The sequence below is a fragment of the Bidens hawaiensis genome, unplaced genomic scaffold (assembly GCF_021521415.1).
Source record: "Bidens hawaiensis isolate Kalapana, Puna unplaced genomic scaffold, B.hawaiensis_p1.1 tig00027761_1, whole genome shotgun sequence".
NCBI classification, from domain to species: Eukaryota; Viridiplantae; Streptophyta; class Magnoliopsida; order Asterales; family Asteraceae; genus Bidens; species Bidens hawaiensis.
Genome location: NW_027505105.1, coordinates 177,033 through 245,212, shown reverse-complemented (window position 1 = coordinate 245,212; position 68,180 = coordinate 177,033). Strand labels below are relative to the sequence as shown.

At 35.5% G+C, this 68,180-nt stretch overlaps 5 protein-coding genes and 1 pseudogene across 6 annotated transcripts; 5 read left to right on the top strand and 1 right to left on the bottom strand.

Moving 5' to 3' along the window:
• The first annotated feature begins 3,311 nt into the window (after positions 1 to 3,311).
• Positions 3,312 to 7,798, top strand: LOC143610749 (proline-rich receptor-like protein kinase PERK15; annotated as a pseudogene). The gene is made up of 7 exons (XR_013149639.1): positions 3,312 to 3,828; positions 4,763 to 5,285; positions 6,208 to 6,294; positions 6,394 to 6,464; positions 6,554 to 6,630; positions 6,733 to 6,880; positions 7,310 to 7,798. The product of XR_013149639.1 is annotated as a proline-rich receptor-like protein kinase PERK15 (transcript).
• Positions 7,799 to 12,216: 4,418 nt separating this feature from the next.
• Positions 12,217 to 15,744, top strand: LOC143610759 (aspartate aminotransferase, cytoplasmic-like). Its single transcript, XM_077085151.1, has 12 exons — positions 12,217 to 12,324; positions 13,077 to 13,148; positions 13,246 to 13,307; positions 13,392 to 13,475; positions 14,064 to 14,163; positions 14,245 to 14,365; positions 14,458 to 14,621; positions 14,715 to 14,852; positions 14,951 to 15,072; positions 15,229 to 15,323; positions 15,402 to 15,522; positions 15,608 to 15,744. Exons 1-12 carry the CDS (start codon positions 12,256 to 12,258, stop codon positions 15,690 to 15,692), a joined length of 1,233 nt encoding a protein of 410 aa, XP_076941266.1. The 5' UTR covers positions 12,217 to 12,255; the 3' UTR covers positions 15,693 to 15,744.
• A 6,814-nt stretch (positions 15,745 to 22,558) lies between these two features.
• Positions 22,559 to 26,071, top strand: LOC143610765 (uncharacterized). The gene is made up of 4 exons (XM_077085155.1): positions 22,559 to 22,879; positions 23,193 to 23,811; positions 24,147 to 24,980; positions 25,557 to 26,071. Exons 2-4 carry the CDS (start codon positions 23,196 to 23,198, stop codon positions 26,069 to 26,071), a joined length of 1,965 nt encoding a protein of 654 aa, XP_076941270.1. The 5' UTR covers positions 22,559 to 22,879; positions 23,193 to 23,195.
• A 12,916-nt stretch (positions 26,072 to 38,987) lies between these two features.
• LOC143610754 (protein LIKE COV 1-like) lies at positions 38,988 to 42,274 on the top strand. Its single transcript, XM_077085148.1, has 7 exons — positions 38,988 to 39,137; positions 40,463 to 40,515; positions 40,627 to 40,736; positions 40,883 to 41,050; positions 41,125 to 41,222; positions 41,305 to 41,431; positions 42,180 to 42,274. The coding sequence occupies exons 1-7, from the start codon at positions 38,991 to 38,993 to the stop codon at positions 42,272 to 42,274; spliced, it is 798 nt and encodes a 265-aa protein (XP_076941263.1). The 5' UTR covers positions 38,988 to 38,990.
• Positions 42,275 to 42,925: 651 nt separating this feature from the next.
• LOC143610764 (uncharacterized) lies at positions 42,926 to 46,504 on the bottom strand. The gene is made up of 8 exons (XM_077085154.1): positions 46,318 to 46,504; positions 46,169 to 46,238; positions 44,880 to 44,985; positions 44,690 to 44,788; positions 44,453 to 44,578; positions 43,924 to 44,206; positions 43,573 to 43,665; positions 42,926 to 43,365 (listed from the first exon to the last, which is right to left on the bottom strand). The coding sequence occupies exons 1-8, from the start codon at positions 46,457 to 46,459 to the stop codon at positions 42,926 to 42,928; spliced, it is 1,359 nt and encodes a 452-aa protein (XP_076941269.1). The 5' UTR covers positions 46,460 to 46,504.
• A 15,376-nt stretch (positions 46,505 to 61,880) lies between these two features.
• LOC143610763 (ARF guanine-nucleotide exchange factor GNL2-like) lies at positions 61,881 to 67,177 on the top strand. Its single transcript, XM_077085153.1, has 3 exons — positions 61,881 to 63,574; positions 64,623 to 64,729; positions 64,800 to 67,177. The coding sequence occupies exons 1-3, from the start codon at positions 61,881 to 61,883 to the stop codon at positions 67,175 to 67,177; spliced, it is 4,179 nt and encodes a 1,392-aa protein (XP_076941268.1).
• The last annotated feature ends 1,003 nt before the right edge of the window (positions 67,178 to 68,180 follow it).

Sequence of the window (68,180 nt, the reverse complement as noted above, 5' to 3'; positions counted from 1 at the left end):
TGTTAGTTCGGTTGTTATAGGTTGATTACCTTTTAATTTGACGAGTAATAGTTGAACTCGTGAGTATTAGTTAGACCGTTTTAAGTTGAACTAATGAGTACATACATAGTGATCACCCTCAAGTGTTTCATGGTTGAGGTTTTAGTGAATAAATATGTAGACTTAGAAATATGATTAATTGGCGTACAAGTTAACCGTTCTAAAAATACTTATTTATGAAATAACAATGTTGGAAAGCTCAGTTAAGTACCGTCCCTAAAATAATGGTTTGTTATAATTATTTTCTTCTAAGGTATATTTATTTAATGTATATTTCTTTTCTTTCAATGCATATTTTTTTTCTACTTTTAACATGTATTTCATTTTCTACTTTTAAATATGGAGTAAACAACATACAATATCATTTAGTTTTTATATAACGTTCAAATACTTTTAAAATTAATTATTATGTAATAATATACTCTTAATAAGACCTCATAATAATATTTTGGCCTAGTGGTAGAGACTCATGTTCGATTATCATTTATGTCATTTTGGGTGGATATGATTTGAGCTACCCCTTGAGGTTGTGAGTTTGAACCTCGAACCCACCCGAGTTTTTGTCCTACCGTGTGTTACACCAGATAATTCTGTTGTTGTGGTGGCACAACTACTGTCAAGTGGCAGCTGACGGTATGGTTTCCCGGTAGAACTCCCAAGCCAAACTCCAAAAGTCAGCGTGAGCCCGGTTAAGACATCATAGTCTAGAGTGGGATAACATGGCTCTTTAAATTTGAAGAGTGCAGGCTAACGCAGAAGAAAGTCGCTGTTTCAAAAAGTAAAAAATAATATTATGAAACTTGAACCTGTAAGGGGCGTTTAATGTTTTCTTTTTTATTAGTTTGATTACAGTTTCGATTTTCAAAATGGTGAAAACGTTATCATCGATGTAGCATGTGAATTGAAAACATAAATGACCAAACAAGCCAACGATGCCAATTGGTGTGCAACGCCTTTCCGTTGAGAAGAAGCCAAAATTTGTTGTTGAAGAAACACTAATCGACCCCAGGCAGATTACGGATAATCTGGGGGTTAAATAGATGTTTCCCACGAGGGGTTAGATCCGGCAAAGATGGTTCTTCGGATAACCTGCAAAACAGACACCGTGAGCTCGTCACTGAGAAGGGGGGGGTACCTCCTTGTGACCACCCTCCGGCGTGAGAATCAGACTAGATTGCTCTTGAATATAAGTGTATATTAAGAGAATGACTAGAGCAGATATCAGGTAATATATCAAGATATGAGATATGATGATACCATTCCAAGGTGTTGGAGTATTTATAGCCGAAGGTAGGTTTCCAAGCAGGTACAGCCGGCTGAATAGTGTTCCTGTTCTGCCAACTGTGGGCTACGCACATGCCATGCTGGTGGTTGGTGGATAGGCAGCGGCTGATAGTGACCAGGCGGCTGTGTACTGTTCCTGTTCCACCAACTGCAGGCCATGCCATGCACGTCCTCCGACAGGTTGGTGAGTAGGCAGCGGCTAATAGTGACATACAGTAAAAGAGCGTGCTGCTCGTCATACTGTTGTCAGTGAGCTGTCGTATCCTTGGTCAGATCTTTTGTCCATACCTCGTCAGGTACGGTACAAAAGATCCTCCAGTATCATACGGACTGGCTCATTTGGGCGGGAGTTCTCCCGGCTTTGCGCGGGAGTGTTCCCGGCTTGCTCATTCCTTCTTCAAGTGACTACTGAATTATTTAAGAGTTAAGTGCCTTGTGCGTGTAGCTTTGCTGCGCAGGTAGCCTTCCCTGATGGCTTGTATCCGCAGCTGCGGGAACAGGCAGAGTACTTCACCATTGGGAGGCTTTCCCTGCGGGAACAGCTTGCGTACTGTGCGTAAGGACGTCACGTCTCTAAGCATGGTGGGTCCTGCGGACCCAGTTGGTTTCTGCGCAGACGTCCCTCTTAAAGGTGAGTCTTGCGGGTCCAACTGGGCTCTGCTGGGACCTATCTCTTCAGTTGTTTTTTAATATATAAATTTCTTTTATCAAATTCACATTTGTTAACTTTATATAATTATTAATTAGTGCAGTTGAAACCGAGTAAACGTTTAATCATAGACCATCCGTTACACCAATATAATAATTGCAAATAGATTAAAAACTCTAACCCAATTATAGAATTTATTTATAGTTAATAATATATAAATAGTAATACTAATCAATGTTACGAAATTCACTAGTTGCTTTTACGTTTTTCAGCTAAAGAGTTACGAGTATTCAGTGTAAACAGAAAATTCGTGAGTACTCAGCATAATAAACTATAAAAAAAAATACTTTTTAAAAATTTATACATATGTAAAGTATCATAAGTGTACTACTATAATTGTTCATGCTCACATAGCAATAACATATTTTGGTTCACAGGCATTTGCTCATATAATCTCACTAAGAAAGGAGCCATTTTCATTGTTGCTGTTCCGGCTGTTAAAATAAGGTTCACTTGTTTTGTCCAGGGCTCCCGATTCAAGTAGCTATTTATTTGTTGGTACATCCCAAGAAGCAAGAACAGTCATTTTAACCCTTTTGTTAATAACAATATTTGTGAGTATATTTATATAAATAAAAAATGTCGCATTTTCAAATAAAATTTCAAAAACTAATACTCATTCTTAAATATTATAGACACGGTATTCATTTAGTTATAGTCTTTTGCGTCTTCGTAAAAAACAGTGATAATCCAACAAGAATATGAAAAAAACATCAAAAATCCGGCTTGACCGAGTTGGGACCGACTACCTCCGATTTTGACCAATCCCAAGTAATGTTGACCAAGTCGAAGAAAATCGTCACTGCAGTATACTGAGTATCGAGCACTCGGTCGATGTAAGTCGTACAAGCCATGAGTCGTGTTAGGTTGTATCAGGTGTGTACAAACTGTTAGAACACCTATACGGCTCGTATAGGGCTATACGAGTTATATAGGCTGCAAAAAACTGTTTTTTGTGTCATGTATAACATATACAGCCCGTATAACGCCATAAAAGCCGTATAAAACCATGAAGGTAGTATGAAAATCGAATCCTATGATAATAATAATAATAATAATAATCTACCCAAAAAGTCCCATCTTCATCTATACTCCCCATGTGGAAATCCACTCACTCCCTTTTTTTTATATATTTTTACATAACCACCTTTCCACTGACATAATTCTCGCCGGAAAACCAACTTTCCGGCGACTTTTTACCACACTAATTTGCTATATTAACAACAATTTAAACAACCCCACAAAACTTTATCAAATCTTCAATCACTTAATCTTGATTATGTCTTCTCCGGCACCAATTTCACCACCACCCGCCGCCACACCGCCACCTCCGGCGCCGGCAACCCCATCTCCGGCAATATCTCCGCCGCCGCCGGAAACCCCATCTCCGGCAATATCACCGCCGTCGCCGGAAACCCCATCTCCGACAATATCACCACCGCCACCGCCGGAAACTCCAACTCCGGAGACATCTCCGCCGGCGCCGGAAACTCCAACTCCGGTGATATCTCCGCCGGCGCCACCAACTTCAAGAAACACACCGCCGGCTCCTCCTCGCCGGACTCCGCCGCCACCGCCACCGCCGAGACGAGCTGCCGTAACTCCGCCGGCAGATGGTAATGGTAATGATAATTCGGGCGGAATATCAACTGGGGTTGTTGTTGGGATTGCAATTGGTGGGGTTTTGATTCTTGTGGTTCTTAGTGTCTTGTTTCTTTGCTGTAAGAAGAAACGGAAGAGAACTCAGCCGCCGGCGGGTTATTATATTCCCCCACCGCCGCCGCTACCTCCTAAAGGTTGGTGCTTTTTTTTATAACCCGTCTTCTTTTAGGGGTGTGCCTGGGTCGGGTCGGTTCAGATTTGAGTTAAAACACTAAAAACCGGAATCTTAGTTTTGATCACTTTTTAGAGGTGTGCATTGTCGGGTCGGTTTGGTACAGTTTTGAGCTAAAATCGAACCAGATACCGAAATCTCGGTTTTTGATGAATTTTTAGAGGTGTGCATTGCAGGATTGGTTTGGCACAGTTTTGAGCTAAAACCGAACTACCGAAATCTCGGTTTTTGAGTTTTTGATAACTTTTTAGATAACCTTTTAGAGATGTGCATGGCCGGGTCAGTTTGGTAATGTTTTGAGCTAAAACCGAAACAACTACTGAAATCTCGGTTTTTGAGTTATTTATAATTTTTAGAGGTGTGCATGGCCGAGTCGGTTTGGTACAGTTTGGAGCTAAAACCGAACCAAATACCGAAATCTCGGTTGATAACTGTTCGGTTTCAATTTTTTGGTTCGGTTTTGATTTTGCTATTTGAGTTTTAAAATTTTGGACCGAAAAGAAAGTTTGGCAAAAAATAATGAATACAGGCCGAATATTCTGTTGTTAACGTTTGGGCGAAAATATTTGGGTTAAACTATTAACTATATATTAAACAGAAAGTTCAATTTTAGGGGTGTGCATGAGTCGAGTCGTTTTGAGCTAAAACCGAACCAAAAAAAGTTATAAGTTCGGTTCGCTTTTTTCAGTTTTAGTTACACTCAAAACCGCAACCTACAGAAAATTCTGTTTTTACGAAAACATAAAAACCAAATTGTTGGTTTTGTTTTGATTCGGGTGTTTCGGTTTATTTTCGGTTTTGGATCGTTTTTTCAGTTTCGTGCACACCCCTACATTCTTTCAAATCTTGATTATTAATTTTCAAGTTTTACATCTTTTGCATTTGGTGGTTTACAGTTGATTCCTACGGCGCACCGCCACCCGCCGCCGCCCATATCGTAGCAATGCCGCCACCAAAACCTAATCCACCACCACCACAACCATTCATCAGTAGCAGTGGCGGTTCGGGTTTGGGCTCTGGCTGCGGTTCGGGTTCGAATTATTCAGGCGGGTCAAATCCAAACCCGAACCCGGTTCAGCTACCGTTACCCGGGATGTCACTTGGGTTTTCAAAGAGTACATTTACTTATGAAGAGTTAGCAATGGCGACGGATGGGTTTTCGGAAGCTAATCTTCTTGGGCAAGGGGGGTTTGGATACGTGCATCGGGGCGTGCTTCCAAACAGGAAAGAAGTGGCGGTTTAAACAGTTGAAAACGGGTAGCGGGCAGGGCGAGCGAGAGTTTCAAGCGGAAGTCGAGATTATTAGCCGAGTTCATCACAAGCATCTTGTTTCTTTAGTTGGATATTGTATGACTGGTGCACAAAGATTGCTTGTTTACGAGTTTGTTCCGAATAACACATTGGAGTTCCATCTACATGGTAAGTTTATAAAACACTTTAATATTATTATAAATACAAATACGTCTTAACATGAAAACAGTGAGAATCATTTTGCTGTTATTATTACGTTTGTTTTTAGGGGCAAGTTCATATATACCCTTAAAAATATTGAAAATATAATATGAAAATGTACGCAAAATTAAAAAATATCATATATGCCATTACAAAGTTATTAATATATCATATATACCCAATTTTAAAAAAATGACCAAATTACCCTCTGAAGGGGTTTGCAATTTTGAAGAGGTGACGAGGGACGATTTGGTTGTCGTCAAAGATAATGGCATAGAGTATAATAAACACATTACGTAATGGAAAGGGGTAAAATGATCTATTCATAAAAGACAGGCATATATGAAAGTTAAGGTTTTTAGAAAAATAACGGTAAAATGGTCAGTTATTAAATTTTATTAATGAATGGGGAGTATATATGATACTTTAACTATTTTATAGTGGCATATATGATATTTTAATTATTTTGTAAGGGCATATATGATATTTATAATGTTTGTAAGAGTATATATGAAATTAATCCTTGTTTGTATAAGTGTTTGCTGTTATTTTTTTTCGTTTTTGCTTATTTCCGATTATGAGACGTTATAAGTATTTGTTAATTTACATTTTGTTGTTATTATTAGGTTTTTTCCTTTTGCTGTTATAATTATTTGCTGTTATTATTTTGTTGCTGATTCTGATTCTTTTGTTGTTATTATTATTATTTTTTCTTTATAAAACATTGGTTATATAGATTGCTATTGTAGTTGCCATTGTTTCTTACGTTCTCATGTTAAGATTGATTATAAAATCACTGTAATATTATTATATAAATAATTAATGCATTAGCTATAATGAACGTTATATTATGGTAATAATCTAAATCTTTGAATAAAAACGATTACAGGAAAGAATCGTCCGGTAATGGAGTTCGCAACAAGGTTAAAAATTGCGCTTGGAGCAGCGAAGGGACTTGCTTATCTCCATGAGGATTGTAAGTTTATTAAAATTTTACAATATAAAATGCAAAATATTATTAGTAATAATGTAATATGATAGTTTAATAGTCATTAACGATTTTTTTTGTTTGCAGGCCATCCTAAGATCATTCATCGCGATATTAAAGCCGCTAATATTCTTCTTGATTTCAACTTTGAAGCAAAGGTAGCTTATTATCATTCTTATTATAATTGTAGCATAGTTAAAAGTTTAAAAACCATTTTGACCCGTTACAACTCCATTTAAATTTGCAGGTTGCTGATTTTGGGCTCGCCAAGATTACTTCTGATGTTGCCACTCATGTCTCAACCCGAGTTATGGGAACTTTCGGGTAAAGTTTTTTTTTTTTTTTTTCCTCGAGTTTTCATATTATATTTAGTGTTCCAAAGACCCAATTTCGTGTTTTTATGTGTAAATGCATCATTTGTTTTAGGTATTTAGCTCCAGAGTATGCATCTTCAGGCAAACTCACGGACAAATCAGACGTGTTCTCGTTTGGTGTCATGCTTTTGGAGTTGATCACGGGTCGTAGGCCCGTTGATTCAGCGCAAACCTATGCGGATGATAGTTTAGTAGACTGGGTAAGTTCACTTATTATTATTATTATTATTATTCGATCACGTTTTTTAGTATTTTTGTGGATATGGCCCGACTGTATATGAGAAAAGCAGGCAGGATTTCTTTAACAGGTCGAAAAAGATTTGAAATTTTTACTGGGAATTTTTGGGTTTGACCCGAGAATATGTTAAAACATGTTAAAACGCAAATAGAAAACTTATATGAAAATCTTTACCAGAATTCACTTTGGGGTACTTATTACCCGTCTGGCCTGTTTATTTATGTTGCCGTTACTTTTACCTGTTCGACCCGTTAGAGATGAAGCATAATCTAAAAGCGGTTAGAACCGCCGAATCTATTTTTTAAGTAGAAAAGTTCCAAACTTTTTATTTAAATTTAAAGATTCACGGGTTCGGTGCAATTTTATGATCCTAACATAAACCAAAACACAGGCAAGACCGTTACTTACCCGAGCAATGGACGATGGAAACTTCGACTCGATAGTTGACTCACGTCTACAACGACAATACAACCACAACGAAATGGCCCGCATGGTTTCTTGTGCCGCAGCCTGTGTCCGCCACTCAGCCCGTCGCCGGCCCAGGATGAGCCAAGTGGTTCGGGCCTTGGACGGGGACGTCTCACTCGCTGACCTAAACGAGGGAATCCGGGCTGGTCAAACCTCGTCATATGGGAGCTCGGACTATGACACGGCCCAATACAATGCAGATATGGTTAAGTTCAGAAAGATGGCTTTAGGTACACAAGAATATGCTAGCAGTGAATATAGCCGACCCATGAGTGAATACGGGTTGTACCCGTCTGGATCGAGTAGTGAAGCGCAGAATACCCGTGAAATGGAAATGGGTAAGTATAGAAGAGATGGGCCGGGTTTCTGATCGTAAAACCCGAGTTGTGTATAAAGTTTCTTGATAGTTTGATGGTGTGAGTTTGATTGTATTTAATTGTTAGTTTGTGACAGTTTATTTTATACAACAGAAATTTCTTTATTTTGATAATTTTAAGGCTTTATTTGTAGTTGTGTTAATTATTCCAACTGTTAAGACTTTTATAACACATATTAAACTGTGTAAATATAACAGAAATTTTAAATTTTTATAAATTTAGGGAACCTCTTATTAAGCCAAAAAGATAATTTTAATTAATTAAACTTTATAAAACAGCATTTTTTTTAGTTATTTTGTAAGGCTAAGTTATCATATACAGTATCCTAAATTTAGGAAGAGTACAAATACACAATGGATTGTAAAATATAAAAAAGACACAGTTATGAAAATAAATAATAAAACACAATGATAATAAAAAAAAACACAAAGATATGAACATAAAATCTAAAATCTACAAGCTTGAAATCGAAAAGCGTAAGCCTAAATTCTTATATCATAGATTTCGACGAGACGGTTCCAATGCCGCTAGTTTGAGTTAAATCAGAGTCTGTTTGATGCATTTCCTACGACGTCTTAGTTTTAGACTACTATGTATTTGAACCCAACCCTTATTTAATCAAAATTTTGATATAGCAAATGTAGTTTTATGCAGAGATGTCCAAAAAAACCGGTTCACTGCAAACTGGCCGAACTGGTTTGACAAAAAAACATGTTTTAACCAAACCGGGTCCCAAACCGACCTAGCCCGTTGGTTCTATCACCGGTTCTCCTTATGAATGACCAAACCGGTTTGAGAAAAAAAAATGGTTTAAACCGGTTCTAAACCGAACCGAATTGATTTGGACCAGTTCGATCTTTCATGCTTCTAAACCGATTTCTAAACCGAACCGGTTTGACAAAAAACCGGTTTTATACACTTCTAGTTTTATGCTCTCAGAGTCTGGGCCCTGGGGCCCTATATAATGGGTAATCATTAAACTTTATGGGCTAACAAGTGGACTGGCAAGATGGCATTGCAGCCCAATAGAACAGCCCAAGCAAGTTAGCAAGTTGATGAGCCCGGGTATAGGTGCACAAACTGGGTATTTTTAGTAACCGGAACAGGGTAGGAACCGGTTCCAGGTATGGTCAACAAAAGTCAAAACCGAATATGGATAGGAACCGGTTCTGGGTATAATCGGGTATTTGACCGGGTTTTTACCGATTCCACCAAGTTTTTTTCGGGTTTCGGATAGGGTCGGGTCGGGTATTAACGGGGTATTGGCGGAACCGGTTCCACCGGGTCCGGGTTGGTTCCAGTACCGGGTCAAGTTCCAGGGAGAAACCCAATACCCGGTCTGTACCCGTGGGTAGGATAGGGTCGGGTCCGGTTTCGAGTAGGAACCGCCTCCGGAATCGGTTTTTTTTTCACCTCTAAGCCCTGGCATCAACAACAATTGATTTCATTTAGTCAACTTTCAATAACTTGCTATCAATTTATTTAAATAAATGCATCATTTTTAATCTTGACCTTTAGCATTTCTAAAAGTCCACATTGACATTCGAAGATAATAATAAAAATATCTTGTAGTCAACTTAATATTTTATTATAAACAGATTAAATAAATCCAATGATAAGAATTGGACCAAAGTTTAATGTTTGTTTATTAACCAAAGTGTTAATCGACAAATTGACAGTTAGACGTGGAGACTAGAAGTGGTTCGTTTGATAACCACTTTTAAATGTATTTTTTTGACAATAAATTGTTTCTAACTTAAATATACCAAACCTTGCATTTGCAAGTATGAAGTTTTGAACCCATTAAACCACTGTTACACTTGTGAAAAGCAAACACTATATCACTATATCATGATTTATTATAACTTGTCAACTCGGTTATTATAGTAAAACACTACTTGTAACTTGTAAGCATACTGAACGCCACTTTACCCTAAACAAATTTGAAGTATAAAACTAGCATTAGTGAAGTTAAATTCGTTGAAACCAACTATAACACCGTTTAACTAGCTAAATTGGCTGGTTCTACCAGGTCAGGTCATGAGTAAGATAACTAGATAAGTCGGTTTTTGATTCATTAAAAGTTACAATAAAAGATAACAAATCTATTTTTTTTCTAAACCATAAGCTTTTATGAACAACCAGCACCAGCAAAAAACACAACACCCACGAGCTGTCTATACAGCCTGGAGAGCAGCCTTGATGAAAATTACATGAAAATGAAGTTACATCAATTCTACCATTCTAACGAGCTATGCTTTGACCTGTACTTAAACCAAAAGAAACCATCTCCTTACCTTCAAACACCTTTTTCATTTCTTGTTTTTCAAATTCCCCAACAAGCGATAATAACTATCTCATAGAACACCTCTTTTTCAACAACTCTAAGACCACCCGTAGAGTGGCACCTTCCCCACCCATAACCCCCAAAAAAACGCTGGGAACACCCCCTATGGGCGCCCTGGAGGCGGGGGTGTTTCCTCAACAACGGTAGTGTTGAAGGAATATGATTGGTGGGTAACGAATAGTGGAGATGTTTTTATGTTTTTGTTAATAAAAATAATAACGGGTAATAATTGAAACGTGTGTTATCCACCATATTACACATTTTGTGTATAATACCCCTATGATGACGTGACGTCATATGACACACAACACCCTCATAAAGACATTATCCAATACATGCGTTCTAAGGTTGAAGGCCTTATGGAGATAAACAAGGTCTATAAATAAACCATCCAAATCGAGCATTCTATATTATTTAATTACTAGCTTTATAACCTGTATGATGTAGGGGATGCTTAAAATAAATAATTAAACTATAGATATTAAATGATTATAATTAAAAAAGAAACTATATTTTTATCAAATTAAAAGACGTTTTGATTCTTTGGAACAACTTGATGAATTTAGTAGATCTTTTTAGGAGGCCTCAATGACCATAGATCGAGACGAAGCTTCGTTCCTCAGCAAAGCGTTCATTTCTTTTTCGCCAGGTTTCATTCTCTTTCTTTTTTGATTGGATGATGGAAAAACCAGCAGGCTACGGCTTGAACAGAATTTCCTAAAAATTGGTTCAGCGAAGGTTTTCAAATCAAAATCCTATATCCTTTTCGTTTGAAACCTTGGCACAAATCTAAGCTACGACTCTCTGAGCCGCGTAGGGCGACCGGGTCAGGCCGAGTCAGAAAGGCTTTGATGACTCAAGGTTCTCTATCCGTAGAGTACATTGAATGTACAGAAATGGCTATAACAGAGTTTCTCTTATTCGTATTAACAGCTACTATAGGAGGAATGTTTTTATGCGGTGCTAACGATTTAATAACTATCTTTGTAGCTCCAGAATGTTTCAGTTTATGCTCCTACCTATTTCAATTTCAATTTAATATTGTTAAGAAAAAAAGACGGAATGAATGTTTATCTCAATTAACATTAAGAACTTTTCATACTGGCGGAGTATTCACAGGGGGTACTGCAGAACATGTGCGAGCCCCTTCTAATGGAAAAATCAAATTCAATGAGGATTTGGTTCATAAGTTCAAATTCTACATTCTAATAGAATATATATACGAATACACGGTGAATTATCACACAATCTATTCACAATTACGAAGATCCACCTAGTGGTTTTATAAGTTGCAATTATATTTTTAAAGAAATAGCGAATTATAACAAAAGATGATATAATCTTTCATTATGATTTACATAAAAAAGAACATCATATATAACATTAGCATTAATAGAACACGCTTTTGTATTACATTTTCGAAAGAGATAGACGAAAACAGAAAACTCCATGCATGGATCCACAGAGGTTGAATGAATATGCAGAATAAAATTACTATTCATTCATATTTTCTTCCTGTATTTGTCATCAAGTTCATCTTCAGACTAAAAAGTGTATACAAAATAATTTAATAAAAAAGATCTAATTTCATTCAATATATTGTACATAATCTAATTTAATAAAAAAAAAAGATAAATCTAATTTCATTAAAAATATAAATATTTTGATTATATTGACATAAATATCTACATATTCTTAATTCACATAACTTAAGTAATTGGTTATTTAATTAAAGAATTAATTGATATGGTTTGATTATACATTTACACTGACGTAAATATATTTTTATTAAAAATAGAAAATAGTTTGAGTCAAAAATTTATGATAAAAATAAATCTTCAAGTGAGATACATGTGCCGCTAATTTTTTTTTTTTTTTTAAAAATAGGTAGATTATTATTAACTTTTTAGGGAAGAAAAAGTTAGCAGTAAATAAAAATGGAAGAAATAATCCATCCCTGTGGGCCAAAGCATATTAACCCAGGCTGATGCTAAATTGCGTGCTGCCCACGGTATCCATCTATCTCCAATAATAATAATAATAAACCCACTGCACCCACCGTCGTCCTTTATAAACACAAAACCACCAATTTATTTATTTATTTGTCTGAAGTAATAATAATCTTACAGTCACCATTCAACAAACATGTCTGCTTATCACTCAAGCTCCGTCTTCGCCCAGATCGCTCGTGCTCCTGAAGATCCAATCTTAGGGGTATGTATATATATATATGTATATACTATTTGATTTAAATCAGTGTTTAATGTTTTAGCGATCGATCAAGTTGAGTTTTTATTTTTATTTTTTTTAAACATAAACATAATTTAGGGGTTTTTAATCTTAGATAGTATTTGATAACTAGTAATTATTAACACGGGTGTAAACGAGCCGGGTTCGATTTGTTTTTACCAGAGCTTGAGCTTGAGTTCGATTTGTTAATTGTTTATATTAATTATTTTATATACACTTATTATAGTATTATTAGCTTATCTATTGATACATAGAAGTTTAAATAGTTAAAACTTAAAATTACACCGGGCTTGTTAATGCTTGACGAGCCTAAACAATTTTCCCGCACAATAAGTAAAAGAGTTTTGTTTTAGGCTTGAGCTCGGGCTCGATAAGTAAAAGATCTTTATTTTAGGCTCGGGCCCAAACTAAACGGGCTTTATTTAAGGCTCGTGGCTTATTTCAAGCTTTTTATCGAGCCGATATCGAGTAGCTTGCGAGCGGTGTGACTCGTTTGCGCCTGTAGGATCAATTGTTAGGGTTTTTTTTTTTGGGGGGGGGGGTGTGTGATTTTTAGGGTTTTAGTCATTTTAGTTAATAATCTGTGAAATTTATTTATTTGATGAAAGGGGCATCTGGTTTTTGTTTTCTTGTAAAATAATAATAATAATATTAATAATAATAATAATAATAAAAAGATTTAATTTTTGTCATTGTTATGATGGGACAAAAAACAGGTGACTGTTGCATACAACAAAGATTCACACCCATCAAAGTTGAACTTGGGTGTAGGTGCTTATCGAACCGAGGTAATTAATCGTTATTATGTTGTTAATTAGTTAACTAATTGTGAATATGCTTAATTGTGCTTAATTATGCAAATTTATTTGGTGGTGTTATTAATAGGAAGGGAAACCTTTGGTTCTCAATGTTGTTAGACAGGCAGAACAGAAGCTCGTTAACGACCCGTTAAGTAACTTATTTTTGTATATTAATTTGGTTTGAATTTGATTGTCTTCAGTTTAGTGATTTTAGTGTTTTGTGACGTTTAGGGCTCGGGTTAAGGAGTATCTTCCCATTGTTGGACTTGCAGATTTTAATAAGGGTAGTGCAAAGCTCATTTTTGGTGCTGATAGGTAATAATTTCTATTATTTTTTTGGTTTAATTTTATATACTTATGCGTAGGGGTGTCAAGGAGCCAAGCTGCTCATGAGCTACTCGAGATCGGCTCGTTGAAAGCTCAAATCGAGCTCGCGCCTGGTCTCGGCCCTAAAAATAAGCTTGCTTGCAGTACAAGCCTGAGCCCAGCTTCACTTATCGAGCTTGAGCTGACTTTGCAGCTTAAAGTAGCCTGTTAATATGTTACATAATAATTGTCAAATAAAATTATGATAAAAATAAATAATGAGCCGAGCTCGACCTTGAAGAACTACTCGCGAGCTGGTTTGAGCTATAGAAACAGAGCTTGAAAGTTGAAACAAGCCGGCTCGAGCCTAGATGAGCTCGGATTTCGTTTACACCCTTATTTATGACGTCACCCTGTATTTGAAATGATCTGATTGTCGCAGTCGATCCGATAACTGGTCAGATAATGAAAACATTGCTCAAAATATAACTTCTCAATAAATTGCAAATTGACTGTAAATATTGATTTTCATTTTAATTAATTAATTAGTTAATTAAGTAACCAATTAAGTTTTCTTGTGGAAAAAATTAAAAATAGCCCTGCAATTCAAGAGAACCGAGTGGCTACTGTGCAGTGCTTATCCGGAACCGGCTCACTAAGGGTTGGTGGAGAGTTTCTTGCAAAGCATTATTATGAAGTAAGCAAACAAATTTATTTATTTTTTGTTCACTCTAATTACATTCGCAAAATAATTATGCTAAAATCACCTTTTTATCAGAAAACGGTATACATCCCGTCTCCAACATGGGGAAACCATCCAAAAATCTTCACTTTAGCAGGATTATCCGTGAAAACATACCGCTACTATGATCCTGCAACACGCGGGCTTGATTTCCAAGGTATGAGATATTGAAATAACAGTAATGTTTGCTATGATTTATGATACTTGATAAAGATATTAACTTGATGCTATATGTGATTATGCAATTAGGTCTTTTGGAAGATTTGGGTAATGCTCCAAACGGAGCAATAGTTCTTCTCCATGCATGTGCTCACAATCCAACCGGCGTTGATCCGACCCTCGATCAGTGGGAGCAGATCAGAAAGTTAATGAGGTCAAAAGGGTTGTTACCCTTTTTCGATAGTGCGTATCAGGTCAATGCAAATTTTGAATTTTTTTAAATTATTTTTGAATATTTTTGAGGTGGTACAAAGAAATAAATATGTATTTTTATTATTTGTTTTTAGGGGTTTGCAAGTGGCAGCCTTGATGCAGACGCGCAATCTGTTAGAATGTTTGTCGCTGATGGCGGTGAATGCTTTGCAGCTCAAAGTTATGCTAAAAATATGGGACTTTATGCTGAACGTGTCGGAGCCCTTAGCATTGTAAGTAATCATTGACTCATTTCAAACTGATTATTCTTGGTGGATTCAAAATTACTAATTTACCCTTACGGTGAAGTTAACTAAAGCTTGTTTAACAGGTTTGCAGAACAGCTGATGTTGCAAGCAGGGTTGAAAGTCAACTTAAACTGGTTATTAGGCCAATGTATTCAAATCCACCTCTTCATGGTGCATCTATTGTTGCAACTATACTTAAAGACAGGTACTTTATATAAAAGTCGGTTTTTTGGATTATAAATTTTTAAACTTTATAAAACTTTTATGTTTTTGTAACTTAAAAAGACAGGTTCTTTATATAAAAATCGGTTTTTCGGATTATAAAGTTTTAGACTTTATAAAACTTTTTATGCTTTTGTAGTAATTTGTACAACGAGTGGACGGTTGAGCTTAAAGCGATGGCTGATCGGATTATCAGCATGCGCAAGCAATTATTAGAGGCCATACAAGCAAGAGGTATGACTAGAATATTTTGAAAAAATAATAAAGTCGTAGTTTACTGTATCGTTTAGCTAAAAATTCGCCATGTGGCAGGAACACCTGGTGACTGGACTCATATTATAAAGCAAATTGGAATGTTTACATTCACTGGTTTGAATGCTGAACAAGTTGCTTTCATGACAAAAGAATATCACATCTACATGACTTCTGATGGGTAATAATATACTCTCTATATATGTATGTATGATTTTGTAATTTTTTTTTTTCTTAAATGTAATAAAAATATTATTTTTACGCAGGAGAATTAGCATGGCTGGTTTGAGTTCAAAGACAGTCCCTCATCTTGCAGATGCTATGCATGCTGCTGTTACCCGTGCTGCATAAACCGACATGTTTAGTTGTAAGTTTGAGATTTAATAAACTTGTTTTCGGACTACTCTAAGATCGGCTTGTTTATCGCCTTATCTGGAAACTTTTGTTCCCATTATATAATCGAGCTCGCTTGGTTTTTTTCATATTTTTATTGTTTTTATACTATGATATATGTTTAGGGTGAATCATAAAATTTGATTGCGCCATCGATGTAGGTGATCTTGTAGGTGTTTTGACTAGGAGTTTGACCCGTTAGATAAATTTATATGGCGTTCGTAGTGATAAATTTTACTATGGTGATTTTGACACTTTTTGCTTTCAAATGGTTCAATTTGGGTTGTTTTTACGGGCTAAAATTAAGTTTAATTAAAACGGTCTATTTGCGAAACTCAAGTCTTTTTTTTTTAATGCACATCATCCTAATTCCTTTTATACAAAGCTTTAGATTACTATAACAATCTTGTTCTTTAATCATAATCAAGATTTAGTCTTTTACCATACAGTTCTAAGGAAATGGATACAAAATCTTTTTGGGTCAACAGTCTGGCCCGGCCCGTTTTGACCCATATAAAAAAATGACCCATTTTGAGGACAACCTTGACACCTTTTTGTATTTTACCTGTAATTTAGTTATCGAACGAAACAGATAAAAAAATCTTTTAGGATCGATAACCAGCTTGGCCCGTACAAAAAACGACCCGTTTCGAGACCAACCTTGCCACCTTTTGTATTTTCTTTATAGAAACTGATTGTGGGGTTCATGGTTTTTACTAGATAATGAAGAGATTTGAAATTAGAGGGTCTTAAATTAGTCAATTTTTGAATTTGAGGGACTTAAATTGGTCTAATTCTAATTCCGATTAATCCTTTGTCCAAAATCAGTTAAGATTGAAAATTTTATACGTAAAACTTGGAATATGTTTTTATTTGAAAATTTACATATAAATTTTAATCTGATTGATTGTTAATCTCTATCCCATCGCTCGGTTAGCGTCTAACAATTTCTAAAACACTTTAGTTTTAACACATTTGTCAATTTGATATAAAGCACATATTGCAAAATTGTCACCTATTTAATCTTGCTCATGCATTAAACTCATCTAGCGGTCTCGAATGGTTGTTTTACCCAAACCTCTCACCCTATATATGTAGTTTTAATTTACTTTATGTCCATATGAATTATGCATTTTTTTTATTTATTGTCTAATTTGTAAACCGAGTAAAATAAGCTGAATTAATAACCTATTGACGTGTTTCCTCCAGAGGGTGAAATAAAGATGATCGGGTGGGTGGGTCAGTGTTCCGTCAGTGATCTAAATTGGCCGTTAAAAAAAATAAAAGTAAAATAAGCTTATAATTAATAAAACAAATCTTGTAAGTAAAACAATAGGCGAACATGTCTAATTAATGATTCAGTTTTCAAATCATAAAAAGAAACATTAATAACACAAATCTTGTAAAGTATAATGTGTAGTCTCCTTTTGAGATAGTAATAAATATCAGGCTGAGGGGTGTGGGGGGCGCGAGAGGGGGCGCGAGTGGGGGCGTCAGCCAATAATATTGTGACGTGTGGCAGAGAGAGAAACTTGATAAGATGGGTGTTGGTTGTGGTGCTCGCGCCCCGGGCCATGGTGTGGAGGGGCGCGAGAGGGGGCGCGAGCGGTTTTTTTTTTTATTTTTTTATAAATGTATTAAAAAAACGTATTATTAAAAAAACTCATAATTTAATAATTAAAAACGTATTATTAAAAAAACTCATAATTTTTAAATAAACAAAACCTTTCAATTATTAAAAATTATTCTATTAAATTAAAACACCAACACCACTACCAATAATTTAATAATTAAAACCAATTTGTGTTCCACTTGTCTTCTCCGATGACAACCAAAACCAGAAAACCACCAACACCACTGCCACCAAGTTGCAACTCCGGCTCTATTTTTATGCATTTCACCATTTAATTATGCATCCCAAGCCTCCTTAAACTATTATTTTAACTGGATTCCCAAGCCCAACGGCTCTTCACGCATTCCCAAGCCCCCTTTACGCCTCTTCCCTCCCGCTACCCCTCTTGCGTCTGCCTCTTTTTCCGCGCTCGCGCCCCTCTCGCGCCTCGGTGGTGTAGTGCTCGCGCCCGGGGCGCGAGCGGCTGGCCTCACGCGCCCTTTCTCGCGCTCCACACCCCTCAGCCTCATGGGGACTAAAAGGGGTGGCCAATGACCAATGAGTTTCCCAATGAATTAATGTCACTTTCAACTTTTTCTTTCTCTTTAAAAGTTGCCTTTGAATCAAGAAATTAAACTTAGTGGATGTTTAATCAACACATAAGTTGTCTCCTTTTGTTTTATAAACTTAGCCTTTAAATTAGCCTAAAAAAAAGTAGTAGTGAATCTCACTACAAATCCAAAACATTTGATTATTAAAAGTTAAAACTTGAAAAGTAACTAATCCACTAGAATTAGCTTAAGACCAAGCTTAATGAGTCATTATAGGAACGTTATATGGCTGGATAAATCCCTTGCATATGTCTCGGGACATTTCTGTCGGAAAGTTCATACGTTTCTTGTTAATCTGGCCCAAATAGAGGCTAGGAGGGCGACGAATCCAGGCCTACTCTTCTGAGAGGCCCGCACTTATTAAAGAAATATATTTATATTTTTATATATAATTATACTTTAATTATTCTAAAACAACAGCTTCCAAAATGACTTTATTGGTCGAATGGAAATAGTGCTAGGCTATGGACTTAAAGGCCATTGGTTCAATTTTCACAAGTGATGTTTTTTTTTCTTTTCTTTTTTTTATAATGTTCGTATGAGGTAATAGTATTCGTGAACGTTCGGTAATATCCGTTTGATTACGTTCTGTAGCGTTCGTCCACTAATGCTATTGGCAACGCCATTACTACGGGCTTCAAAAAAGAAAAACAAGGTAACGCTTTGTTTTTTTGTTTTTTTTTTGTGTATGTTGAAATTCATTATTTGTTCCTTAGTGTTCATTTACAATATTAACGAAAGAACATAAACGGACACGAACAAACTCAATTCCTTAATAGACGGTTACGGACACGGATTTTCATTTGATAGAGTATATACGAACCATCCATTTACCCGACAAAAGCTTATTAAACAGACACGAACAAGCTCTCGTCCAATTTGGTTGCCTCTAATAACGGGCAAATGCATAAATAAGAATGATACATCATCAATTTATTAAAAAGGTTTGGTGAACCAAATGTGTATGGGGCTAGCAACGAATCAAAGCATAGATATGATATGGTAACAATACATATATTAATATATATTATTATAGCGTCGGTGATTTAGCGCCGTTACCGTAAACGGTGGAGTATCAAAATATACAAATTCCTATTTTTATTGGCCCCACAAATACTATTTCATTTAATATTATTCAACGACCTCTTGAGTCATGACTCATGCCAAAGCTTATAATATTTAAACTCGTACATTTTATATAGTGTATCTTTATTGTCTATGATCAATTGGTCCATAGGTTTCTACGTGGCACGGTTCGATACGGTTTTAGACTAAAACCAAATAAAAAACGAAACTTCGGTTTTTGGATTTTTGAAACCGTGTTTTTGGTTTCGGTTTTTTTTGGTATTTTCGTTTTTGTCATTTGAGTATGAAATTGTTAGGTTGGAAAAAAAGTTAGGCCGATAATAATGAATTTAGGTTTAAATAATTTTGTTGATTGTTAACTAAGTTACTATTATACATTTAGCCAAGAATATTTGAGTTGCATATTTATTATATTTTAATAACATACTTAAAATAAAAAATAAAAATCTTGAAATTTGGTTCGGTTTTTTTCCGGTTCTTAATAGATGCAAAGACCAAAACCAAAACCGAACCATAAGTTAGGTTTTTACAAAAACGAAAAACCAAACCGTCAGTTTATATTTTTCAATTTTTTTTTGTTTCGAATCTGTCTTTTCGGTTTCTTGAACACCCATAGACAATAGTTCATTTACATGCCTACGTATTCGAAACGGATTCTATGTATAGTAAAATGACATATATAATACTCTTTTTAATATTATTTAATAGTTTGTTAAAATTTTATTTTGACTAGTGCATTGATGTCAAAATACTGAAATACTAATACTCTTGCACAACTGAAAATATTATCTATAAAAATTATGAATCCATGGTAAGTTGACCATGATATCCTTTGACTCAACTAAACTTATAAATTCTTAACTAGAAAATATACAAAACTAGGAGTATTGTTTTATTTTTGACAAACTAGATTTTATTGTGTTCGGCTGATAATAATTCATATGATCAATACAATGTAACACTTTTAACTTACAGTTTTGTTACAAGAGAAATATCACTCTAACGTAAAAAATAAATTTGTCTATTATTAACTTCCATGAATGATGAATCTCTTTTCAAAACAATTACAACATCCTGATTAGATAAAAATAAGTCAAACTTTAATTTGGAACACACATAGTTACTTGTCTTTAAAGTTAGATTATCCTTAACGACTGAAATAAAACCTAGGAGTGTTAGTTGTTAAATTGTTGTATGAATTATAATCCATTGATATGCCATAGTTTGAATTATTAAAGTGTTACTTCTTATTTAATAATTTTTAAAAACCGAAAAGTTATAAACTTGCATGATACAAGTCTTTACAACCCATCAAACTCTCACATCTATTGACCGACAACCATTACTACATCACCTTGTCCACCCAGCGGATGCATCCATCAGCCCATGACCATCACACACCCTCGTCATCGACCCTATTCCTTTGGACACACGATGACAACGAGTTCCCTCATTTTTCGAAAACAAAACTCATGTCTCTGTCTTTTTATTTCAAGTATTTTTTTATATATATTTTAATTTATCTTGACACATAACATAATTAGTTCACTTACCACCTCCAACAATAATGGTTATATTTTGGGAAATGAGGTTCAAATTCAAAAATAACTTGCCCAATACATCATAAATTAAAGTAGAATTTGAAATTGATGTCTAACAGACAAGAGGCAAACAAAAGATTGGTAGGGTTTTAATTACATTTAAAGCTCCACCCCCAAAAAGATACTAAATTCAGCCAAACAAGACTCTTGTGATGATATTAACTTTCATAACAATTGGAACTAAAATACTTATACCAAAATTTAGCATGTTAATTAGAAAATCAATTAACTGTTTTTTTTTTCATATATATTATATATATATGTTACAACCACTTTGCTGATCTTGATACAGATAAAAACTTTACTAAGGCATTCTTGCTAAACTCTAAACTCGGTTCTCTTTTCAAATATACCCACATTTTAAAAGAGCTAGCTCGTTTAATATACGTGAAAAGTTTTCAACATAATTTTGAAATATTAAAGTTTTGTGATTTATAATCTTATCAAAATTTGATAAAGTGACATTCATCGTTATTTTGACCGATTTAAGAGATAATAATTCTTTTTTTTTTTCTAATTACATGATATTAAGAAAGTATTAACAACTTTAATATATTAAAATTAGGTTGAGAACATTTTAGTGTACTTTTGATACAATCGGGACTTTAATATAACAAATTTGGTAGAACATGTAAAACAAAAATATTATCTTGCAATATAAACAAAAATATTTATAACGGTTATTTGCAATAAAATATATATACTTTGTAATAATACACCAACAGCCAATGAGTTAGTGGTGAAGTCGTAAGAAAGAGACTTGATGTTCCATGTGACCCAGATTCGATTCCTTCTTACAGCATTTAGTTTCAAAGACACCAGGGTGATTATGAGAGACTAGGCGATTAGGTGACTTTCACCAGGGTGTTCACGATCATTGGCCTTAGGTGAGTGTTTTTCACGGATCAAAAAACAAGTGTACCTAAATACGATGAATTTAACCAGTAGTCCATTTAAAGAATCGTTAGCTGTTAAAAAAAATAATACACCAGTAAATAAAACAATTATTGTAAAATCCGAAAAGTCACAATCTTTAGATTTTCAATAACATCATTATTATGCAAATAATTATCTCTCTTCTCAAGGAAGTATATTTCTTGGGATGAACATTAATCACATAATAATATTCTTTAACCATTCATGCTCATATTACTTCAACATACAACCATATTTTGCCCCCATTTCTTCAATTTGCAATCAATTTCTCATCAAATTGGTTGCTTTACCTCCAAACTTGCTCTTACCTTCACCATACTTCATCAAGCCTGAGTCTTTAACTGTTTATTCTAATTAAAGTTTTGATCTTTTTACACTGTTCATTCACTTCCAAGTTTCAAGATTCATAACCTTGATTTTTAACACTCTGTTTTTGCTTCCTTTTGTTAGTTTTGGATTTTTTGAGGTGGGTTCACAACAAAAAGCCAAGATTCATCAAGCTTTAGTCTTTTACTGTTTATATTCAATTAAAGTCTTGTCTTTTTACACTGTTTCTTACTTCCAAGTTTTCAAGATTCATAATCTTGATTTTTAACACTCTGTTTTTGCTTTTTTTTTTTGAGGTGGGTTCACAACAAAAAGCCAAGAATCATCAAGCTTTAGTCTTTTACTGTTTATATTCAGTTAAAGCCTTGATTTTTTACACTGTTTCTTACTTCCAAGTTCCAAGATTCATAATCTTGATTTTTAACACTCTGTTTTTGCTTTTTTTTTTGTTTTGGATTTTGTTTTCATGGTGAAGTAGGTGTAATCAGCTGTTTTTAGAGATGGGTTCACAGCAATAAGTCAAAGTTTCATCAAGCTTTAGCCTTTTACTGTTTATATTCATTTAGAGTCTTAATTTTTTTACACTGTTTCTTACTTCCAAGTTCCAAGATTCATAATCTTGATTTTCAACACTCTGTTCTTGCATTTTTTTTTTTGGTTTTTGATTTTGTTTTCATGGTGTTAGTAGGTGCAATAAGTTGTTTTTAGAGGTGGGTTCACACTAAAAAGTCAATATTCACCTGCCCTTTAGCTTTACATGTGTGGATCTCATTACCAAACTATCAAGAAAGCTCAATCTTGGTGTTCACAGTTCATTAATGGCTGTTTTTGTACCTCAAGTTCACTTTTTTTTCATCTGGGTGTGTCTTTTTAGCAATCTTTATTGACATTTGAGACATAATTTGGATTTGGTCAATGGTGGTTACTGGCTACTGGTTACTGCTTGTTGTAGCAAAATAAACACTTAAAAAGGTACTCTTTTTTTGGATTATTTGCTTGTTTAACTTAGTTTGTTTCTAGTTTTATTTTGGATTCTTGTTTAGATCTGTTTGTATGTAAAGATTACATTTTTTTTGTTTCTTTAATGATGGTGATTGATGATTCTTGAATTATGCTTTTGTCTTGTTTGGCATTAAGCCGGACAAATTCTTTGAATTTGTCTTGTTTTGGTCTTTTGGATTAAAATTTGATGATATTTTAAGCTACAAATGTAGCCCAAATGGGATTTTTCATAATATTATATAAAGTTTCTGACTTTCTCTTAATTTGATTATTTTGTAAACAGAATATGCCTCAAGAAAGCCTGAGATCAGTTGTGTACAGATCATTTGTCACTTGTGAAGATCCAAGAGGTGTGGCTGAAGGGAAAATTATTAGAATATCGAAAACGGGCCTTAAAAAGATGAGGTCTCGAAACCCCGAAAAGGAAACACATTCAAAGAGTTTAAAAGATAAGGAAAAAATGTCTCTTCTTGAGGTGAAAAATGGGACTCAGAAGCTAAATCAAACTATTGATTCATGGTCAAAGTCAAAGGGGGTTAGTCTCAAAAGTCAACCAAAAGATATCGCGAAAGATTTGCTTAAAGGGGCTCTTGATCTTCAAGAGTCTCTTATTGTTCTTGGCAAATTGCAAGAAGGTTCTTGTATGCCATATTCCAAGAAGAAACAAGAAAAAGAAAGTGAAGATAATTATAGCGGATTTGGTTCGGATCGGTTTGAAAGTTTTACACTTTACGATTCGGGTTGTCAAAAAGACAGAAAATTTGCAAATGGGTCATCAAGAGATTGCTTGACTGAGCTTAGAGAAGTGATTAAAGAAGGGCTTTCGAAACAAAATCTTTTGCCACCAAATAAATGTTTTCAAGAAACTGTTTTTACAAGCCAAGACTCAGAAGCATTAGCAGGTTGGTTGTTTTTCTTCAATTTATATTAAAATTTTAAAATTTGAAGTATATTTTAATAAATTTAAACAATTTATTTAGCAGGTTTGGTTGGTTTGGTTGTGATTCTTCAATTTATATTAAAAAATTAAAATTTGAAGTATATTTTAATAAATTTAAACAATTTATGTAGCAGGTTTGGTTGTTTTTCTTCGATTTATATTTAAAAATTTAAAATTTGAATAATATTTTAATAAATTTAAACAATTTATTTAGCAGGTTTGGTTGTTTTTCTTCAATTTATATTAAAAAATTTAAAATTTAAAGTATATTTTAATATTTAAAAAAATATTTAGCAGGTAAAAAGAAGTTGCAATTATCTTCTGATATAGCTTCAACAAGCTCAAGCATATCATCTTCAATGATGTATTCGACTCACGAGTTCACTTCTTCCGAGTCTTTTTCATCAAGGACTACAGAGGAAAAGTCAAAAGGGTCAAACTTGATTGCGAAACTCATGGGTTTAGAAGAGTTTCCCTCGAAGCCGCCCCGAAAACAATTAGACGTTAGTAGCAAAACGAGGCCCGTTTTGGATTTTGACTTGCCAAATGCTAAAAAGCCATCATTTTTCGTTCAGAAATCGGACCGCAAGCATATGTCATTAGATGAAATCATTATAATGATGCAGTATAAAGGTGTTTTGAGAAGTAATAAGCAAGAAGTCAAACAAACTAGCAAACGGTTCATGGATGATGCATCGCCGATTGTTTTGGTGAGACCTCAACGTTTAGGTCCCGATCATCACCAAGTTAAAGTTTATGATAATCCAATGAGGAAGCTTCATAAAGAAAAGGCGAAAACCGAAGATATAAGTGTCAAGAATAAAGGGAATAATAAACAGAAAGCGTCGGTTTCCGTTGTCAAAAAACCACAAAGAAAACAAGAAGTTGAAAAGAAGATAGACAAGATTCAAAAGATGGCGCCACCGGTTAAGAAAAAACCGGTTGACAATGCAAAGTCTACAAGTTTAGTATCGAAAAACGGTTCTTTGAAGCAAGTGAATCCACAAAGAAGTGTTCAGTTGAATCCCAACAAGTTGAGGAATCAAATGAAGAACATCAAGACTGAAAAGCCGGTCAAAGATGCGTTGACCAATCCGGAAGAAACTCGGGATTCTGAAGCTACAATCAAAGGTAAATCACATGCATAATCATCATAAAGATTCATACTTAGTTATTTCTTATTTGATAACTTGATATAAGCATTTGAAAGTAAATAATTTTTTTAAATAACTGATCTCATTTATAGCACAAAAGGATCCAATTACAATAAAGAGGCAGGTAATCAGGCACAAGCTGCATAAAATTCGATCCTAGCGAAAACAAAGTTACAGTTCTTCGGCGTCGATATAAAATTGTAAATTAACGGGCCAATTGCATAAAAATGTAGCCAACTTTGATTTATATTCTTGTTTTGTTTAACCAAATTATTTAAGCTAGAAAAAAACATTTAAATTTCCTAGGATTTAATTTAAAGTAAATTCTTTTTTTTTATCATAAATAAACCATATGGGTCAGTTTTCATTCAAAGTGAACAAAATGATCCAATTACTACAGTCAGGCAGGTAAGCAGGCAACAAGCTGCGTCGCCACCCCCTTTTGAATGACAAAACCGATCCTATTGAAAACAAAGTTATAGTTTTTCAGCGTCGATAAGTTACTGTGCACCGTTAATATTGATATGATATGATTTGATTTTTTTCTGTGCAGCAACTAAAAAAGCGAGACATCAATCTCCCAATAAAGCTAAAACAAGAAACAATCAACAACAAAATAGTGCTTCTTATGCCAATGAACAAAAAGCAAGAATCTTGAAAACTATAACTGATTTTCAAGACTCCGAACCAGCGAATTCCGAGCTTTTTCACGACTGCATAAACGAGTTTTTGGAGCACGAAAATCAAAGATGCAATTTTTCATCAAGGGTGTTCATATGCAGCATATCTGAGGATCAGTTGATTAAGGATATTATCAAAAAGTTAGAAACTTTAAATAACTACAGCAAGTTTTCTATGCAGAGTTATGATGCAGACACAGTTTCGGTAATGCTGGAACGAGATTTGAGTTTTACGACGTGTGGAACTTGGGGTACGACTGGCTGGAAAGATGGTTGTACTGTAAATGAAATTGAGGAAACTGTTTTGGATTTGGAGAAGTTGGTTTTGAGCAGATTAATTGATGAAATGCTTTTGGAACTTGTTAGCAAGAAGAGTAGATTTGTGTAGAGATTATGCATGATCATGTTTTGTAGCTAATAAAATGAAAAAAAAAATATGTTACTAATTTCTAGTAGATACATTCTAGTGACTTGTGTTTTGTTTTGTAAGCTTTGTATATCACAATCTAAATCTAGAAATATTTACAAAATATATCATCATTCTAGCTTTGGTTCATATTTTAACGTATTGGTTTCCAACGGTCCATGACTAATAGAATTCTAACGCCGTTACTTGTAGGTCACTGGACGCTTGAAAAACGCGTTTGGCCGGAAAAGTTATATTTCTTGCCAGAAAACTCAACCTGAATACAACCACCACCACCACTTGAGCACCACCAACCGATTCTGACGATGGTTCTGGGGTTCTGGCGACCTCAATAATTTGGCTTTTTACTTGAAAAAGGTTCCTAAAGGTACGTTCCAATGTTACAAAGATGTTTGGGACGAAAATGTTGAGTTTTTCGGAAAAAAAATGTTAGTTTTCCGGCCAAAAATGTTTTTACGGCGACCTGCAGCCAACGGCGTTAGAATTTTATTAGTCGAGGACCGTTAGGAACAAATATGATAAAATGTGAGATCGCTATCAGCCAATTCGTTAGTTAGAACCGACAAAGATAAAAAAATAATTGTTGAAATTAATAAAACCAATACACCTTAACTTTATGTATAGATACAGCACAATGATTCGATGCACAAAGATTGGTTTCTACTAAGTAAATCAAACATAGTACAAATGTAAGATTCTCCAATGATTTGAACAATCAATTCAAAATCTATAAAAAAAAAACTAGTTTTTTATTAAAGAAATCAATAAGCACCATTAACTATTAAGCAGCACCTTTAAAGATGAGGAAATTGAGTGTTTCCAATGAGAAATAAATAAAAGACCCTTTTGAGTGAGTGAAAAAGCTACTAAAATTTAAGCCCACAACACATTGCCATCCACCACCATAAACCCTATCAAATTCCTACAAATTCAGCAAAAACCCACAAATTAATCAAAAATATTAAGCATAAATAACAAATGAAAATAGTAAAAAAGAAGGTTATCGGATTTTAATAATCCAGGCTTTCTCATTAACCAGTGCTAAGTCAAACTTTAAAAATACACCACAACAATCCCAAGTTTCGACCTATTGGCCGCCAACGAGGTTAGATTCCGTTAGTGTTTGATGATGTGTACGATGATGTAGCAAAATTAGTGACTTGGACTGCTTATGTGGTGAAAAAATATTTTAAAATTAAAATTAAAATTTTCTAACCAAAAGAAATGAACCGAACCACTTTTTTGTAACAAAAATAATCGAACCGAATCACTTTTTTTTAAGAAAATCAACAGACCGAACCACTTTTTTCTAACAAAAACTAACGAACCGAACCACTTTTTTTTAACAAAACTAAATGAACTGAACTATTTTTTAACAATAATAAATTTGGCTTAACGCCAGTCAGTCGGACAAAGTTCGAATTATTAAAGTCGAATATCCTAAAAAAGAGTCTTTAAGCATAAAAGATACCTTCTGATGTATGCAGCAATAGAGGTACAATCAACAACATCATATATATCAAGAGCTTGTGATGCAGAATCCATTGCATGAACTTGCATCTTCAATTGCATATCTGTATCTTTCACATATGCTTTTCCTTCCAACATTATTCTTGATTTTACCCTTAAAAATCAAGATTCTTTGTACTTATAGTTTCTTGATCATACCATCAAAAATCAAGATTTCTTGTATATATACTAATTTGTTGGATATTTTAATATTGAAAATGGGAAAAAGGGTATGAATGTGGATCATAAATTAGTGGCCAAAAACTACATTGTCTTGCGACAAACATGTAAGGGTCCATTGCATAGGTGTGGTAAACTATGTATGGTGGCATGTTTTGTTGTTTTGCACAAGTCTTTTAAGATCTATATTCATCTTATTAGTCATAAAAATGACTCCACAATTCCACATGACTTGTGAATGTCACTTTTTTTTAGAAAGTGAACACTTTCTGTTCTTTTTCGTTACATAATTCTATACGTAACACACCGCAAAATATCTTATCCTGTATTATCTTATTATGCTTTAATGTTTGTAATATTGTACCTGAAAATATCTTTTTATAATTCCTAAATATTCGTAATTAAATATTTGATATTTTGGTTAATGATTTAATATATTTGAAGTCAAAGATCACACAAATACGAAGTGGTGAAATAAGAGAAATATGAAAAGATATCTTGGGTTCATAGAATTTTCATATGTGACACAACCAGTTACTTATTTATCTACCTATTCTAATAAAGTAAAATAAATATGAACCTTGTTATGTTTTGGTTAATTCTCATAATTTTTTTTCTCCAAAACTAATATACCTAATATATGTAATAAATCAATAATGACTCATATAAATATTACACTATAATATCTATATATTTTTATAAATATAAATATTAATATATTATTTTACTATATATTTCAAAATACTTGGTAAATTTCAAAAATCAACAACAAATCATGTTTCTGAAATGAAAATTGTTTCAGGTTTTTTGTGGAACTTAAATTTGATTTTATGGGTCAAAAATTGGTAAATTGATTGTTTGGTACAAGTTAACTGCATTTAGGTTAAAATTTGTAACGGGTCAAAAATGAAAATTTTAAGTATTTTTAAAAGTTTGAGAATGCAAAATAGATTTATCGTCAAATTTGTTATGGGTTCAAAGTGTTGACTTTAAAATGTTAAAAGTATGAAAGTTAGAAATTTAAATATGATTCGGGTTTCAAATTTATTTTTACGGGTATTTTTTGAAATAATCAAAAGGTTCGAGATTTGGAAAATTGACTATTTTTCCCTCAACTATTAAAATATAAGAAAAGATTGCGAACACTTTCGACGTGCCAACCTCATGCCTATCAATGCTTCTAGCTTTTATCAAATTTGAAATATTTATGTCAACATTAGTTTTTCCTTCAATGGTGATCAGAACGTTGTATGGGAAGCATGCCATGCATAACTATGCTCAAATGAATATTCACAAAATTGAATGGGTTAACATGTTATTTTTATGTTGTCATTATGACAAAGCCGAGAAACCCTCTGAAACTTATCAAAATCTTTTTTATGGTGTAGCTCAGAAAAACATAGCTTTTAAAGAACATCCATTGTTACAATTTAATGTTCTACTTTCCTTTGATGAGTGGTAAATTGATAAATATATCAATAAAGGTAACACTCCTTTTGTATTTAGGCTGAGTGTGTAGAACTACTATCGTATAAGAAACTTTATTTCCAAAATTGGTTCATAACTAAAAGTCTTTCAATTATACATATATGGCACCGAGAATGAATTTTTCAATAGAAAGAAGCATTATCGGGTACGTTTTTGCACATGCATTTTTTTTATTAAGTTCATTTAAAAAAATCATTTTGTGATATAAATAAAATCAATTTATATACACATTATAAAGATACAAGCATAGATGTAATGCATTTTTTTTATATACGCTATGTAATTAGTTTTTTTACTTATAATTTTATAATTTGAATTATCCCGTGTGTAATACGGGCTCTAAAACTAGTTAGCTATAAATTAGATGGCAATTAAAATAATTATGTGTCAACTTATCCTACATGAACATACAAAGATGTGAACTGTGATACTATTCTTGTAAAATATTTGATCGGTCCCTCAAGCCTCAACTATCAAACAATCTTAGTAACTTACATCATTAGTCCTTTAGATATTAAATTACTAAAATACCCTTCAACTTAACAGAAAAAATTAACACACATTTGTCTTAGACCCTAAACTCGTTAGGCTTTGTGTCATGGTTCATTCTCCTTATTTTTTTTATCATTCGTCACGCCTACGCCACCTCAGTGCCAACACAGTTTTTCCTCTATTATTCAACTCCACCATTGGTCATGCGCATCCCATCATGAGTAATCAATGGGGACGCGCGTGCGGGGGGGGGGGGGAGTGGTGAAGGAGGGATTGTCTACGTAAAACTCTTCAAAGGATGGAAATGACACATACCCATCAGTCTTACAAAGTAAAATCATAGAACCTCAACATGCAACTTTAAATCCTTACACTCAGTGTTGTAAAATCCCGACTAAGCCCTGACTAATCCCCGATTAATCGCTAGTCCTAACCGTATCGATTAATGTTAGGCAAATCGGCCAATGGTCAGATCCAGCCAAAATTAGGATCAATCAAACTCAGCTTTTCCTGACGAGGTTGTGGCCAAAATTGACGGTTTCCAGAGAGATTCCAATAAATTTCCGAACAAAATGTGTTTATGCATATATAAAACTAAAAATCACATATAAAAATGAACTAAAAACTATACAGTATAGTATGATCTGATTAGCTTCTAATCCCCACCCCAATAACTAACGATTATCGGTTTCTACAACACTGTTTAAATTAACCTTTAGCCTTTGGGGTCAAGTTATTCTACAAAGGGGGACAGAAAAGATAAGGATTGTAAGGCCCCGAACCCGGTAGCCCTACTTTCGCGTCGGATTTACTCATAAACACAGTTCTTACAAATCAGAGTTCATTAAAACTTTCGCGGAATATAAAAACTTTCTTAAAACATTTCATATCAAAACACGTCTTGTCTTAAAACATCATTTTGCCTTTCAAAATAAACGAAACGTTAAACTTAAACATCTTGAGTCTTCGGATGCCAGCCTCTTATTCAGTGCTACGTGTCTCCTCAAGCGAGATGCCTCCTCCTACTCACCTGCGTGCATACTAAAAGTCAGCTATGCTGAGTGAGTTCTAGTTAATCAAGCAACTTATCATACAACCACTACATGCATCATATACGTATCCGAAGACACGTAGTCCACTATCTAACCTGCTTACCTTACCATTTAGCCTCTTATTTACACCTACCACCTTACCACTTTGCCACTTTAATAACATATATAACGTTATGCCACTTTGCCACTTTAATAACGTTTAACGTTATGCCACTTTGCCACTTTGCCACTTTAATGACGTAGTCACGTATAGGCTTACCACGTACTATCGTCATGCCACTATCACTCTTACTACACCCTTACCACTTCTAACACGCTCTACCTCTACTTATCTACAACATGCTTCATATCATTTACATAATAAGCAAGTCACATCATAGCATACATACACACTAATAACCACTTGGCAATCACTGTCCTTGGCGATGCGTGCAATATCCGAAGATCGTTCACGCACCAACAAGTATTATATAATAGCTACCTCGTATAACATCTATAGCATACACTTACCACTTAAGGTAAGTGTATTCACACTTCACATCGAGTATGCACACAGCCCCGAAAACATAACAAGGAAATGGGGCTAGAAACTCACCTGAACTCTGCCTCTTCCTCCGATAGTTGTAAATCCCTTCTTTAACTGAGCTCGGCTGACTGTATAAGTTACACGTATCAATACTCGCCTAATCTAATCTGGCGGCCTAGTATTAGCTTACTTTTACTTATCGCTTATAATTTATTTTCTAATCGAACTCGACTTTAGGCGAAGTTAAACCTTAGGCGAACTTAGCTTTAGGCGAAGTTAAACCTTAGGCGAACTTAGCTTTAGGCGAAGTTAAACCTTAGGCGAACTTAGCTTTAGGCGAAGTTAACCCTTAGGCGAACTTAGCTTTAGGCGAAGTTAACCCTTATGCGAACTTAGCTTTTAGGCGAAGTTGTCATCAGGCGAACTTAGCTTTTAGGCGAAGTTGTCATCAGGCGAACTTAGCTTTTAGGCGAAGTTGTCATCAGGCGAACTTAGCTTGCAGGCGAAGTTCATCAGGCGAACTTAGCTTGCAGGCGAAGTTGTCGGCTGCAGCTACTGTTCGTCCTTAATCATCTTCGTTTCTTAACCAAATAACTCGATTTAGGTATCCACGTAATCGTCTGACCAGCGCCTACAAACCCCAACCATCAAATCGGCCTAACATCGATGTTTAAGGGGTGCGATTTAGGCATATAGGTTACGGGTTCTTTTAGGTTAACAATTAACCTATCAAATGCTAATCAATTCCAGTAATATTTGTTGTTTTAGGTTCGTTTATAACAAACTAACACAGATCTATGATTTCCCAAATCAAACCGAACCTATACGAACGATTTCTAACTATAAACGTACCTTGAACGAGTCGAACTACGAACCCAGTTAAGCCTTGATGTTGTTTTGGTCCGTCACGACGTTCCAGCACCAACAAGCTCGGGTTTTCGCCTTCGGATCTTGGTTTGGGTTATAAGATGGTGTTGTGTGTGTTTTGGTGGTGTATGGAATATGTGAGAATGAGGATTAAATGGTGATTAATGGTATTTATATTTAGGGATCATGGGCTTAAGCCCATGGACTCTCCTTCCTTCTTTCATAACCCAAGTCCATAACCCATATCCATTACCCAACACTAGCCCGACCCATACCAACTCCTACTCTATTTATTTATTTCCCGATAACCCGAGTAAACTTTCCCTATATTATTAAGTAATACAATTAATATTATTTTGGAAATTTCGGGATGTTACAAGGATGAGAACGATTTGTAGACACAAAAAAACCCATTAAAAATCATGAAAAATTAATAAAAAAATCATAACTCAAAGTTTATACAAAAACGAAAAATGTAAAAACACAAAAATGTTTCCACCTTTTTTCTCGTTCTAAAAAAAAACACCTTGAAAAAAACACAATGTTGAGTGAAAAAGATAATTGTGTCTTTTTATTTTTCACTAGGTTAGGTACCCGTGTACAACACGAGTTTAAAAAATTTAATTTTATAAGCCTAAAAACATTTGAATATCACAAAAAAAAATTGTATTAAATATAAAAGGTAGAAACATACATTGTAGTCAAATTTGACGAAGTTAAACATAAATCACAAATCTCGATATATCTTTTTGTACACAACATTAGATGTACTATTTGTAAGTTTACCATATGTGTCCAATATTAATAATTTGACTTCGTCTCTGATCTTGACTCTTGATAGTGTCACATTGGCTTTTGTTAATCGTCATTGCAAAACATACAGAAATTAGGAATTGTCTTCTCTAAAATTTGAAAAGAATCTTGTTGAAATCAATTTCATTAAGAAATTCATCTTCCAGTGACGAGACAATAGATGTACCAACGAACCGATGAGAGCAACGTAGGTAAACAAAAAAAACTTAATTAGATTTTAGATTGTTGGTGGTCAACAAAATGGGTTTACCAAAAGGGGCAGAGAAGTCGAGCCATATATATTTGACATCACATTATGGTATTTATAAAATTAAAATTATATAATTAACAATAATTGAATAAGTTTAATGGTATTTTAGTAACAGAATAATTTGATTTAACATAAATCAATCAATTTAACAAATTAAAGATTTAAAATAAATTCCATAATTAAAACAAATTGCCCAAAAAATATGAAGTTGGCAAAAATAAGTTGAAATTTAAAATTCTAACAAATTTTCAAATAATGCACTACCTACGTAATTTAATTTAAGAAATCATTTAATTTAAAAGTTTACAAATATACATTCTTGATTTTTTTGGTAATAGAAACTAATTTAAAACAACTTACTTAGTTAAACTTAAATAAAATCAAAATGAATCCATTTGATTAAATTAAATGAACAATATACAGTTTATAATAATACATTCCAAACTTATAATGAACCTTTTTTGAATATCAATTATGTGGTTTAATGCATACATGGTTGACCATCCATAATTAGTTTCAAGAAATCTAAAATTTTTCTATCTGAATCACAATAGAAAGTGATACATGTAACCAATTTGTAAGCCTCTTAATACCAACTTAATATATAAAATAAAAACATATTACAAATTGTTTTCTAAAGACTTACGACATGTGGCCGTTAAATGGTTAAGCAGTCCACATGGAGTGCCATCTGGCGTGTGAGCGGGATATACAAAACCCAATGACCTGTGAATATGTCAATGAAAAAGAGCATAAGAACGGTACAAAGGAAAAAGGAGATGTAAACCACATGAATATTATTAGAATATACAAAAATATACATACTGTGGCAAACAACTTGCGCAAGCTTCTTGTGCGAAGTTCTGCGGGTGACGAGATACTGAAATAATCCAAACCAAAACAACATAAAACATAGTTAAGTTAATGAAAAATTTGTCTTCATATTCCATACAAGAAAATAGAGCATACAGCTGCCACACACACACAACATAAATAAATAAATAAAAGCACGAATACCAAATTCAAATGTTAATTTTATAAAAGGAACATAAGACGAAGATTATTCATTCTTCATGTAACAATTTCAAAACACATTTGTAAACACATGGGTTAAAATAAAATGTAATAAAAATAGAGAAGAGAAAAGTAATAAAAATTTAAGCGTTACAATTCAAGCACTACTGAATGTAAAGATTGATTTAGATTTTATTGAATAAGTATTACGAAATCCTTTAGGAAATTAAAATAATAACAGATTCATATGTTATGCAGGCATTGTAATTATAAAATTATATACAAAATTGAAATATGAACCCTAACATTGAATAGGTATCATATGAAACAATTAAGTCCTTTATTTGAGCAACATAATCACAAATTTATAAGTTATACAACTGTATGATTGCCGGATCAAGGAAAACCCTAACATAACAGCAACTATAGACATCTAATAGTATGCAAAATGAAAATAAAGAAACAATTAAGATCAAATTATATAAGTAGCAGAATCGCCGAAGCAAGATATAAGAAATTTGTTTTCTATTTGAATAGAAAATTCCGGTGCGCAGATCGATGATACATGGATGATGATGATGGCGATGATGATGAAGATGATGACGACGACAACGGCGGCGGCGGCGATGATGTTCAGACAGAGTGATAAGGATTGTCGAATCGATAAGACATGTCAATTTTGAGTATCGATCTTTGAGGAACCTGAATAATTAGGAAAGGGGAAAGAATAATTTAGGGTTTATCTAAAGATGAATGTTAATATTAGATGATAATAGGTTTTGGAAAATGATAAGAGCAAGTTTGGAAAAGGTGTGTGTGGTGTCAGGTGGGAAATGGTGAGAAAGGATGTGGTAAAAAAAGGACACGTAGCATAAGAAAACTTTTATTTATTTAGTAGTATAGATTATCATTTTCATCCGGAGACTCTACAAAACCTTAAACATTAAACTTAAATAAACCAACCTCTAATCTTTTGATTGTTATTTTAATGGATATTTTGAGATTTTGTTCTTTTGTGTTTTCATGCATACGAATCACAATCATTCTCTTCTTTTGTTTATTTTATGATGAAATATTAGAATACTGAATACAATTCTTTTGTCCTTGATTATTTAAATTTTCCTGAGTTATATTCTATAACAGTTTTAGAACTCGTGCAATGCAAAGAATGCTTTGTGATGTACAGGATGCTTAAAATAAATACAATTAAGATATAGAAATTAAATGATTAAATAAAAAAACATATATTATTTGAAATTAAATGGATGCATCTAGTGATTTTTTAAGTTAGAATAATATTTTATAATGGAATAGTAAATTCTAATAAAAGATGATAAGTTTTTCTTTATAAATGACATAAAAAAACATCACATATAATATTAGCATCAATAATATACGTTTTTGTATTACAGTTTCAAAAGAGATGGATAAAAACTCCATGATGTTGGACATAATTTTCATCTTAATAGGCCTGTCACGCGTAGGTGACCGGGTTGGACCTATTGGGCCCTGCGATTCATTAATATTTAATGAGTTTATGGGTTGCAAGTAGGTTTTTTTATATTTAGTAATGTTTTGGCTAAGTTAGGGTAGTCTATATAAACCGAGTTATGGTTAGACATTATAAATTATAAAGTTGATGCAACCAAGTTATGGTTCATCAAAAGTCAAATCAAGTTAGGGTTTGAAAGTTGTAATCAGTTTTTTGAGTAATATTTTCTTATTAATAAACGAGAGTTATTCGTTTGCTCGTGCTTGATTATCGATCTGGGACTTGACATGAATCTATGGAGGTTGAATGAATATGTGAAAATAACATTGTTTTACATTTTTTGTTTTTTAATATTTATGTCTTGGATTTTAATTTCTTCTTATTGTAAGAAAGTTAATAATATACTTAGAGTTTGATGAGCAAAGAGTTTCACAAATAAAGGATACGTTATAACCCGTTTAAAAGATATATGGATTTGGTGACTCATGACCCGCTTATTTTTTTACTATAAATTATTTTTTAATTATAAATAATATCTTTTTTTAAAGAAAATCGGATATTAATTTTTAGTATATTCTTATTTATAGGCTTTTCATATCAAATATTTGGTAAGATTAGTTTTTAATTTAATGAGATGTTATAACTCATTTAAGAGCTATCTGGGTTTGGTGATACCAATATCCTTAAATTTGTGTAAAATGAATGAGAAGCTTTCATTTAAAAATAAAGCAATCTAGTGATTTGAGAAAATTTAAAGAGCAACCAGATAGATTTTAAATGTTTCGTTTATATATATTATAAATAAATATGGATTAAGATTAAGATTAAACTTCATTATATATGTATATATTTTTTTGACGAGAGGGCTCCCACTTATATTATGAAACGTGTTAGAGATCTACAAGTCAACGAATTAGGTTGTTTCGTATGAACGCTTATAACAACCACAATATACATTAATTTGTTGCACGTTATTTTATTCATTTTTAATCGTGTTCAAATTATTGCATAAAAATGGCTAATTGAAGTCATAAATTTGCAAATTTATATTCTCCTTTCTTTTTCAAGTAATGAATAAGATGCACCGTTTTAAATATTAAACCACTAGGTTAGTTACCCGTGTTTTTCACGGGTTGGAATAAATAAATTTATTTAAATAATAAAACAATGTCAAATACAAAAAAATATGTTCAATAGATATAAAGATATATTATACGGTATAATAAATTACACATTACATACTATGAAAATAAAAGTCATGCATCCCTAAATATTTCATTGTACACAATATTTGTAGTTTTATTTGTAATTTTACTTTCTATATCAAAACTTAGTAATTTCATATTGTTTATGCTTTTAACTGTAGATAATGCAACGTATAACTGGCCACGAGTTAAAATAAATTGTTCTAAAACAAAGCAACCATCTATAGTGACTGACCCCTTTTATTAATTTTCATTGCAAAACAAAAACAAGGTGAAAATTTCATTCTTTGAAATTAATCATTTTATCTAAAGGTGTAGGATTTTTCTTTTTAAGAATAAAAGTGTGAGTTCCAGTATTACTATTGGATATGATTTCCACTTATATAAAACAGGTATCATATTGTGTTTTCACGTGCATTTTAGTTTCATTACATAGACCACTTAAGCAACACCACTTCAACATCGTCTTTCAAGACTAACCTTGACTTGACAGCTTTAGATTTTGCGATTTAAAACATCCGGAAACTAATATTTTCCTGTAATGTATTATTTTATGTCTGATAGATACCATCTTAATAATGGTAATATTTTAAATTCCCGGATGGATACCAAACGTTTGCTAATTTTTTGAATGACCTTATTTTTTGGTGCAAGCATAATTCGTTCACTAAATAAATCTATATTTTTGAAATCTTTAATAATAGAATGATATACAAAGTCAATTTATCATTTGATTAACATTGTGTTAATATCTAGCATTTGTATTCCCAATGTAAGAAGTTGTCTCGTCCACCTGAAAAACCAAAACATGTGATCTAGTGTTTATATTTTTGTGGATTTTAAAGTCAATTAAAAAAAGAAGTTGTAATGTCTATTTTTTTTAAACCAGCATGTGGACCAAAACTAATTCTAATCATTAACTAGTTTGGACCTAACCCATGTTTGATACTTTAACCGAGTAAAGAAACCCGCTCGTTTAAATTAACATAAACATTAAGAATACATCAATGGCGAATTTGTATTTTAAGGGTTAGAAAGAAAAAAAAAACTTATAATTTAGTAAATATCATATATATTTAATAAGTTAAAATTTATTGAAATTTTAGTTGTAAATTATTCTTGCATATTCATCAAATAATATCATTTCTTATAAAACCTCAATATTAATTAATTAATATAATATATTTAAAACCTTAATTTTTGAAATCATTATTCAAAATGAACGTGAAAATTGGTTACGTATAAAAACCTAATATTAATAATTAATACAATATATTTATATAAAATAAAATAATATATATATATTTATGCTGGTATTAAATTGTTTAAATCATGATAGAATTATTAAAAAGAGAAAATGAAAGAGTAAAAAGAAAAAAAGTTAAATATAAAATTATTAATAAGAAAGAGAAATATATTTAATATGAGAGAGGGGAGAGAAATTTTTGTAAAAATCATTATGGTGATTACATGTGTCACTTAAAAGGCTTTGTTGTGTTTATTTTTGTAACTGATTGTGTCCTTTTTTTCTTGACGTTGTGTTATATTATTCAACATTGTGCCATATTTTGTTTGCCATTGTGTTATATTTTGCGATCTAGTGTGTCTTTTTTAGTTTATCATTGTGTTGTTTGTTCATTTTCGGATTGTGTCTTTTCGTCGTTTCTTTTTGAAACGAGAATGACGGGAGAAACATTTTAATTTTATAACCTTTTTCGTTTTTTATTTATATATTAAGTTACGATTCTTTTATTACTTTTTTTGAGTGGTTTTTGTATCGTCACAAATCATTCTCATACTTCTCGTTGTTGTCTGTTTTGTTAATTTTAACAACCGAGGTGAGTTTATTAATTTCATGCACATTCTTTCTGGGTTTAAGAGAGTTTATTATACACACACACTCTTGACACGCAACGAAACCCCAATTCTCCAAACAAAAATTAACTCCAAATTTATCATCAAAATTCATAATTCAGACTCCAAGATTTTGAAATGGTTGACAAGAAATCATCATCATCATCCACAATAATCAGAGACAGAGATCGAGAGTTACTTCTTCCAATTACTAATCCCATCAACGATGACAATCAGTCATCTCCAAAACCCTCATCTTCTTTTGCCCATCACCCAGGCCGTGAGGTGTTCAATTCTTCACAAATTTTGTAACTTTATGTTGGTTTGATAAATTTTGGGTTGATTTTGTAAATGGGTTTTGGCTATTTGGTATAAAGATTGAATCTTGATTTGGGGTTTTGTTTATTTAGTATAAAGATTCAATCTTGATTAGGGGTTTATAAAAATTGAATCTTGATTAGGGGTTTTGTTTGGTTAAGTAAATGAACGAACACGAACAGAGGCCATGTTCGTTTAATTGTGTTCGTGAACATTCATTAATGTTTGTTTGTTTGTTTATTATTATTATTTTTTTTTTGTAATTTTTAATGATTTTTTTCATCACCCCGGCCATGAGGTTATTAATTCTTTATAATTTTGTAACTTTATGTTGATTTGATCGAAATTGGGTTGATTTTGTAAATGGGTGCTGATTATTTGGTATAAAGTTGAATCTTGATTAGGGGTTTTGATTGAGGGTTTATAAATGTTGAATCTTGATTAGGGGGTTTGCTCGGTTAAGTAAATGAACGATCACGAACAGCGGCCATGCTCGTTCAATTGTGTTCCTTAACAAATGACGCAGCTTGTTGCCTCCTTGCCTTTGTTTCGATGTAATTACTACTTTTCAGATTAAAGGTTTTTAATACTTTTTTAATGACTTTTTTAACCTTATCATATAGATATAAGCAAAATTGGTAACTATATTTTATGTTGATTTGATCGAAATTAGGTTGATTCTGTAAATGGGAGTTGATTATTTGGTATAAAAATTGAATCTTGATTAGGGGTTTTGATTGAGGGTTTGTAAAGATTGAATCTTGATTAGGGGTTTTGCTTGGCTAACTAAATGAACGAACGAACACGAACAATAGCCATAAAAGCGTGTATGGGTATTATGCGATTAATTTATGTGTAAATTAAGATATGAATATGAATGTTAAAAAAAAAAGCAACAACATAAGGTTGGTAGCCGGACCGAACCGTTGACACTGATCGTTCTTGGTTACCCAAATCAAATAAAACATTATGTTCATTTGTGTTTGTTCATTCGTGTTCATGAACTGTTCACGAACGAGTTCATTTCCTTAATGAACAAACATGAACAAGCAATTTGGTTCGGTTAGGCGTTTGTGAACCATTTGCTTGTCCGATAAAAGCTTACGAACGAACATGAACAACGCCGTGTTCGATTCGTTTACTATGAGTGCACAATCTAGGGGTGTTTGGCATTGATTCTGGAAACTGATTATTTGATCATTACCTTTGGTGTTTGAATACAAGGATACTGATTCAATTATTATTATATGTTAAGCAAAGTGTTTTATAACAACATCATTGTGTTCATGTAGACTTTCTCAAAGGTCCTTAGGAGTTGGGCTTCTAAAAAGTTCATGACTGGATGGTATGCAAAGTTTTCCTTCATTATATTATTATTAATAATTTCTTTTAACATTCTTGAAACTTAAAACATAATCTTGTATTGTAACTAATTTTTTTTTTTCATATTTTGCAGTGTCATCCTGTTACCATTAGCTATTACTTTCTATGTAACGTGGTGGTTTATACATTTCGTGGACGGGTTTTTCTCTCCTATTTACGAGCAACTTGGCATTAATATATTCGGTAAGCATACACGGTTATCATCTTTTTGATTTTTTGGGTTTATATGTTTTGACTTTATAATTTAATGCTTTATATAATCTTGTTTCTAACTGACATATAGTCAATAAATCTAGAGTAAGCTAAAATTACCATTTTACCCTTTATAGGTCTCGGGTTTGTAACTTCCGTGTCATTCATATTTGTGGTGGGAATCTTCATGTCATCATGGTTGGGTGCATCGGTTTTAAGCCTTGGAGAATGGTTCATCAAGCGAATGCCATTCGTTCGACATATTTATGATGCCTCAAAACAGATCAGCACCGCCATATCGCCAGGTTGGCGGCAATTGTTATTATTCTTTCGTACTACTTAACGGGCCCCACAAATCATTAAACTTTCTACAATGCAGATCAAAACTCTAGAGCCTTCAAGGAAGTTGTAATAATTAAGCATCCACGTGCGGGTGAATTTGCGTTTGGATTCATTACGTCATCCTTCGTTCTCCAGGTGCCTTTTTTAATATGCGTGCGTGATTAAGATTGCTTATTAACATGTTCATATAATCAAACTTGTTTTAAACTTTTAACAGAGTTATACAGGAGAGGAAAAGCTGTATTCGGTGTATGTCCCGACAAACCATCTTTACATTGGTGATATATTCTTGGTGAATTCAAAAGACGTCGTGAGACCGAATTTATCAGTTCGCGAAGGAATAGGCGAGTTATCATCTTTTTTATATTAAAAGTGGCTCGGTTTTGGGCTAAAATCGAAAAGTCGGTTCTTTAGTTCTTGAAATCCTTTCGGTTCTGGTTTCTGAGTTTTGAAAACCGTTGAGTTTCGGTTTTTGGTGTGGGTTCGTTTTTTTCAATTTTACCATTTAGGCTCGAAATTATTAGGATGAAATAATCTGTCCCAAAATAATGAATATGGGCCTAAATTTCTTTTGTTAATAGTAATTAATTTTTTTATTATACATTTGGGCTAAAATATATGGATTACAGCATTACACTATTTCTTTAAATTTCATAAATTATTGAACATTCAAAAATAGAAATAAAAATCGATACATGTGGTTTGGTTCAGTTTTATCGTTTTTTATTGCACATAAAACCGACACCGAACCGAAAACTCGGTTTTTACGAAAACGTTAAACCAAATCGTTGATTTTAGTTGAGGTTCGATTCTACATAAATATTAAACAAATTTTGACCTTTTTTCACTTACGCATTGATTATCTCGGGCTGCGTTTTATTCTAACCGGGTCAATTAGGTCAAATCTTAAAAATCGGCTAAGGGTCGAACGAGTGAAACATGTGGTAGTCGCAAAAGTTTATTTTTAATACACACAACCTCCTAAGTTATTAAGGAGTAATGATATTATTTTTGTGTGTAATCATAACAAAAACGCTTATTATTTATAAACAAAGGTTTAAATGAGTGATGTTTTGTTTTTTGTTGGTGCAGAAATTGTTGTATCGGGAGGGATGTCGATGCCACAAATTCTAACAACGTTCGATTCGGGCATCAATCAGTATGGACCTAGAAATAACCCAAGCTGAGAGTTAGGCGGCAACCGGTATGGACCTAGAAATAGCCCAAGTTGAGAGTTTATGTAAAAATATTAGAGTGGTTTTTAACTTATTTGTTCTTGCACTGCTTGATAACAAAATTTTACAGAAACAGTTAAAAGTAGTGTTTTTTGGTTATAAGTTTCAGGCTCATAGTTGCTTTTAAATGAAAACCGATGAAAGTAAACATGTCAAACGGATTGGCAGGTTGTGTATGAGTTGTAATGTGTTAAACGAGTCATAAATGGTGCAAGTTCGTTGTATGATGTCATGTGGTCCGTATAAGAGTGCGGATTTGTCAGTTAAAAACATCATATAGGTCGTATGATTTGGCCCTTATACAACTTGTATGACCTTTTTCGTCCCATTATATGACGTGCATGACTTTCATGGCCTGTTTAGCTTATCGCCCTATCATATGACCTGTATGACTATCCAGGCTATGTGACATGTCAGTGATGTTTGGATAATATGTCAATGGTGCGTGCATAGTGAGTATCTTGTACCAAAACAAACATCAAGACTGTAGAAATAACCACTATTATGCAATGTTCAAGACCGACCGATGCGACGAAAATACAAGAAAACCATGACTGTTGAACCCAAATCTGACCCGACTCAACCGATTAGGCGATTACAACTTTAACGTCTACCCAATAAACGTTTTCGTGCAATCAAACGTCTAGAATTCAAAGCACTCGGCTTTTCTTCTTCACTATCCAATACAATCACACCTTCAGGATCACATAATCCCTCTTGTTCCAAACTTTCTTCATCATTTTTAGTAACATTTGTATTTGTAACTTTAGCATTCTCTTCTAGTACTTGGAGCAGTTTTCGTGAAAGTTTTGGAACAGGCGACGAAACTGCATCTTTTTCCCTTGCTTTGACTTTGTTATCAGTGTTTCTGTTAAGGGGTTTGCCTAGAAATGATAAAGACGGTTTCTTTCCAGTCAAACCTAGTTTCTTGCGTTTCGGGTTAGTGATGCAATTTCCATCAACGGGTTTCTTTGGAACCGTTAACAAGTTCTCCTTTTGCGCATCAAGATTTTGAAGAATCGTTGAATCCAATACTTCATGTTGTAGATTCTTTGAGCTAACTGTTGGTGATTTGTTATATCGATCATGATTAGAGTTGACCACGGTCGAAACATGATCTTCTTGTTTTGGTTCTTGAATCAGTGACAGCTTCTTGCGTTGCGGATTAGTGAAGCAATTTCCATCATTTGGTTTCTTTTGAACCTTTAACGAGTTCTCCTTTTCCGCATCGAGAATGGTTAAATCCGGTATCTCATGTTGTGGATTCTTGCTAGAAAGACATAGTTTCTTTGAGCTAATTGCTGGTGGCTTGTTATATTGATCACATTCAGAGTTGACCACGGTCAAAACATGATCTTTACCGGACTCAAACAACGTATCTTTTGAATCTTGTTTTGGTTCTTGAATCAGTGACTTACATATTGTGTTTGATCCTGAACACGAAGCATCCAACGAGAGCTTCTTACGTTTCGGGTTAGTGAAGCAATTTCCGTCATTTGGTTTCTTTTGAACCTTTAACAAGTTTGCCTTTAGTGCATCAAGATCATTAACAATTGTTGAATCCATTATTTCATGTTGTGGATTCTTGCTGCTAATTGCTGGTGGCTTGTTATATTGATCACATTCAGAGTTGACCGCGGTCAAAACATGATCTTTCCCGGACTCCAATGACATGTCTTTTGAATTTTGTTTTGGTTCTTGACTCTGTGACTGACATAATGTGTTTGCAGTGATGTCATTATTCATGTTCGTATCACTTTCCCTCGTGTTTGATCCTGAACATGAATCCAATGACAGCTTTTTGCTTATCCCTGAAAGCTTTTTAAAACTTGTAGCAAACTCCTGCAGATCAGTTTTCACCGGTTCGGGTGGCTTATCTTCTCTCTACAAACAACAAAATTTACAAAACCAACACAATTATGTGCATTTACATGAGAGAAAATCGCCAAAATAGACACTGACTTTTAGCCAAAATAAAAAATAATCATAAACCACAAATAAGCTTTTCATATTTGGCTTATAAGTTAATGTCTATTTTGGCTTTAAAGGTGGTCAACGTGCCTATTCTGGTGATTTTCCCTTTATATAAGCATCGGTTCATTATCTGTTTTTCAAGAAACACATGCATACCATGATCAAATCCGAGACAGATTGATTACCACCATGATTTGGACTTGCACCAGGTCTGGCGAATTTTTCGGTCATAGATCTTGCTTTCTGGTCAAACACTTGTTTGTTGTATTTATACTCCTTACTCTACACATTGCAAACACACAAACACACACATATTTATTGATCAGTACTTTGTAGTTTAGTTTATACGGCATATATCTATCATTGACAAAATAATATCTATCATTCACTCACAGCTTCGCACATTAGTCCATCATCAGGGTTGGGTTCACTTAGTAACAATCCAATGCTTGTAAGAACAGTCGAGATGTTTATGGACGGCTGCCATGCACCCTGATTCAGACAATCATTTTAAGGTTAAATAATCGTAATAAAACCAGATCCAATTAGCCGCTTTCTTGAAGAATTTGACCAAAGAACTCACCTTTGGAGGGAGGTTAAGAATATCAAGACAGATTCGCCCTCCTGTATCGATATTTGGGTGGTATATAGGAGTCCCAAATGTTACAATTGGAGGCTGAAACGGATACCTGCAAATTCACACACAACGCATACACATAATACACACAGACAAAACAGTTGGTTTGCATAAGATAAAAGCCTAATGCTACTAGCGGTGCCAACAAGCCAAACTGATCGCGAGCTACTTTAGCTCAAATAGATAAAAAGCTCGAAACGAGTCGACCATTTTCGAATTCTAGCCGAGATCAAGCCATAAATAAAGCTCGTTTAATTATTGAGCATGAACTCGAGCCTTGTGTATTTTTTTTAAGTTTTACCTCTTTTGGACTTCTAATTATCTATGCAGTTAATGCGAAAAAATATCGGATATCGATCAAGGACCGATATTTGAGATATTGGTTATCACGGTGAGATATCGGTGTTAATCGGTAATTTTAATATCATGCAGAATTTATATATATAGCAATTTAACACTAACAATTAATTTTAATTTCGAGCTCCCCTACCATTAACAAATTAACCTTTTGCAACTTACAAAACACTAAGAATTGTAGTAACTGATTAAAACTTAAAATACTAACATTAAACACTAAAAATTGACTGACTTAAAAAACTGACACCGGGAAAATCGGTGATATATCGGTCAATATCGCGAATAATATCGGGGCCGATATTACGACTGATATTTTACCAAGGGACCGATAACCGATATATCAGTGAATAACAGTGATATCAGCAACATCGTCTGCATAGGTAATTATTAATTTCACACTACACGGGCAGCGAAGCTTTGGCTTGTTTAAGATACTACACAAGCTTGAGTCAAGCTTAGGCTCGTTTAAGGTTTTTCTCAAAATATATTAACTTAAATAAAACTTTATTTAAATTAATTAACAAATGATAAACAAGCCAAGCCTGAACTTGAAAAAACAACTCACAAGCCAAGCCCAAGCTTTAGAAAATAACTCAAAACAAGCCGCGCTCGGGCATTCGCAAGTCAAAATGAGCCACGCTCAGATCATTTACACCACCCCTAAATGTTACAATAGGGGGCTGAAACGAACGCACACCTATAAATATACACACAATCCATACACATAACGAGCCGCGCTCGAGCCCAGTCAAGCTCGGGCTCGAGCCATTTACACCCCTAAATGCTACAATTGGGGACTAAAACGAATACCAACAAATTCCCACACAAATCCATACACATAACTCACTCAGACAAAACATCAAACATTTGGTGTGCACCTTTCGGGTATCCGAATCTTGATCTTAAAAACCCCCCTTTCATAAACAGTACCTTCCGGTCCTTCAATCTCTGCCACACCCACAAACCAAATCACAAATCACAACCTTCCAACACACAAATAATCGTTTGATCGCTTCTATTAACTTACCGGCATCAATTTCGGTTAATGTGAACGAAGAAAGATCGGAATTAGAAGAAAGGCGAGGGAACGAAGCACCCGGCGGCGGGTCGGTGACAAGAAGCCTCAGTTCCTTTTGCATCCGGAGATTGAGTCTTGCGGCTTGTGCCATTACCGGTTATTGATGACGTCACTGGTTTCCGGTGAGTGTGTTTTTCAGTTTTGTGGGTTAAAAGTTTGATTTTGAAAATTTGGGAGTTTGAAATTAAAGTTTTTGGAGGTAAAGTTATTAGCGCGGGATAATATTTTTTTAAAAAATGTTAAAGAATAGCAAAACATTTTTTTTTTTAATTTTTTGATGTTTTGTATTAAATGTAACATGTATTACATATGCAAAAAAAAAAACGATGTTACATAGGGTTTTTACGAGTTTTCACAACTCAAAAAGGTTTTCATCCTATACTTCTCATATATAAAACATAATATATATTATTTTGTTATTTTCTCATAATATTATATAGATTAATTAATAGTTATTAAATATATATTATAAAAAGTATATTACTGGCAGGCTCGCGAGCCGGCTTGAGCTCGGGCTCGTTTATTAAATGAGCTTAGTTTTAGGCTCGAGCTCGGTCTTAAGCTCGTCTTGATCGGCCTTTTTAATGAGCCGATCTCATGTAACCCGTGAGCAGTTCGACTCGTTCGCTCCCTTGTTCAAGCTCAAGTGTTTGTTGACTTAAACATCACATCTTAATGGTTTCATTTGCCTCTTATTTAGTCAGATTTTACTTGAAGCTAAATGAGAAAAGAGGACCAAAATAGCCCGGACCTGATACAATGTTCCTTTTTTCATCTACTTCCCAATCTTCAACCTAATAATGGCCCGTTCCTTCTCCTTCTTCTCTTATGGCGACCCAAGCACAACACCGCCATCCTCGCTCGATTTCGGCCCGATTCTAAGCACAAACAACCCCTTATTCATGGTTGTTCAAAATTTTGATATTCAGATGTTTTAATGCCTCAATTTATACTTTACGGTATGGGTTGTAAAGGCAGAAGGAAAATTTACATGCTAATTTGTATGGAAAGACGAAAAAAATAGTTATTTTGAATGATAGTTCTTTTTCCTAATTATCTCTTGTTTTTATGCCACGAAGTAAATAATATAAAGTATGTAAGTATATACACACTCGCTCCTCACTCACCACCTCCAAGTTAGTCTGCCTGACGTTTGTCCCACAGATGGCCCCATTCACTCTCGGACTACAATCCTTTCTCTCTCATAAAATCGACATTATTCTTTCATGAACACCAAAAAACTCTCTCCTCACCACGTCTACAACACTTCTCGCCACATACTCGTCTCTCTTCCACCTAGGCGTTCGTCGAGGTTCACATATGTCGAATCCAAATGGTATAAACAAATTATAACTAATCTTCTAGTATTATAATTAATGTATCATACATATTACATAAATGTGTACTTGTGTTTGTTGCAAGTTTAAATATGTTAGATTGTTACTATTAATGGCCCTTTAAAAATTAAAACCACCAACTCTAATTATTTTGTATCCGGTGGTGGAGAAGGTGAACGAAGTTGCTGCTGCTGATGATGGGCTAGCTATCCTTAAAGCTTTCCTTGAACCGCCACGCTCTACCGATGGTGCTGGTCCAAGTGGAAGTGGCCCTGAAGCTTGATCCTGAAGATCCCTTCCCACTGTTATGATAGGTTTAGCTTGTATAGATTTATATTTTTGTAGGCAGGTAGTTACCCGGCCAATCTTGTAATGAATATTATGAAATATAAATCTTTGTGCGGGTAAGACCGCTACTTTCACTGGATTACTTGCTTTATAAACGTTATATGACTTGCTCATGCATACTTTAGTTTAAATTAGCAATTTTCCAAGTGTTTAGAATAAGTTAACATTTGAACGTGGTAGATAATAGGTTGAAGTTTTGCTTCCTCCTTCGTGATTGTGCGGGTAGGACCGTCACTTGCACTTAGTAGGATGGCTAAACTTTACCTATATCTGACCTGCGTAGAGGTTTTCCTCACCTTTTTAGAAATTTTCTAAAGTATTTTGAATAAGTTAACCGTTCGACGCGCGGTTGTCAATAGGTTCGGTTTCCTCTCATGATTTGTGCGGTTAGGACCGGCACTTTCATTTAGTTGGACGACCAAAGTTTACCTATGACTGACCTGCGTGAAGGTTTGCCGTTTTTTGGGTTTATGCGGGTTTTGCCGCCTTCCCCACGCAACGACTTTCCACGTAATTATGCGGTGAAAACCGGCATATTCGTGTTGAATAAATTAACCGTTCGACGCGCGGTTGTTAATAGGTTAGTGTTCATTTCCTCTATCATGATTCGTGCGGATAGACCGGCACTTTCATTTAGTGGGATGACTGAACTTTACCTTTAACTGACCTGCGTGAAGGTTTGCCGTTTTTTGGGTTTATGCGGGTTTTGCCGCCTTCCCCACGCAACGACTTTTCACGTAATTATGCGGTGAAAACCGGCATATCCGTGTGGAAAGTTCATAAGTATAAATGTAAAATCATCAGCGTCGATGTTCTAAGGAGAATCATTTCCATTAGAAGTGGCTCTGGGCCTTTTCTTTACAAATTTGGAATTGATCTACATGCAAACTGTGTAATTGAGCTCCCTTCCATGTTGTTGGGATGGGAGTGCCATCGAGCCGATATGCACCTGGTTCGGGATCTCGTTGTTTACGCAGTATGTAGTCTCCAACATTGAAGCTGCAACTTTATTCGTGTTTTCCCCAACTGAGGTTCTACACGCATCAGCCTGCTCAGCGTTCATTTCGCCACGAGGTGCGCGAGCGTCCCATCTCTGACAAATGCTTCGACCATGTCCTTTACGTCTGTGCATTCTTCAGTGTTGTGGCCTTTTGTCATGTGAAAGTCACAGTACTTGCTCCAATTAGCATTGTGACGATGTCGGATTATTGGAGCCTTTGGCCATGGGAGCTCCTCAGTGGCGAATATCTCGGTGACGCTTTTGGTGAGTGGCGTCCATCTGGAGTTCTGGTTCGACTGTACGTTATCCCTTCCGCCTAACCGATGTTGCAAGCCGGATGAGGTGTCAAAGTTTACCCTTGACTGTCAAATGCCTAGCTTCCGCTTTTTGTTTAGTCGGGCGGTAAGGACGTTGTCTTCTCTTGTTTTCTGGGTGTAGAGGTTTGTGCTCTGGGGGAGATCTCTACCCAGTTGCTTCTCCGTTTCCGCAAAGCGTTTTGCTGCTGTCATGATGGCATCCCATGTGGATGGCATGCCATCTTTACCCGTTAAGGTGCGGATGAGCTCTGGGTCGTTCGCGCCTTGGATGAAAGCAGCGCGAACAAGATCTTCGCTGATATTACCCAGACTTAGCTTCTTTGAGTTGAAGCGAGTGATGAAGTTTGGCAAAGATTCATCTTCCTCTCGAATGCATTTGAGGATTGTCCATTGCTCTTCGGTATACTTTCTTTGTTGGCTGAAGTGTTGGCTAAACTTCTGTTGGAAGTCTGCCCAGTCGTAGATGTGGTTGACCGGTAGACGATCGAACCACGATCTAGCTGGCCCAACAAGCGTCATTTGGAACATGTAACACCACGTAGGTTCCGTCCAATTACTGACGGTTGCCCCCGCTATGAATCTGTTTAAATGATCGTCTGGATCAGATATACCATCGTAAGTGCCGATGTTGGACATCTGTTTGGCACTTTTCGGGGCGATTGCTTCCGCAATGTCCCTTGCAAATTTGGACGTTCCGGCATTTGCCACAGTTGGTCTGAATGTTTTGGAGAAGTCACGTGGGTTTCCACCCGCGTTTTTTGGTTTGAAGGTTTCTCCAAAATGCCTTTTCGGTTGGGAGTCCGTTTCCTTACGCTTCCCTTTCGCCCTATGACGAGGGTTTGCGTCACTATCGGATTCCTCCGAATCATCGTCAAAGTATACAAATTCATCAGCATGTTGGAGTAAACGTAAGCATTCATCCAACTCAGCTTGGAATTATTTTTGACGTGCTTCCGCCCACGCTTTAATTTCATCGAGTGTTTGGCGGGGGAGCCTCGTTCGTTCTCTCTCTAACCGGGTATCGGTGAATCCCAGTGAGCGATTATTTACTGCACTTGCCCTAGCTTGGGTAACTGGGGTAGTGTTCGTAAAATTTACTGCACTTGCCCCGGCTTGGGTAACCGGGGTAGTGTTCGTAAAAACTGTGTAGTCGCCGGTATTCCCCCCAGTAGCTGGGGTTGTGGTTACCGGAGTTTCTTTAACCATATTTCCAGAAGTTTGAAAAAACTGAAAATAAATGAAGTTCTAGCTTTTATGCACGGATGGCGCCAATGAAGAAACACTAATGGACCCCGGGCAGATTACGGATAATCTGGGGGTTAGATAGATGTTTCCCACGAATGGTTAGACCCGACAAAGATGGTTCTTCTGATAACCTGCAAAACAGACACCGTGAGCTCGTCACTGAGAATGGGGGGTTCCTCCTTGTGACCACCCTCCGGCGTGAGAATCAGACTAGATTGCTCTTGAATATAAATGTATATTAAGAGATTGTTAGAGCAGATATCATGTATAATATGTAAGATACAAGATAGTATATGATAAGATGAGATGATCATACCATTTGGGGTATTTATAGCCGAAGGTAGGTTTCCAAGAAGGTGTAGCCGGCTGAATAGTATTCCTGTTCTACCAACTGTGGCCTACGCACGTGCCATGCTGGTAGTTGGTGGGTAGGCAGCGGCTGACAGTGACCAGGCCTGCTGTGTACTATTCCTTTTCCACCAACTGCCGGCTATGCACGTGGTATGACAGGAGTTGGTGAGTAGGCAGCGGCTAATAGTGACATACAGTACAAGAGCATGCTGCTCGCCATACTGTTGTCAATGAGCTGTCGTATCTTTGGTCAGATCTTTTGCCCATACCTCGTCAGGTACAGTACAAAAGATCTTCCCGTATCGTACGGACTGGCTTATTTGGGCGGGAGTATTCCCCCTCCCGCCTTTGTGCGGGATTGTTCACGGCTTTGCTCATTCCTTCAGGTGACAACTGAATTATTGAGAGCTAAGTGCCTTGTGCGTGTAGCCTTGCTGCGCGGGTGGCCTTCCCTGATGGCTTGTATCCGCAGCTGCGGGAACAGGCGGAGTACTTCACCATTGGGAGGCATTTCCTGCGGGAACAGCTTGCGTACTGCGCGTAAGGACGTCACGTCTCTGAGCATGGTGGGTCCTGCGGATCCAGTTGGTTTCTGCGCAGACGTCTCTCTTCAAGGTGAGTCCTGCGGGTCCAACTGGGCTCTGCTGGGACCTACCTCTTCAGTATGGTATATATATCAAGATAACCAATATATTCTTTTCTTAAAAGTTGTAAGGAGGACAAAATGTGTTATCAAAGCTCTTGTTATTCTGGTGTGGAGAATATTATGAAAACAAGGTTGTTCATTTCCCAACCACCACGAACCGTGGTGGTGGAACATGCTCGCGAAACCCAAGGGACAATGAGGCGATGTGTGTGCTCTCCAACAAACCATCCAGGCTTGTTCCGATGCATAAATCATCGCAAAGAGTATGTTTGGGGCGGCCGTGCTATTCGAGCTACCATCACAAAGTAATATTGTAACATATTTAGTTTCTTTAGTTCTGGTATGCAATTTGATTTCTATGTATTGTGAATCAAATGGTATGTGAACCTATGCTTTAGGTTGAAGTATGTTATTCCCATGTTGTTCGCATCGGATCTTTCATCCTTTGTTTCAGTTTTATATATTTGGGCGACTTGTATAAAAGTGCGACAAATTTTGTTTCACGTACATAACCATATTTATCCAAGAAGAGAGCGGGTCAAAATCATTTGACTTTCACATAGCCCGATTCAACGCATAGACTGAATTATACCCTTTTTACATGAGTATTTTTCTGACATGTTCGTTTAGATGGTCTAGGTATGAGTATGCGAGCTTCCGATGTGACTCTAGTTGTATCATTCAAAACCAAACATCTTCCTTGAAGACAAATAAGAAGTGACATTTATGCCAAGTAAAATATTGCAAGCACATGTCGGCCTGTGGGCCAGCGAAATAAAGATAGAGCTTTAGGCTCACACTTAGTTAAGGCCTTCGAATTAAAAAAAAACATCATATATAGATATATATTTAATCAACGGATTAGAAAAAAGTATGTCAATGGCTCTGGTTGCAAGTTTGTGTGTTGCTAGCTTGCAGGTCACCAATTCGAGACTCATTGCTAGCATTTTGTTTTTGGTTTTTTAAAACAATTATCATAAAAGAACCACAAAATCTCATTTCGATTTAGATCTCCTAAATCGTTGAGCCTGACTTGTGCAAGCAACAATAATATGTTTTTTATCTCGTAATATACAAATCATACCGGGCCTTTGGGCCAAAATGTTATTTGGGCTAGGAATATCTGGGTCATTAAAATAGGTTATATTGCGATTCTTTAAAAAATCACTCGGTATGTATGTCCCATGCAATTGTGGGCCCAACTGATGACTACTAAGTGCCATAATCGGATTTTGTATAAGGAAAAATCTCATAAAATAGTAACCAACTTTTAAAAGTGTTCTAATTAGGTCAATGATGGATATTTTCATCAAATCGGGTCACTAAATCTTCAAATCAAGTCTTACTGATTTTTTTGTGTGTCAAGAAAGAAATCGAGGATAAGATGTGGGGGTTGGAATTTACAATATATGTAGCTAAATTAAAAGAATTAAAAAAAACGTTAATTATATTAAAATTTAAAAATAAAAAATAAAATTCACATCACCACTCAACGTCAACTTAAAAAAAATATAAAAAGATTTCCTATGTGAAACAAAAAGGAAAAGGGCTAAAAAAACATGTTAAAACCTTTAATTAATCAAAAGTGAAAATTGAGTGACTTAATTGAAACATTTTATAAAGTTGAGTGATCTAATCATAACACTTTTGAAAGTTGGTTACTATTCTATGAAGTTGCCCCTTTCTTTAAATCGGGTTACTAAATCTTCAAATCAAGTCTCATCGATTTTTTTGTGCGTCAAGAAAGAAAGGGAGGATAAGATGTGCGAGTCGGAATTTGCAATATATGTAGTTAAATTTTAAAAAAATATTAATTATATTAAAATTTGAAAATAAAAAATTAAATTTACGTCGCCACTCAGCGTCAACTTAAAAAAAAAATAAAAAGATTTCCTACGTGAAACAAAAAAGAAAAAGGCCAAAAAAACATGTTAAAACCTTTAATTTAATTAAACATGAAAGTTGAGTGACTTAATTGAAACACTTTCAAAAGTTTGTTACTATTCTATGAAGTTGCCCATTTCATAAATACAACTAAAAGTGTGGCTTATAACATTCCATTTATTCATGGTAGGGGTATCATTTTTACTAAAACCCGAATCTAAACCCGAATAGTATCAACATGATCCGGATTAAGCCAACTTGGATTACCGAATCTGATTTGCCTTGTATGGTTCTGTTATCGGGCTGAGTATATGAGGATCGAGTCTTTTAAAATAAGACTAATCCGTATGTAACAATTAATAAATACGATATCTATTCGGTAAAGCTAGTTACGTTTGAGTTATATAAAACTACGTAGGTTTATTTACTCATATAACGTGTTATACGAACAAAACTAAAAAGAGGTTAAAGTAAGAATGAAACAACTAAATAACAAAAAATGAGTTCATTATATAGACAATGATACACACATAGGTGAATTTATATATAATTCTAATTATATGTTAAATTACCACATAAAACTATTATACTATATTACTTATTATAATCAACAATAAAGGATAAAGATCTCATGATCTTTTATTTATTTAAATTATTTAAAATATAATTTTGTATTTATCTTCTTCCATAATTTGTATTCCTTTTTTATGTATTTATAGAAATCAATAGAAGGAAAAATTATATTCATTGAGCCATATCATATATTCTCCTATAAATGAGATAAATACAAAATTACATTTGAAATCGGTTAAATAAATAAAAGATCATGAGGATCATCGTTGATACTTACATTTATAGTTATAAATACAATCAATAAATGGTAAATACTTTAGTAATAACGAGAAATATATTTGATAAATTATTAAACAAAAAATCCAATATGAAAAACAAGTTTTGACTCCAGATTTAAGCACAATGAGTCTCTATTCCAAATTGCGACAAGAAATTTTCAACTTGACCTAAAAGTCTAAAACATGATACGAAAATAATCAGCTTTGTGTGGTTATATTAAAACCGTTTAAAACACGACTTGTGTTTTGATTAACATGTTTAATTAAACGTGTAGTATTTGGATTGACCCGTTAATTAAAAAGATTGACCACCAAGTCATCAACCCAATTAACCCGTTTAGTACTTGATTAATACATGTCAGCCAATTTTAACACGTATAGCCAAATTAACAGGCTTTAGACTGTGGTTGAGTTACACAGTTATAAGAGCGCATGTGTTATTAGGGTATCGATGCTTGACACGAATAAAAATATAGATGATATTTGAGTTGATCAATTTAACCCGTCAACCTGACATGATTCACACCTCTATTCAAGTGTATTTGTATTTGATTAGAGGTATGCCTACATATCTCACTTATTAATATAATAAAAAGGAGAGTAATGGCATTACTTTTATATTAGAGTGGACTGTGGTTTTCATCTCTGTAGTTTGTTCAAATATGTGGTTTTAGTGATCAGATAATTTCAAATTTGCGATTTTCGTTCATGTGGTTTTATTTCACTTGCAATAAACCCGAACTCACTAATCCCGTTAAGTCTGGTCGTCAAATCCATCCGCATGTCCTTCATGCGAGGGGCAATGTTGTCATTTCTCTTCCTATAGAAACCCCAGTCCTAATTCGCAAGCCGTCTCATGTGAGGGGCTGGGTGTATCTTGGGGAAAAAAAGACAAAACCGTGGCAACTGCCCAAATCCGACCCGACCCAGGTACCCGTTTTCGGATCCGATTTTAAGATTTAAAATTTTGATTATAATCTTTATAAATTTATTATATATATATATGTTGCTAATAATAATAATTTCTTGTCACCGTCCCGCCCCTTTTTCTCTCTTGTCGCCGTCCCGCCCCTTTTTCTCTCTTGTCGTCATCCCGCCCCTCTGCTTAACCCTTAAGCCTTGAACCCTTTTTCTCTTCTCTTTGGGGCTCGAAGTAAGAAGAAGCCTTTCAAACGTATATTTGGGGCTCGAAGCAAGAAGAAGCCTTTCAAACGCTCAAGCGAAAGTTGTGCGAAGCTCCTGTTCTAACGTTACCAGAGGGTACTGACGACCTTGTCGTTTATTGTGATGCCTCCAACCAAGGTCTCGGTTGTGTACTTATGCAACGAGGCAAGGTTATCGCTTACGCGTCAAGGCAACTCAAAATTCATGAAAAGAATTATACGACTCACGACCTCGAACTTGGTGCAGTTGTATTTGCCTTAAAAATCTGGAGACACTACCTCTATGGTACTAAGTGCATCATTTACACCGACCATAAAAGCCTTCAGCACATTTTTGATCAAAAGGAACTTAACATGAGACAACGCCGATGGAACTCATCAGCGATTACGATTGTGAGATCCGATATCACCCTGGTAAGGCTAATGTGGTAGCCGATGCGCTCAGCCGCAAACCCAGTCAACTCAACTGTATTTTTCCGCGCACGCAGCTTCACTTCGCGCCGATCCAAAGCAATCTTGAATCGCGCATTCGCGACGCGCAGCGCGCATCGATCAGCAAAGGCAACCTACGCGCCGAGTTAGCGTGTGGTGCGGAAGCACATCTAGTCCCTAACCTGAATGGAACTCTCTGTTATCTCAATCGCATCTGGATTCCCAATGATGAGATTCTTCGCACTGTCATACTGAGTGAAGCGCACAAAACTCGGTATTCCATTCATCCTGGCGCTGACAAAATGTACAAAGATTTGCGCCTTACTTATTGGTGGCCCGGTATGAAAAAGGATATTGCTGTGTTCGTAGCTAAATGCCTAACTTGTTCTAAGGTAAAAGCTGAACATCAACGCCCATCTGGCTTGCTCGAACAACCAGAAATTCCTACGTGGAAATGGGAAAGTATAGCAATGGACTTTATCACCAAGTTACCCTTGACCGCAAGCAAACATGACAGCATTTGGGTAATAGTGGATCGATTGACCAAGTCTGCCCACTTTCTGCCCATTCGTGAAACCTACCGTGTTGAACAACTTGCGCATCTATATGTCAAAGAAATTGTCTGCCGTCATGGTACTCCCTTGAGCATCATATCCGATCGCGATGGCCGTTTTATATCTCGCTTTTGGAAATCTCTCCAATCTGCGTTAGGAACTCGTTTGGACATGAGTACTGCATATCATCCTCAGACTGACGGACAGTCTGAGCGAACCATCCAAACCCTTGAGGATATGCTTCGATCTTGTGTTCTTGATTTTGGAGGTAATTGGGATTCACACCTACCTCTGATCGAGTTCGCTTATAATAACAGCTATCATTCCAGCACCGGTATGGCCCCATTTGAAGCACTTTACGGTCGAAAGTGCCGCTCACCGATTTGTTGGAACGAAGTGGGTGAAGTTCAAATCACAGGACCCGAACTAGTTCAAGAGACAACCGATAAAATCGCCAAGATCCGTGATCATCTGCTGACTGCCAGAAGCCGACAGAAGAGTTACGCAGATCGCAGGCGGAAGCCTCTCGAATTTCTAGTTGGTGATCTTGTTCTCCTCAAAGTGTCGCCCTGGAAGGGTGTTGTCCGCTTTGGGAAGAAAGGTAAGCTTGCACCTCGTTATGTTGGTCCATTCAAGATTCTCAAGAGAGTGGGAAAAGTTGCCTACAAGCTGGACCTGCCGCCCGCGCTCAGCAATGTGCATCCAACGTTCCATGTATCCAATCTCAAGAAATGTTTAGCTGACGAGAACCTCCACATACCACTTGATGAAGTTCAAGTTGATGAGTCTATGCATTTCGTTGAGAAGCCTGTTGAGATTATGGATCGCGAGGTGAAGCAAACCAAGCGCAGTCGCATCCCTATTGTCAAAGTTCGCTGGCAGTCCAAGCGCGGAGCCGAGTTCACTTGGGAAAGGGAAGATCAAATGAAGATCAAGTACCCGCACCTTTTCTCTGCGCATCCTACTTCGAGATAAATTTCGGGACGAAATTTCTTAAAGTAGGGGAGACTGTGGCAACTGCCCAAATCCGACCCGACCCAGGTACCCGTTTTCGGATCCGATTTTAAGATTTAAAATTTTGATTATAATCTTTATAAATTTATTATATATATATATGTTGCTAATAATAATAATTTCTTGTCACCGTCCCGCCCCTTTTTCTCTCTTGTCGTCGTCCCGCCCCTTTTTCTCTCTTGTCGCCATCCCGCCCCTCTGCTTAACCCTTAAGCCTTGAACCCTTTTTCTCTTCTCTTTGCTTGTCCTTTGGTTCTTCCCGCCTAAGGATGTCTGCGCAGCTCAACGCGCCAGACTCCTTACAAGGAAGCCTGCGTGAAGACCAGCTGTTCCTGCGATACGCGAGACGAACTGTTCCCGCGGCGCGCTAAGGATTGTAGTTCTTCCCGCGGCGCGCTAAGGATTGTAGTTCTTCCCGCGGCGCGCTAAGGATTGTAGTTATTCCCGCGGCGCGCTAAGGATTGTAGTTATTCCCGCGGCGCGCTAAGGATTGTAGTTCTTCCCGTGGCGCGCTAAAGATTGTTGTTCTTCCCGCGGCGCGCTAAGGTTTGTTCTGTCAGCCTTCCCCATCCCCTGCAGCTGCCACCATATCTTTTGCTTGTGACATCTTTTGCTTTTGATATCTTTTGCCTTGATTTGATAAGATCTTTTTCCCCAATTCAAGGGATGTGTTCCCTAGGGTTTTTCCTATAAATAAAACTAACTTCTTGGTTAATTAAACACTGCACTCAAACACTTAAACACTCCCCAAATCTTTCTCCCTTACTCTCAGCCGAAGATCCACTGCAACGCCTCCAACTCCTCTCTTTGCAATCCGTCTTCTCTTCTTTTCTGCCCAGAAATCTCGGTAAATAAATAATATATAATTTTCTTTTTAAATAATTTGTTTAAGTGACTTGCATATATTCAAGACATAAAAACCAATCGTTAAACCAATAACCTCTTATTTATAGGTTAACTTTCATTTGTTTAAAAGTTGGTTCTTACGTTATCTTTCAACGTACCTTTTACAGGTGAGTAATCTCGTACCTAACCCCTTTTATTTTTAACGTTTTGGGATGTTCATGTGTTCGTACAACTTGAGTCTTAAACTTGTTTATGAAATTTATGTGCGCAAAACCCATGTGTTATGGACGTTTACTAGTGTTGTATATTTGTATGTGTGGATCATTAACCGCTTTGATCGGCCTATTCCGAAGTTTTCATGGATCCATTAGATGAACACGGGAGACCTATCGTTACGATTTTCTTGATTTGTTTGCACATACACGAATGATTATTTGTTTTTGCTCGATTTGGAGCACGCTATGAACTATGAGCTATGATCTATTTAGGCTTGATCACAATCTGTTTACACACTATGTTGAACACCAGTTATACACATGTTGCGCGCAGTGCTTTGTTATTATCTATTTATATCTATTAAACTTGATTTCTCACCGACACGCAAGTGTTGACGTTTTACTTTAACACATGTTCAGGTTTGCTGTAGCTGCTTTTGGGAACTCGAGGACACGTAGGATGTTTTCTTTTACTTTGGACCTAGTTTAAAATATAACAAGACAAATTTATGTATTTGAATATTATGAGTTATGATATGTGATTTATGTTACTTTATGGTGTGTTATGCGCATGCGCAATGAAATGTATTTATTAAATATTGACACCCAAATAGTGTCACGGGTAATGAAACAATACGTAGCGCCCCGATGTATAATCCGCCATCGGTCGGGGTGTTACAAAAACCGCCCCTCACGTGAAGGATACGCTGATAGGTTTAACGACAAGACTTAACGGGATTAATTTATTCGGTTTAATTGCAAGTGAAATGAAACCACATGGACGGAAATCACAAATTTGAAACTATTGGACTAAAATCGTAAATTTAAACAAATCACATAAACGAACACCGCAGTTCACTCTTCATATTTTGATAATTCCATTAAACAAATTATCTTATGTTATAGTATTATACCATCTTACTTTTTTTGAATACAATACTTTAACATAATAAAGCTATAACCATAATATTAAAATTCTAGAAAAATAATAATATATAGTTTCCTAGCCAGTAGCAAGTCTTCCTTTCGCGTGAAAGACGAGTCAACACGCTGGCATCCGGTCAACATAATAACACTCCTTATATTCACGCGTACCTTCCACTTTACTTCATATATATTCCCATTATTATTTATACAAACTCCATCCTCAAAACCTCTCAAATCATCAATCTTTTGTCACCAAATCTCAATTTCAAAAACAACCCATTTTTCACACATATCTCACCATCAAAACCCATATCAATCTTTAAAAATCTTGTCCAAATCCAATACAAAATGATGAGTTCAAGATCACTTGTTGTTGCTTTCATTGGTTACATGTTCATGGCTATGTTTGATGCAACACAAGCCCAAGAATTCGCTCCTCCCACTCCGGTTCCTGCGAACGATGGTTCTGCAATTGATCAAGGGGTGGCCTATATTCTTTTGATTGTGGCACTTGCAATCACTTATCTTGTTCACTAGTTTTAGTTTCGATGGTTATATATTTATAGATTAATAATTCTTTTAATGACTTATATATACATATATATTTTTGATTGATTTATGTAGTGTGAATATATGGAATTATGGATGATGGATTTTGATTGAATATTACAATTACAAATATATAATAAAGAGTTTTGTACAACTTTTGTTTGGTGTTTTAAGATTATTGTTTGAAAGTTGTTAGTGCTGAATAGATGATGTTTGAGAACATTGTTTTGTGGAAAGTTATGATTTCGCTTAAATTACATTTGTTACATTGTTATTAGTTGATTTAGGCAAATTGGATCAACTTTCACATATTGGAAGACAGCAAGCCCAACGATAAAATGTAATTTCCGAGAATCCTAACTTTCAATATATTTTGACCTACAAGTACAACAATTTTTAGTTATCATATGCTTAACACAATTAGTTTTTGATGAGCTGGAATGTTGATGTGTCTATATGGACATTCTAATGTGTAATTGTGTAAATAACTAAATACATTAAATATTTTATTTTTGGCATCATGCGTTTACATATCAGGTTTATATAGACACGTCATCTGTCCAACTTATCAAAAATAACAGTGTTAAGCGTCTGTTAGCTAGAGATTGCTATAGGTAAATATATTGAAAGTTGGGATTGCCAGAAATTACATTTGAAGTTGGGCTCATCGTTGGCCAATATGTGAAAAATGGGATTATTATAATCCAATTTGCCTTTTTATAATGACCCGTTTCGAGAAGAGAGCTCGATATGTTTAATTTACAAGAACTTGAGCTCGGCTCGTTTTAAATTTTATTTCTAATGATCGAGTCCACCTTGTGAATAGTTTTGCACGAATAAGTATATGCTTCATGTTTGAGTTCACCTAACCAATTTGTTCAATCAATCGATCTAAAGTCTTTTATTCCAACACCGCGACACGATCGACACCCCAAAATAATAATAATTAGAGTTTTATCCAGCGTGTTGCCCGGGGCTAGTCGGTAAAACTCGGGGGATGGTAAAACCCAAACATTGTCTGTCCCTGGCATTGAGGCGGTAAGTCGAAGCCAATTTGGTCAGTTTCGGTTACAAGCGTTATGGTGCCGGAACTATAACCATAAATAAAAAAAAATAGTAAAATTTAGTGGACCAATGAGGTAACATCCGTCGGTAAAACTCGAACGCTGGTAAAACTCGAAACGTTGTCAATCCCGACCATCGAGGCAGTGAATCTACGCAAATGCGGTTGGTTTGAGGCACTTTTGTTACAGTACCGGAACTAAAAAGAAACAAAATAAAAAAAAATTGACATTCGGTCGGTTTTCGTTACCTTCTAACTGTAACAGAACTAAAACGAAGGGCAAAAATTCTACGCGAACTAAAACAAAAGAAATTACGGGAACCGCAACTAAAACATAAAAAAATTGGTATCCGCACGGTTTTCGTTACATTCAACCGAGACTAGATAACAAAAAAAAAAAGCAAAATTCCGAGAACCAATAAGGTGTCGCAAAATGGCCTAAAGGTGACTTTGCGGCATCAAAGTTCTCATTTGTTATTATTATTATTAGTAATAATAATAGTAATTTGAGATTAACTAGATGCATCGGTGAGACATTAATAACAGAAACATTCAAAACATAGTTTACAGCCGTTGAAAACAAAGACATAAAAGAGAAATTTTAGGTACTATCATTCGGTTAAGCCTCTTGTTTACCTCCACACACCACAACCATATCATATATGTCTTTGTTTCATACTCCACAACAAAATTACTAAACTACCCTTGCTCTAACACATTATTATTCTAACTTGTATAAACTACATAGGCCATTCACATTACTAAACCAAATGAACAAAAGATATGATCCAGAAGAGGACCCAGAAGAAGATCCCGCGGATGAAGAGGACGAAGACGACGACGACGACGAAGATGAATATGACGACGAGGACGACGAGAAAACGAGCCGGATTAAAAGAAGCAAAGATTTAGGCCTCTCATGCATGTTAAAAACCGAGGTCGGGGCGGTTCTTGCGGTTATACGTCGAAGAACCGACTCGTCCTCGCAATATTATTATCAAGACGACACGTTAGATTCCGCGATACCCCAATCTCTAAAATCGTTAAGAACACTTATTTTTACCAACCTGCAACCGTGGAAACATGTGGACCCGTCAATCTATATCTCACCTTTTTTGGACGTTATATCGTCTGACGGGGTCCCTGCGGGGGCCACTGCTGTGGCCCTCTCATCGGTTTTGAAAATAATGAAACTCAACATGTTTGATAAAAGGACGCCTGGGGCCCATGAGGTAATGGCCAATGTGGTCATGGCTGTCATCGGGTGTCGTCTGGAAAAGACACACCCGGTGACGGAAGGAGCGGTCATGATGAAAATTTTACAAGTGCTTGCCGCGGTGATGCGTCACCCGGCCTCCGTCATGCTTAACGACCATGCAGTGTGCACGGTCGTTAACACGTGTTTCCAGGTGGTCCAGCAGTCGGCCCACCAAGGGGATTTGCTACAACGAACCGCGCGCCACACAATGCATGATATTATTCAAATTGTATTCTCCCGTCTTCCTGAGATAGAAGCCTGGGAGAATTTAGAGTCTGACACTGAGGACTCTATAGATGAACCCGGGTACGGGATTCGTTGCGCGGTTGACATATTTCATTTTCTTTGTACTTTATTAAACGTAGTTGGGATCACGGAAACTGAAGGCTCGCCCGCATTAACCGCGGACGAAGACGTTCAAGTTTTCGCTCTCGTTTTAATAAACTCTGCCCTTGAGCTAAGCGGAGACAGCATCGGACGACATAAAAAGCTTCTCCGAATGGTTCAAGACGATCTTTTCCATCATTTGATCCATTACGGGACAGCTACATCGAACCAGTTAGTTTTATCGATGATTTGTAGCACGGTTTGGAACATATACTACTTCCATCGCGAATCAATTCGGCTACAACTCGAAGCATTCTTCTTATTCGTATTGTTCAAGACGCTAACGGTTCAAGGCTATTCGATTTCACTACAAGAACTCACACTTGAAGGGATTATAAACTTTTGTAGGCAACCCACATTCTTAATAGAAGTGTACATCAACTATGATTGTGATCCTCTATCTTACAATGTGTTTGAAGACATTGGGAAAAATTTATGCAAGCATGCATTTTTATCTGGTGGCGGTGCACCGGGGGCCAGTGTCACCGCCACCAGCTTACAATTGCAAGCTTTTGAAGGGCTCATGGTTTTGATTCACAACATTGCGGATAATGTTGATAAGCAAAATCATTTGAGCCCTAACCGGGTGTACCCCGTTGAGATAACGGAGTATAAACCGTTTTGGGAAGAAATTGTTGATAAAGATTCGAATTATGAAGAATGGATAAAAGCAGTGAGGATTCGAAAGGTGCAAAAGCGGAAGCTGATGATTGCAGGGAGTCATTTTAATCGAGATGAGAAAAAAGGGTTGGATTATTTGAAGATATCGAAACTGATACCAGACCCACAAGACCCTAAAGGACTTGCCATGTTTTTAAGGTAAGGGTGTGAAGATTCGGTTTTTGACACATATTGAACGGAAACCGAAGTTTTGGATTTTGAAAAACCTTCGGTTTCTGTTTTTCGGTTTTAAAATATTGTTCGGTTTTGGATTTTTTAATTCGTAATTTTTTGTACGGGTTTGATTTGGTTATGGTTCGATTTTGATTTTATATACGGGCTTCAAATGTTTGTGTTTGAAAAAACTTAAATAACAAACAATTGATATGAGCCTAAATAAAACCATTGGCCTAAATTTTTTTTTTAATCACCTATTATTAATAAACTTATACATGAAACTTCAAAAAATTTTGAAACAAGTTTGGTAGGGGTGCAAACAAGACGAGCCGAGTCGAGCCCGAGCTAGACTAGGCTCGAGCTTGGCTCGTTTAATTTATACGGGCACGAGTCGGCTCGTTTCGAGCTCTATTTTCAAAGCTCAAGCTTGGTTCTTGAGTAGATTTTAAAGCTTGAGCTCGGTTCGGGTCGTTTATTATTTATTAATTACTTTTTATATATTTATAATTATTTTTGTATATTTTTTTTCAATTATAATTTTGTGTATAAAATAACATGTATTATTTAGTTATATTTTTTTATAACATTACATATATATATATATATTAATTAATCATTATTAAATATATATATATATATTAAAAATGAGATAAATGACAGGCTAGTTTAGGCTCGTGAACAGGCTCAATCTCAATAAGTGAAGCTCGGGCTCGGGCTCGTTTATTAAATGAGCTTACTTTTAGGCTCAAGCTCGGACTCAGGCTCGATTAAGCTCAACTCGATTGACCTTTTTCACGAGTCGATCTCGAGTAGCTCGCAAACAACTCGGCTCATTTGCACCCCTAGAGTTTGGTTTAGAGCAGACACATGTCTCAAACCAAACCTTACTTCTCGGTTGTCCACTTGCCTTCTATTTCAATATAAACACTACTATATATAGAATATTAACAATTTATTTTCTTTATAAAAGAGTCTATTTAAACTTAAGTCATTAGTTTACACCACTAATTTATGTTCTATGTTTTTTAAGGTACACTCCGGGACTAGACAAAACAAAGATTGGTGACTTCTTAGGTGATCCAAGTGAGTTCAACCTTAAAGTACTCAAAGAGTTCACCGACACGTTCGAGTTCATGGGTTCGTTTTTTTTTTAACAGCAAATGTTACTCTTACAACATTGATAAATCTAAAATATTGTCTTTCACAGGTCTGGTTCTAGACACAGGTTTACGAACCTATCTAGAAACCTTCCGACTCCCGGGAGAATCACAAAAGATTCAAAGAATATTGGAAGCATTTTCCGAAAGATTCTACGAACAACAATCGTCAGAAATATTCGTCAATTCAGAAGCCGTCTTCGTGTTATGCTACTCGGTTATTATGTTAAACACGGATCAACACAACCCGCAAGTCAAAAAGAAAATGACCGAAGACGAGTTTATTAGAAACAACAGACTCATCAACGGCGGTCAAGATCTCCCCAGAGAGATCTTGACCGAACTTTTCCAATCCATCTCGACAAAAGCGATAACAATATTCGGTCAAAACGGGGCCGTTATCGACATGAACCCGAGCCGGTGGGTCCAGCTCATAAACCGGTCAAAACAAATACAACCATACAACATATGCGAATTTGACAACAACATCGGCCGAGACATGTTCGCGGCCATCGCGGGCCCCACAGTCGCGACGCTTTCCGCAATATTCGAACACACCGAGGACGAAGACATTATTCACGAATGCATCGAGGGGTTATTCGCTATCGCGAGAATCTGCCAGTACGGTTTACAAGACTCGCTCGACGAGCTTCTTTCGTCGTTTTGCAAGTTCACGACGCTCTTGAACCCGTACGCCTCAGCCGAAGAAACCTTGTTTTCGTTCGGGCATGACTTGAAACCGCGAATGGCGACTCTTGCGGTCTTTACGGTTGCAAACAACTTCAAGGACTCAATAAGAGGAGGCTGGAGAAACATTATAGACTGTTTGCTAAAGCTCAAAAGACTCCAATTACTCCCACAAACCATAATCGAAACCGGATCTTCGACAAAGCACAAACGATCCGAATCCGAATCTGTACACGACACCACCGGAAGGATTAACACTTCCAACTTAATGGCAATCATTTCCCATTGTCTCTCAATGGAAAATGTTGAGGAGTCCTTAAACCTTGGCATAACCGAATTCGAACAAAATTTAAAGGTGATCCAACAATGTAAAATCGGTAGCATATTCAGCAAAAGCTCGTCGTTGCCAATCGACCCGTTGCTTAACCTTGGGCGCTCGTTAATCTTCGCAGCCGCGGGTAAGGGACAAAAGTTTAATACACCAGCTGAGGAAGAGGAAACAGTCCAGTTTTGTTGGGAGTTGATTCAAGCAATGGCGTCGTGTAACGTCCATCGTCTAGCGATGTTTTGGCCGATTTATAACGATTATTTGCTTAATGTGATTCAGTTTCAACTCGCGTCGCCTGTCCCCTTTGCGGAGAAGGCTATAGTTGCTTTAATAAGGATATTATTAAAGCTTCTTGGTTCTAATACTAATGAAAAGGTGGCTGAAGAGCAAGTGTTTAAGTCTATAAACTTAATGTGGAAGTTGGATAACAAGGTGTTGGATACGTGTAACGAGTTTATAATCAAGTCGATGACGAAGATATTGAACAAGTACTCGGGGAATTTGATATCGCAATTAGGGTGGAAGACGGTTCTTCATTTGTTAACGAGTACTGGACGACAAGCGGAGACTTATGAGCGACGAGTTGAGGCTCTTGTGAGTTTAATGGCTAAGGGGACGGGGATTTCGGTTATGAATTATCAGTATGTTATCGATTGTGCATTTAGGTTTGTTGCGTTAAGGAATAGTCCGGTGGATAAGAACATGAAGTTGATGGATTTGATGGCGGATTCGGTTAGGTTGATAGTCGAATGGTCGAAAAACGGGTACTCTGATAAGATGAATATGAGTCATAGTATGACTTCAGTAGATGATACTATGAGTGCTACATTGGTGTCAATGAACTTGTATTTGAAACTTGGTGAGGTTTTAAGGAAGACGAGTTTAGCAAGGCGAGAGGAGGTTCGGAATTATGCGGTTACTTCGTTGCATAAAAGTTTTGTAAACGTGGAAGAGCTTTGTTTCGGTCCGGGGAATGTTATAAATTGTTTTAATCTTGTGATATTTGCAATGGCGGATGATTTGCATGAGAAGATGTTGGAATATTCGACGAGAGAGAATGCTGACAGAGAGACCAGGAGTATGGAAGGGACTTTAGGGTTGGCTTTGGAATTTTTGGTAGACGTGTATTTACGGTTTTTGACGTTGTTGTTGGAGAGTTCGGGGTTTAAGACGTTTTGGTTGGGGATATTGAGAAGAATGGATTCTTGTATGAAAGCGGAACTTGGGGTTTATGGTGAGTCGAAGATGAAAGAGCTTGTTCCTCGTTTGTTGACGAAGATGATTACAACGATGCGGGAGAAAAAGGTTTTGGTTCATCAAGAAGGGAACGAGTTGTGGGAGGTTACGCTTATTCAAATACAATGGATCGCTCCTTCGCTTAAAGACGAATTGTTTCCTGATGCCGTTGGTTAGCATATACATTGTGTGAACGATTATGTATTGTAAGATATACGTGTAACAAGTATGTATAACTTGTAACGTGACACGCACTCCAGACGAGTCGACTACTTAGACAAAACTTCTTTTAATCAGTGAATCGGTTATTGTCGGCACAAGTCATACAATTACTAACTAAACTATACATCTAGTATGCATCTTAATAACAAGGGTGAGATGACTCATTGGGAAGTCATAACATCAGAAGAATAACTACCAATCCAAAGTGACAATTCGATAAATATTCAAGAGATCAAACTGTACCGGTACCAAAAACTCAAAACTTGGTACCAAAAACCCAAAAAGTTGGGTTTAATGTTGGCCCAAAACTAACCGGCCCATTTGCTCTTCTTTTATATATTACTAGGTGAAAGTCCAAACTCCAAAGTCCAACAAAATTTAAAAACAACAGATTCATTTTTTTAATCCAATTAAATATTTAGTTCCGCACATTATTTTAGTTGGATAGATACTTGATGTGTAATTACCCGATGTATATCCAACGGGTTTTGAACTGAGTATAGGACAAGCTTTTAATATTCGGGAAGTGTTACTTGAAATGTTTAGCCGGTAACTCAACAGCGTAAGCTAACATGGTTAAACATTTCAAAGCATCACTTTGTGTCATCGCCCATGTTGCGTATTGTGTGTAGTTAGGGTGCTTCATGGCCTTTAGGGCCTCTAGCAATTTCTTTATCTAAGAATGCGCATCTTTGATTGTTTCAACCACACATATTCGAGTGTTAATATCTCATTTGTCTTAGCTTCATTTTTTACGTGACTTGATTTGTCATAAAACTATTCACATAGTAGAAAACAATATCATAAATCATAACTTGTATAACACACATATATATATATATATATATATAAATAATTAAATATAACTATTTGTGTAGACAAATGTAGCACAAAATGTGTGATGAGTTGCTAACACACAACCATCAACCATACTGGAAATATACAGTCATTCTTCAAT

What these genes read in the sequence shown, in the direction of transcription:
- LOC143610759 (XM_077085151.1), top strand. Translation starts at nt 12,256, where the DNA reads ATGTCTGCTTATCACTCAAGCTCCGTCTTCGCCCAGATCGCTCGTGCT. An exon ending in CTGAAGATCCAATCTTAGGG is followed by an intron (nt 12,325 to 13,076) that starts GTATGTATATAT and finishes GACAAAAAACAG; the next exon opens with GTGACTGTTGCATACAACAA. An exon ending in TTGCAAAGCATTATTATGAA is followed by an intron (nt 14,164 to 14,244) that starts GTAAGCAAACAA and finishes CCTTTTTATCAG; the next exon opens with AAAACGGTATACATCCCGTC.
- LOC143610765 (XM_077085155.1), top strand. Translation starts at nt 23,196, where the DNA reads ATGCCTCAAGAAAGCCTGAGATCAGTTGTGTACAGATCATTTGTCACT. An exon ending in AGACTCAGAAGCATTAGCAG is followed by an intron (nt 23,812 to 24,146) that starts GTTGGTTGTTTT and finishes AATATTTAGCAG; the next exon opens with GTAAAAAGAAGTTGCAATTA. An exon ending in TTCTGAAGCTACAATCAAAG is followed by an intron (nt 24,981 to 25,556) that starts GTAAATCACATG and finishes TTTTCTGTGCAG; the next exon opens with CAACTAAAAAAGCGAGACAT.
- LOC143610763 (XM_077085153.1), top strand. Translation starts at nt 61,881, where the DNA reads ATGAACAAAAGATATGATCCAGAAGAGGACCCAGAAGAAGATCCCGCG. An exon ending in GGACTTGCCATGTTTTTAAG is followed by an intron (nt 63,575 to 64,622) that starts GTAAGGGTGTGA and finishes ATGTTTTTTAAG; the next exon opens with GTACACTCCGGGACTAGACA. An exon ending in CGACACGTTCGAGTTCATGG is followed by an intron (nt 64,730 to 64,799) that starts GTTCGTTTTTTT and finishes TGTCTTTCACAG; the next exon opens with GTCTGGTTCTAGACACAGGT.
- LOC143610764 (XM_077085154.1), bottom strand. Translation starts at nt 46,459, where the DNA reads ATGGCACAAGCCGCAAGACTCAATCTCCGGATGCAAAAGGAACTGAGG. An exon ending in AAGATTCGGATACCCGAAAG is followed by an intron (nt 44,986 to 46,168) that starts GTGCACACCAAA and finishes GTGAATTTGCAG; the next exon opens with GTATCCGTTTCAGCCTCCAA. An exon ending in ATGGACTAATGTGCGAAGCT is followed by an intron (nt 44,579 to 44,689) that starts GTGAGTGAATGA and finishes TGCAATGTGTAG; the next exon opens with AGTAAGGAGTATAAATACAA.
- LOC143610754 (XM_077085148.1), top strand. Translation starts at nt 38,991, where the DNA reads ATGGTTGACAAGAAATCATCATCATCATCCACAATAATCAGAGACAGA. An exon ending in AAAAAGTTCATGACTGGATG is followed by an intron (nt 40,516 to 40,626) that starts GTATGCAAAGTT and finishes CATATTTTGCAG; the next exon opens with TGTCATCCTGTTACCATTAG. An exon ending in CGTCATCCTTCGTTCTCCAG is followed by an intron (nt 41,223 to 41,304) that starts GTGCCTTTTTTA and finishes AACTTTTAACAG; the next exon opens with AGTTATACAGGAGAGGAAAA.